The sequence below is a fragment of the Equus asinus genome, chromosome 28 (assembly GCF_041296235.1).
Source record: "Equus asinus isolate D_3611 breed Donkey chromosome 28, EquAss-T2T_v2, whole genome shotgun sequence".
Lineage (NCBI taxonomy): Eukaryota > Metazoa > Chordata > Mammalia > Perissodactyla > Equidae > Equus > Equus asinus.
This window is the reverse complement of record NC_091817.1, coordinates 34,204,782-34,273,142: the sequence shown is the minus strand read 5'-3', so window position 1 is coordinate 34,273,142 and position 68,361 is coordinate 34,204,782. Positions and strand designations below refer to the sequence as shown.

General features: G+C 44.9%; 5 protein-coding genes and 1 long non-coding RNA gene across 13 annotated transcripts; 3 read left to right on the top strand and 3 right to left on the bottom strand.

The window, feature by feature from the left end:
• The first annotated feature begins 9,505 nt into the window (after positions 1 to 9,505).
• Positions 9,506 to 33,365, top strand: TERF2 (telomeric repeat binding factor 2). 4 transcript variants are annotated; one of them, XM_044760719.2, is made up of 10 exons: positions 9,506 to 9,916; positions 10,023 to 10,118; positions 10,780 to 10,910; positions 20,167 to 20,253; positions 21,349 to 21,495; positions 23,229 to 23,335; positions 24,629 to 25,021; positions 29,633 to 29,718; positions 31,320 to 31,363; positions 32,038 to 33,365. In XM_044760719.2, exons 1-10 carry the CDS (start codon positions 9,538 to 9,540, stop codon positions 32,194 to 32,196), a joined length of 1,629 nt encoding a protein of 542 aa, XP_044616654.2. In that variant the 5' UTR covers positions 9,506 to 9,537; the 3' UTR covers positions 32,197 to 33,365. The 4 variants fall into 4 exon arrangements, with proteins under 4 accessions (XP_044616654.2, XP_070356866.1, XP_070356865.1 ...); XM_070500763.1 differs by having other exon boundaries at positions 9,510 to 9,916; positions 31,323 to 31,363; XM_070500765.1 differs by lacking the exons at positions 20,167 to 20,253; positions 21,349 to 21,495 and having other exon boundaries at positions 31,323 to 31,363.
• A 198-nt stretch (positions 33,366 to 33,563) lies between these two features.
• Positions 33,564 to 44,356, bottom strand: NIP7 (nucleolar pre-rRNA processing protein NIP7). 2 transcript variants are annotated; one of them, XM_044760723.2, is made up of 5 exons: positions 44,172 to 44,337; positions 43,966 to 44,052; positions 43,732 to 43,870; positions 43,062 to 43,202; positions 33,564 to 33,725 (listed from the first exon to the last, which is right to left on the bottom strand). In XM_044760723.2, exons 1-5 carry the CDS (start codon positions 44,225 to 44,227, stop codon positions 33,672 to 33,674), a joined length of 477 nt encoding a protein of 158 aa, XP_044616658.1. In that variant the 5' UTR covers positions 44,228 to 44,337; the 3' UTR covers positions 33,564 to 33,671. The 2 variants fall into 2 exon arrangements, with proteins under 2 accessions (XP_044616658.1, XP_014683159.1); XM_014827673.3 differs by lacking the exon at positions 33,564 to 33,725 and adding an exon at positions 41,210 to 42,853 and having other exon boundaries at positions 44,172 to 44,356.
• TMED6 (transmembrane p24 trafficking protein 6) lies at positions 34,456 to 41,327 on the top strand. The gene is made up of 4 exons (XM_014827672.3): positions 34,456 to 35,461; positions 36,698 to 36,824; positions 38,147 to 38,295; positions 40,643 to 41,327. The coding sequence occupies exons 1-4, from the start codon at positions 35,249 to 35,251 to the stop codon at positions 40,874 to 40,876; spliced, it is 723 nt and encodes a 240-aa protein (XP_014683158.1). The 5' UTR covers positions 34,456 to 35,248; the 3' UTR covers positions 40,877 to 41,327.
• An 88-nt stretch (positions 44,357 to 44,444) lies between the features above and the next one.
• On the top strand, positions 44,445 to 53,816 carry COG8 (component of oligomeric golgi complex 8). Of its 3 annotated transcripts, XM_044760716.2 has the most exons (6): positions 44,445 to 44,901; positions 46,120 to 46,327; positions 47,132 to 47,959; positions 49,980 to 50,148; positions 51,203 to 51,379; positions 53,365 to 53,816. In XM_044760716.2, exons 1-6 carry the CDS (start codon positions 44,507 to 44,509, stop codon positions 53,520 to 53,522), a joined length of 1,935 nt encoding a protein of 644 aa, XP_044616651.1. In that variant the 5' UTR covers positions 44,445 to 44,506; the 3' UTR covers positions 53,523 to 53,816. The 3 variants fall into 3 exon arrangements, with proteins under 3 accessions (XP_044616651.1, XP_044616650.1, XP_044616652.1); XM_044760715.2 differs by lacking the exon at positions 53,365 to 53,816 and having other exon boundaries at positions 51,203 to 51,724; XM_044760717.2 differs by lacking the exons at positions 49,980 to 50,148; positions 51,203 to 51,379 and having other exon boundaries at positions 44,468 to 44,901.
• Positions 48,198 to 51,330, bottom strand: LOC139042396 (uncharacterized). The gene is made up of 3 exons (XR_011499122.1): positions 51,193 to 51,330; positions 49,280 to 50,143; positions 48,198 to 49,184 (listed from the first exon to the last, which is right to left on the bottom strand). It is a non-coding gene; the product is annotated as an uncharacterized lncRNA (long non-coding RNA).
• Positions 53,817 to 56,952: 3,136 nt separating the features above from the next.
• On the bottom strand, positions 56,953 to 68,004 carry VPS4A (vacuolar protein sorting 4 homolog A). 2 transcript variants are annotated; one of them, XM_044760720.2, is made up of 11 exons: positions 67,695 to 68,004; positions 63,890 to 64,001; positions 63,641 to 63,788; positions 62,186 to 62,247; positions 61,951 to 62,070; positions 61,316 to 61,472; positions 60,577 to 60,725; positions 60,137 to 60,218; positions 59,703 to 59,922; positions 58,521 to 58,661; positions 56,953 to 57,818 (listed from the first exon to the last, which is right to left on the bottom strand). In XM_044760720.2, exons 1-11 carry the CDS (start codon positions 67,713 to 67,715, stop codon positions 57,717 to 57,719), a joined length of 1,314 nt encoding a protein of 437 aa, XP_044616655.1. In that variant the 5' UTR covers positions 67,716 to 68,004; the 3' UTR covers positions 56,953 to 57,716. The 2 variants fall into 2 exon arrangements, with proteins under 2 accessions (XP_044616655.1, XP_044616656.1); XM_044760721.2 differs by having other exon boundaries at positions 62,186 to 62,244; positions 67,695 to 67,966.
• Between the last annotated feature and the right edge of the window lie 357 nt (positions 68,005 to 68,361).

Below are 68,361 nucleotides of genomic sequence, written 5' to 3'. Positions count from 1 at the left end.
GCAGACAGGAGTGTGCTCCTACCTCCTAATCCTAACATGGTTCCTCATTTGTTATTCACCCGATGCTTGTTGAGTGCCTACTGTGTACAAGACCCTATGCTCTCTCACCCAGAGGCAAGATTGTACGGGGGTGTGGTATGGATTTCGCCACTCCCATGGGTGGTGGTGCTGGGGGCAAATGGGTGAGTTTGTTGGTGTGAGTTTGTTGGTGTATGTGTGTTGGCGGGCGGCTGGGGTTTGGGGAGGGAGCAGTGTGTAGGTGAAACTCAGGAATCCTGCAGCACGACAGTTGCAGGAATTTTTTAAAAGCCTAGCCCTGCCCTCAGTGACACGTGGGTACGTCTAACACACATAGGGCAGGCACAACTTCTAGGTCTTCTCAGGCCACTGCTACTGGGGGTCGCCACAAGCCAACGCGTGGGGTGGGGCATGGTCCTTTCTCTCTGGGCCCTTCTAAGCCAGAGAAAGTATAATGCAGATGAGACATGCATGGGAAATTGCCATGAACAGCCAACAGATCGCAGACATAAAAAGAGATGACAGATTCCACTGTCATTCATGACCCACCCAAATGTCACATCCTCTGGGCTCTTTCCCTGATGACTCCAGCCCCAAGCAGGTGTTGTTTCCACGCACTCCATGGCACTTGAAATATAACAACAGAAAAAAACGAAAACCAACCAAACAAACTCCTACTACTGCTCCCTGAGGCTTACTATGTCAGAACTTCTAGCCACTTTACTTCCTCACCTCATTTTATTCTCTCAACGGTGCAGGAAACTCAGAGAAGTTAAATAACTAGATAAAGGTCACAGCGTTTGTTTAGTAGAATGATCTTCACATTTTCTTGCTTGCACATCTCATCAAATAATTTTGAAAAATTGTGTATCCTTAGAAACAGACACACACACATCTATGGCCACTTAATTTATAACAAAGGAGGCACTACACAGTCGGAAAAGTTCCTTTTAATAAATGGTGCTGGGATAGCTGGATACCCATATGGGAAAAAAATGAAATTGGACCCTACTTCATGCCATACACAAACATCAACCCCAGGAGGATAAAAGACTTAAATGCGAAAGGCAAGAATCTATAGCCTTTTAGAAGACAACACGTGAAAATTATATTTTCATGACTAATGAATTTGGAAAACATTTATTAAACAAGCCACTATCAGCCCTCATTTAAAGGAAAAGAATGATAGCTTCAATTACACTAAAGATACACATTTTGGTTCATTAATGTACTCCATAAAGAGTATAATAGATAAATCACAGAGTGAGAGAAGATATTTAAAACAAATATAACTATATGCTCTTCAGATCGTTGCAATACTAGGCTAAGGCAGCAGTGTTAAATGGTAGAACGACCTTGGAAAACAGTTTGGCATTCTTTTGTATGTACGTTATACTGCACAATAAAAAAGAAAAACAAAAGAAATCATCACCTAAGAATGTATCCACTTGCACATTTTAAAGCTGACATCTAAAAGTTTTCATCTTATTTACCTTTTTTTTTTTTTTTTTTTTACTTGAACAAGAATGCTTACAGCGGCCTTATTTGTAATTGCCCCCAACTGGAAACAACCCCATATCTATGGAGAATGAATAAATAAATTGTGGATTTTTCATACAATGAAACTCTACTCAGCAATAGAAAGCAACAACATGGATGAATCTCAAAACCATCATTGCACAAAAGAAGTCAGACACAAAGAGTACCTACTATATGATTCCGTTTCTATGAAATTCAAGAACAGACAAAACTAAGATGTTCAAAACCCAAGCAGTGATTAGGAGATGGGGACTGACTTGAAAGGGGCCCAAGGGAACTTTCTGGGGTGATTCATCATGCATTTAACTAGACGGAAAGGATGTAATTTCTGGCACATTATAGATTTTCACATTTAAAAATAAAGTGTTATATCACTGTCATAAATATATCCAATGAAACACAAATACCATAGCAATTTGATATCCACCACCATCCTTTTAAACATTAAAAAATATGAGCCAAGGGGCTGGCCCCGTGGCCGAGCGGTTAAGTTCACGCGCTCCGCTGCAGGCGGCCCAGTGTTTCGTTGGTTCGAATCCTGGGCACGGACATGGCACTGCTCATCAAACCACGCTGAGGCAGCATCCCACATGTCACAACTAGAAGGACCCACAACTAAAAATATACAACTATGTACGAGGGGGCTTTGGGGAGAAAAAGGAAAAATAAAATCTCAAATAATAATAATAATAATATACACCACAGTAAGATTCAGATGTATGCCTCATCTTTTGCAAAGTGGGAGAAAGATGATGGGGAAGTGTTCTCAGGCAGATAAGTCTTAAGAAAGATAACACATGAATGTCGATCCCCCTGGAAAAGTCTTCATGCCCAGGGATCTATGTAACTCCAGTTTGAAGACCTCCAGTTTAGAAAGCAGTGGAGATGGAATTCCAACCCAGATACATCTGACTCCCAGCCTAGATTCTTTCAACTGTCCCATACAATCCTAATTTATTCCTTATGACTTTGGCTTGAAAAGAGCACTTTAGGAGTATTTATTTGAGGGGGGGTGGCTATAGAAGTAATACTTAACCATTGCTCAAAATTAAAATATAGTGTCATTGTTTTTACATGTTGATCGCCCATCTAGACCTTGAACTCCTTGAGAGCAAGATTATATTTGTGCCCCTAGAACCCACAGAGCTTTGACTCATAGAGCAAGAGCTCAATAAATGCAGAGGCAAATGCCTAAGATCATTTCTGAGTCTCTGACCTGCACGGATAAGGGCCCCAGATTTGAGAGGTGATATCAATCAGTGGCTCAGCTTTGGAGTTTAATATCCCATTATTTCCATCAGTCCCTTCCTCCATTCTTTGCTACAGACAACTGATGTTTTCTCAAGCTAACATCCAACGCTTGGTGCACTTGGCTTCAACACAATGCCCTCGTTTAGCCTTCCAACTAGATTGTCTCCTGCTCCCACCCCAAAGGCCTCCTTTATCGAATTTCTGTAACTCTAATGGATGATCACAGACAACCTTCACCTGGGGAATTTGGGAGATGCCAGCCATGTGTGATGACACAAACATTCCATGTGCTGAATGGAAAGGCCTGAAGAACCTCCAGTCCATGCTGGGCTTCATCCTCTGCTGCTCTTCTCCAGCCCACAGAAGCCAGAACAGTGTTTCCCAGACTTCTGGCATTCACAGGTTACCTTCATGATTTTTGGTATATCCACGGGCCACCTGTACTTACATCATACTTTTCTTTAGATGACTCATTTTTTTAACCTAAACTTGAGCTTTGTCCTGAGCATTATATCCAAGTGATGACAGGCTTGATGACATAGACATATTTCAAATGCATGTTTGAAAAAGTTCATTATTAGTAGTATTTTTAAAAATGTTAGTTGGTGTACCACATGAGATAATCTCACATAACACACGACAGGAAATGCTCTGTCCTAGACAGGAAGTCGGTAGACTCTGGAGCTCTCCTGAGCCTCTTCTATGAATCAGGCACCGCGCTGAGGCTTCACAAAGGATAATATTTATTGGAGATCTTTTCCCCCTTGTAAAAAATTGGGAAAACATAGAAAAGTCTAAGGAAGAAAACTTGAAATCTCTTGTCGTTCTTTCTTAGTTAATATCAAACAGATCTGGATCTAAAATCTGACTCCGGCGTGTACCTATTATGACATCTTGAGCAAGTCACTTGACCTCCCGGAGCCTGTTTATTCATCTGTAAAACTGGCACAATAATACCTTTTTTGTAGGATCTTGGTGAAGATTAAATGAAATAAGAGATGCAAAGTACCCTAGCATAGTAAGTGATAAATAGTAAGTGCTCAAAAAAAAATTTTATATGATTATTATTTCCATAAATTTGTGGTCACATTATATGTTTCTATCCTTTTTCTCTTCTTACTATATCTTGAGCATGAAATAATCTTTGGGTACATAATTATTTATTTATTTATTTATTTATTTATTTATTTATTTATATGAGAGGGAGGCATAATTTTTATCACAGAGTAAAATTCCTCACTGTAAACACACAATGACTTATTTAATAATTTTATTATTGGATCCTTTCAATTCTAATTTTTTCTACATTGTAAGTAATGCTGTGATGAAAATCCTCATACTTAAATCTTGGTGCTTATTTATGATTATTTCCATAGGATGACTTTCTAAAAAATGGATTTTTTTTTTTTTTTTTTTTTGCTGGGAAAGATTCGCCCTGAGCTAACATCTGTTACCAATCTTCCTCTTCTTTTTTTTTTCCTCCCCAAGGCCCCAATTGTATATTCTGCCTGTAAGTCCTTCTAGTTCTTCTTTGTGAGCCCCCACCACAGCATGGCTACTGACAGACGAGTGGTGTGGTTCTGTGCCCAGGAACCAAACACAGTCTGCTGAAGTGAAGCATGCCAAACTTTAACCACTAGGCCATCAGGGTTGGCTCTGGGTATTATTAATATTTAAAACCTCACTAATTTAATTGGCATATGTAAGACATTGTTTATAGGTGTCATCTCATTTCATACTCACTACAGCCCTATAAAGTGTCCATTTGGTAGTCTGTCCTCTTCAGCAGATGGGGAAAACAAGGCTACTAGAGGTTAATTTCTTACCCAAGCCAGTAAGTTGCTGGCCCAGGACAAGCTTGATGGTCCTTAACATGCTGACTGTGGCGTTTCCCCTATACCACACTGCCTCCTGCTGGTGCTCAGGGAGAGGGCATGAAGTACAGAAGTTCCTCAGAGCAGATTCCTTAGATAAGTTGGATATTTGTGGTGAGTAAGGAAGAGAGTGATGATGTTGGGACAACTATATGATGGCAGGACTTTGAAAAATGTGGAAAAAACTCAGCTAGCTTTATACTTAATATTTATGTACTTTACGTAAGTTATATCTTAACAAAAAAAAAGAAAAATGAGATTTTTGATAGAGAAGAGGAGGAAAGACTTCAGGCAGGCACTGGATGAGTTCGGATCCTGGGTGCGGACCTAGCACTGCTCATCAAGCCATGCTGAGGCAGCGTCCCACACAGCAGAACTAGAAGGACCTACAACTAGGATATATGACTATGTAGTGGGGCTTCGGGAAGGGGGAAAAAAAGAGGAAGATTGGCAACAGATGTTAGCTCAGGACTAATCTTCCTCAAAAAAAAAAGTAGCTTACACTTACTGAATCCTTACAACGAGCCGAGCCCTACACTAAGGGCATTGGAAATAGTAATTCATTTAATTTTCATACAATCCCCATGAGAAAGACCCTCATACCTGAAAAAACAAAAAAAAGGAAAGAGGTTACAAAACCCAGAGCAAAGGAGATAGTAGAAAAACAAAATCAGAAGGTTGCAGCTCTCCATCAGAACAGGTTAGCAAAGGCAAAGTATAACATTAAAGATAAAAGGAAGGGACACACCAAGAATAAATATAATCTTGTCATTTTAACCACAAACTCACAACACAAGAAGGAAGAAAAAAAAATCTGACAATAACAACCTAGAAGGGGAAGAGGATTGGGATGGAACAGCTTAATCTAAGAAAATAAGAGGCTATCAGAAAATGGACTATCTCATCTATGAGATGTTTTATACAAACCACATGGTAACCACTAAACAAATAACAAGAATAAATACACAACTTACAAACAAGAAGAAAGCCAATATAGAAAACTACCTACCTGAATTGGTAGTCCAAAAATCATGGGATGAGAGAAATAAAGGAAATGCAAGAGAACTGAAACAAGCAATAAAATGGCAGCATTAGGCCCCCACATTTCAATAATCACTCTAAATGTAAATGGATTGAACTCTCCAATCAAAAGACACAGAGTGGAAGGATGGATTAAAGAACAAGACCCAACAATATGCTGCCTCCAGGAAACACAACTCAGCCCCAAAGACAAACACAGACTCAGAGTGAAAGGGATGGAAGACGATACTCCAAGCTAATAATGAACATAAGAAAGCAGATGTCACCATACTTATATCAGACAAAGTAGACTTCAAGATAAGACAGGTAAAGAGAGACAAAGAGGGAAGTATATAATGATAAAAGGGACACTCCACCAAGAAGACACAACACTTATAAATATATACGCACCCAACACAGGAGCACCAACGTATGTAAAGCAACTATTAACAAAACTAAAAGGAGATATCAACAACGATACAATAATAGTAGGGGACCTCAACACCCTACTAACACCAATGGATAGATCATCCAGATGGAAAGTTAACAAGGAAATTGTAGAATTAAATGAAAAACTAGACCAGATGGACTTAATAGATATATAGAGAACACTCCATCCAAAAACAGCAGGTTACACATTCTTCTCAAGTGTGCATGGAACATTCTCAGGGATAGACCATATCTTGGGAAACAAAGCAAGCCTCAATAAATTCAAGAGGGTTGAAATAATATCAAACATCTTTTCTGACCATAATGCTATGAAACTAGAAATAAACTACAAGAATAAAGCTGGGAAAGGGGCAGAAATGTAGAGATTAAACAACATGCTACTGAACAACCAACGGATCATTGAGGAAATTAAAGAAGAAATCCAATACAATCCCCATGAGATATCTCTATTTTTGTGCTTGACAGATGAAGAAGCAGAGGCACAGAGATGGTTAAGTAACTTGCTCAAGATTACACAGATAGCAAGTGGAGGAGTCAGGATTTGAGGCAGGTAATTTGGCTCCTGGTTAAGGCAGGCAGACAGGCTGGGATCGCAAAGCAGCCACAATCACCAAAAATCTGTCAGACTGAGAGGCTTGCTCCCCTGATCTGGAATGTCTACCACATGGAGATTTTGTCAGACCAGGATACTATACAGATTTAGATCCATGTCTAATTAATTCAAGGGTCCAGCATATGATTTTACATCCTCAGTGACACTGCCACTTGCTCTCTCTCCTGAGTTGTCCTTTAATGGCCCCAAACTGGACCTTTGCTGGTTCCTGCCCACTGGGGCTGGTAGAATAGCCTCTGAAGCTAGACCAGTTCCTGGGCCCCTCAGAGTGGGGGCACATTCACCTACTAGAACTTGGATTTCTCTATTTGGTCCAGGTATTGGAGAGTGAATTCCAAGAGCATCAGAGACCCCTGTGGGTTACTCATACCCTATGTCCCCACTTCTTCCTACACCCACTCCAAGCCCACTCAGTCCCCCACCCAGTCTAGAAATGCCCCTTACTCACTCTGCTGCCTGTAAAAAATATAGGCAATGATACATGCAATGATGCCGTGGGGAATGGGCTCTCCAAGGCCAGTGTGGCAAACCCATCACAGAAATGCAAAGTAAGTAGGGTTCAGGAATGCGTCCAGCAAGGTGGGGACTAGAAGTGGATTTGGAACTGGGGTTGGACAAGAAGAGAACCTGGAGAAGGAAAGAGGGACCATGATTTTTTTTGAAGTCCTCTCCAGGCCTATCTACAAGGATAGAAAGGGAGAAAAAAAACTCAGGGAAGGTATGCCGTGCAGGCATGTTTATGTAGTCAGCTGTTCTGTATCTAGAAAATCATGACACAAATACATAAGAAATGGGAGGCAGCCCTAAGAATGCCCCTATTTCAGTAACCATAGTTTGCCGGTGGGCATGAAATTAAATTTCAGTAAACATAATTTGCTGGTGGTACAGTTTTTCAACACGTTTACTCATGTGCCTAGTCAGTTCAATCCAACCTCAAGAAATGTGTCAGGGGGCTGGCCCAGTGGTGCAGCAGTTAAGTGTGCACATTCTGCGTCAGCGGCCCGGGGTTCATCAGTTCGGATCCTGGGTGCAGACCTATGCACCACTTGGCAAGCCATGCTATGGTAGGCATACCACATATAAAAAAGTAGAGGAAGATGGGCACGGATGTTAGTTCAGGGTTAATCTTCCTCAAAAAAAAAGAAGAAGAAGAAAAAAAAGAAACGTGTCAGGCCCTGGGCTAGTTTGCAGAATGTATGGTGAACAAGCAGACAGCTGCCTGCCCCTAAAAGAGCTAACTGTGGAGAACGTACTTCAGGAAGGATGAAGTATGAGGTGCTAAGGAGGAAGCAGCAGGGGATTAAACCCAGCCCAGAAAGTCAAGAAGAGGTGAAATGTCTCTTAAATGAAACTTAAAGGACAAGCAGGATTTAGTTAGGCTGGAATGGACAAATGAAGGCTCCAGGCTGATTGAGTAGCAGGTGAAAAGGAAATGATAGAAGTTGCAGTGCACACACACAGGGGAACACAAAATGAGACTGGTAAACAGGTGACGCTTTCAGGCTTTAAAAGTCATGTTAATGGGCCTACGCAGCATAGTGGTTAAGTTCACACACTTGCTTCTGGCCTGGAGTTCCCCAATTCGGGTCCCCAGTGCAGACCTACACACCACTCATCAAGCCATCCTGTGTTGGCACTCCACATACAAAACAGAGGAGGATTGGCACAGATGTTAGGTCAGTGACAATCTTCCTCAAGCAAAAAGAGGCAGATGGGCAACATGTGTTAGCTCAGGGCCAAGCTTCCTCACCAAAAGAAAAAAAAAAAAGAAAGAAAAAAGTCATGTTAAGGAGCTTGCACCTTGTTCAAAAGCCAAAGGGAATTGCCAAAGAGTGATGAGTGAAATGTTTTGATATGTGTTCTACTGTGTATCCTTCCACTCAGTAATTCCACTTTAAGGAAATTATACTAAGGAAATTATGAACTTGTGCAACAATACAGCTAAAGGATGTTTTTAATATTGAGATTGTCCACAATTACAAAATTTTGAAGTAACCTAAACACCTTACAGTAGCAGTTTAGATAAAGAAAACTTTAGTTCATTCATATACTGGAATGCTATGTAGCTGCTAAAGATACTGTAGAAGAAGTATTTAAGGGCATGGAAAGATGTTCATTACATGTTAAATGAAAAGTGAACGTTATATAAAATATAGTATAATCCCATTTTTTGTAAATAAATAAATATATATATACACACACAATAGGCATACAAAAGGCATTGGAAGGCTATAAACCTAAATGTCTATTTTTTCATGTGGGACTATGGGTGATTTAAACGTTAATCTTTTGCTTATTTTCTTCTAATTGTTCTCCAACAAAATGTGTTATTTTTGTAATTTAAAAAATTATATGTCTTACATGTCTAGACGTTTCTGGGGTACTGGCCATATTCCATTTCTTGACCTCGACTGGGTTAACATTTGCCTTTCTTTAAATCATTTGTTACAAGGTAAATTTGTTTAATGAACTTTCCTCTATGTATATTACATTTCATAGTTTTGAAAGTGTTTAATAAGCTGCACGTATTTATTTTCAATATCTTATACATAGTTCCGCGTCTCTGTAAGCACAGTGTTCCACAATTTCGGAGCAAAGTTGACACCTGACTGCAAACTCCGGTTGGTTTACCGCCTGAGCAGCGTGGACTTCAAACCCCAGCAGGCATTGCGGCCGGCACAGGGGGAACTACGGAGTCCGAGACGGGGGCCAGGACCCTACGGTCCTTTCCCTCCCAGAAGCCCGCGGGCGGCTCGGAACGCCGTCCGTATCATGGCCGCTGGAGCCGGGACGGCGAGCCCCGCTTCCGGCCCGGGCGTCGTGCGTGACCCGGGGGCGTCACAGTCGAGGAAGCGGCCTGGCCGGGAGGGCGGGGAGGGCGCGCGGCGATCGGACGCGATGGCGGGAGGAGGCGGGAGCAGCGACGGCAGCCGGCGGGCGGCAGGCCGGCGGGCGTCCCGCAGCGGCGGGCGGGCTCGGCGGGGGCGCCAGGAGCCGGGGCTGGGGGGTGCCGCGGAGCGGGGCGCGGGGGAGGCACGGCTGGAGGAGGCGGTGAACCGCTGGGTGCTCAAGTTCTACTTCCACGAGGCGCTGCGGGCCTTTCGGGGTAGCCGGTACGGGGACTTCAGGCAGATCCGAGACATCATGCAGGGTGAGGGCCGGCCGGGGAAAGGAGGCTGGGGCGCCTGGAGGGGTATCTGTGGGGCCCGGGTGTCGGGGCTGGGGGTCGCCGGGCCAACGATGTCTTCTTTTCCTAGCTTTGCTTGTCAGGCCCTTGGGGAAGGAACATACCGTGTCCCGGCTGCTGCGGGTTATGCAGTGTCTGTCGCGCATTGAAGAAGGGGAAAATTTAGGTATGGCTATTTTTGTGTTCTTCTCTGGGCTTACTTATTTAGGGCTAGTCGTTGTTTTCAAACTTATATCCGGAACTGAAGGATTCGGGGTTAAGGTGCGCTACTGTGTTTGGGTCACAGTGCTCTTTTTCCTTCTAGGATGCGTGTATTCTCTGGCTCTAGTTTTCTCCGGTTAAGATTCTCTTGGCTGCTTTTCTATGTTTTTTATTTCCTCCCACCTGTTTCTTACTCGCCCCAACTTTGCTGCTGTCTAAAGTGAGTTATGTTAAGATGGCCATCTTTTCCCCCATAGTAGAATGTTTTCAGAGTATGAGCACATTTTTTTTTCTGAATCGAACTTGACAGCTGACTAGCAAAACTGTCTTCAGTTTCTGGCCGCTTATATCTGAGGAGGATGTGTGTATCCTGAAATTTGAGATGCAATGCATGTGTTGATAATTTTTTACCTGTCTTGAAAATTGTTAAAAGATAGTCACTTCAAATTCACTGATTTGAATTTGGACCCTTAACATGTTTGTAAGCCTGTAGCCAGTGTCAGCAAGTTTAATGCAAATCTTACTATATTTGCGTGTTTTTTTCCGATAAATATGTGTATTTTTGGATATCACTTTTCTGTTCCTTAGAAAATAGCTTAAAGTGAAAACTGTGCTCTTTGTTCTAGACTGTTCCTTTGATATGGAGGCTGAGCTCACACCACTGGAATCAGCTATCAATGTGCTGGAGATGATTAAAACGGAATTTACACTGACAGAGGCAGTGGTCGAATCCAGTAGAAAACTGGTCAAGGAGGCTGTAAGGCTCTATTTTTATTTCTTTTTTGTTTTAACAAAAATCAGAGATCTTTGAGGATATAATGCTTATCTTTCCTGTGTAGGGTGGAGGAAAAACAAGGATGGAGAGAGCACAAGTGAGCACACTCAAACACATGCACACACATAGATATTATCTCTATAGGCGACCCCTTCCCAACCCAGGCTCCGAAAGAAAGAACTGTTCATGGCAGTTGCTCAGCTTTTGTGATTTTGGTGGTCTTCCTTGTGGCCGTGGCACGAGTGGCCACAGTACACAGCAAATGGGTTGGCATTGCAGGCTGACATTTTGGTGGTGGTTATACCATTCAGGAGCATCCTGAAAGGGCTAGAAGTAACTGGCTTAGGGTTTGGTCACCCTTGTTTATAATAAACGGAGAATAGCTGGGGCCTCAGGCAATATGGAACTGACTTTGAGCTATTTCGTGCAATTGTTTGCAGAAAGAAAGGCTTAGGGAACATTCCCTTTGAACAAACAGAATCAAACGTGCCGGGATAATCAGCTGGTTAGAAAAACAGTAATGGTTTTTCTAAGAAAAAAGCTGGTAGAGTGTGTAAAAGTTTGGGGCTGTGACTTTGTAATGGCTCAGTTCAGGGAATAAGTTCAAGGAGTAGAACTTCTTTGTACTTAAAACATGGAAGTGGCCAAGGGAACCAGTCAGAAAAAGCTTTGTCTTCTCTGATAACCAAGGCTACGGGTGTGGAAGTCTTGGTGGGGGAAAGTAAGGAAACTGGTAAGGAAAGAAAAGGAGGGGAACTCAGGTGGGGGCGATAAAAGCTTCCTTATTAGCAAGGAAGACTTTCTGTCCCTTGGCTGTGCGCTGAGTCCTCAGGTCCCCTGTTAAAAAACCACCTGTGTGTGTGAGGTGCAGATGTTTTATTTATTCAGTTAAGGACCTTGGGCAGGAACTACTTTTGGTCTTGCAAAGAATGCTTAGAGAGGAATAATTCCAAGAATAGGCTTAGTATAGGTAAATCAGGTTTGTGTTGGAGGGAAAATGCCAGAAAAGATATATTAGCAAGGGAGGAGAAACCCATGCCTCCTTTGAAAAGAGCTAAGGATCTTTTGAATGGGAAGAAATGGTCCCAGTTTACAGTGATTCATGTAACTCTTGATTGAGAAATGCAGCTCCTTCAGAACACAAGGGCTATAGATTTGTCTTCTGGCCCCTCTTTTGAAATCGTCTTTGTGGGCTTTCATCTTTCAGCTGTATATTTATTATTTTATTATTATTACTCAAGTTCATAGATCTTTTGCTTGGGGGCTTCATTAGGAAAAGTCTATTAGCAAAATCTAAATTCCCTTAAAATAGTCAACCATTTTCTTACGTTGACTCCCTTCAGCTTTTCCATTTTCTACCAGGTACCAGATCTCTTTTTATACTTAGTCTATTACTGTTAGTGCTGTGTAACAAATTACCCCAAAACTTAGCAGTGTAAAACAATAAATATTACCTCTCAGTTTCCAACAGTCAGGAATCTGGTAGTAGTTTAGCTGAGTATTTCTGGCTTGAGTTGAGATTATAGTCTGGCTCATGAGATTACAGTCAAGTTGTCTGCTAGAGTTGCAGTCATCTCAAGAGTCAGCTGGGGCTGAAGGATCTGCTCCCGTGTGTACTCACATAGTTGTTAGTCGGACTCACTTTCTCACTGGCTGTTGACTGCAGACTTCTGCTCCTTACCTCCCCATAGGGCTGCTTACAACATGGTAGCTGCTTCCCCTAAAGCAAGGGATCCAGGAGATCAAGAGCCCAAGACAGAAGCCACAGTCTTTTATAACCTAATCTCAGAAGTGACATATCATCACTTCTGCCATATGCTATTGGTCACACAGACCAGACCCACTCTGGATTAGTGTGTGGAATGGGACTGTGCAGGAGGTTGGGATCATAGGGGGCCATCTTAGAGGCTGGCTACCACAATTACTTTGATCTCCTAGTTATTAAATGATATATCACTTGTCTCTTCAATTTTTTTTTTTAATTTCTCGTTTATAGAGTCAGAATCTGCTAATGGTCATCTTTGGGAAAATACCTTGGGGTACCTAGGCTCGATGAGAGTTTTTGATGCATTTTAAGCTTTGTAAAGTGTCACAATAACTTATTTAAAAGTATATTAAATTTCTTCTTAAGTTTATCAAATAAGGTATTTGTTAAGTTAGAACTTCTCATTGTGTGGTCTGGGGATCTCTGCGGGTCTTCAGGCCCCTTTCAAGAGTCAAAACTATTTTCGTAACAATGCCAGAATGTTAGTTGACTTTTCATTGCATTGACATTTGCACTGATGGTGCAAAGGCAATGATGGGTAAAATTGCTGGCGCCTGAGCGTGACCAAGACAGTGGTAAACTGTACTAGTAGTTATTGTATTCTTCATCGCCACGTGCTTGCAGTTAAAAAAAAAAAGCTAGTTTCAATTAAGAATGTCTTTGATAATTGATGAAGCTTTAGTAAAAATGATTACTTTTATTAAATCTAGACCCTTGAGCAAACATCTTTTTCAGTATTTTGTGTGACAAAATAGGAGGTTTGCCTAAAGCATTTCTGCTGCATACCAAAACATGATGGTTGTTTTCAGGAAAAGCACTTGTGTGATTATTGGAGTTGCATGCTGATCTACCTGCTTCTTTAGTGGAATACCATTTTACTTGAAAGAACTGACAAACTGGTTATTCATACATGGGTATTTGGTACTCACGTTCGTGAGAAAGAGCACAGTGAGCTTGTCCCTTCAAAGAAAATAGTTGACGGTATTTGTTGTCAGCGATAAAATTCAAGCTTTCAAGTGAGAATTAGAATTTTTGAAAACTTGTATTCATGTGCTTGATAGCTTCCCAATACTTAGACTTTTCTGATAAGATGATGTGGTATTAACAACTGTGATTTTAAAAAGATTTTTAATGAATGTATCAACAGTTGGAAGATCTGTATAACTCAGTGAATCAATATTTTCCAAATGATCAGTGCATTATATTACAAAATCATTCGTGGATAAAAGATCCATTTAAAGTGCCAGATAAACTAACAGATTTTAATGTAATAGAAGATGAAAAGTTCACTTGCCAAAGTTTGGCCTAGAGTCAAGAATATCCACAATTTTCTGAAAGTGCTTATTAAAATACTCCTCCCTTTTCCACCTTCCTATCTGTGTGAGGCTGGATTTCTTAAAATACCTCAACCAAAACAACATATCGCAACAGAGTGAATGCAGAAGCAGATAAGATTCCATCTTTCTTCTATTAAACCAGATATTAAGGAGATTTGCAAAAATGTAAAACAGTGCCACCCTTCTCATTAAACTTTTGTCTTAGAAAATATAGTAATTTTTCATAAAGATATGTTATTTATGTTAACCTGTAATGAGTTTATTTCTTAATTAATAAATATTTTAAAATTTTCTCAGTTTTATATTTCTAATATGGTAATATAACCCACATAAACAAAAGTCTTTGGGGTCCTCATTAACATTAAAGAGTATAAAGGAATCCTGAGACCAGAAAGTTCCAGAACTGCTTCTGTAAGCTGTTAATGATATTGAGACTACATTTGGTATTATGTGGTATCTCTCTTTGTAGAAGATTCCTTGGCTGGATTTCTGTCGAGACCAGGAGAACAACATGTATGGCATGTGCTTGGAGGAGAATTTACTTGTTGCTTTTTCCTGTGCAGCATTCTCCCCTGCACCTTAGGTAGCAGCACATTGATTTTCTTTGGGGGCTGGTGCATCAGACACTCTCTCTTAGAACTTTAATTCTTGAAACAAAAGGCTTTGTCAAGGCTTTATGAGCATTCTTGCTTCTCATAACAGCCTGGTTTCTTCCTGAGTTTGCTTCTTTAGCCTTTCTTCATTTCTGTGGGTTTTGGTTTTCTCTTCCTATATACTTTCTGGCATTTCCCCCAACATAAACCTATCTTACTTCTTTTGAAAATCTATGCTTGGAATTTCCTTTTTTGTTTAAGTTAGCCAGAGACCATTGTTATTGCTTACACCCTAAGAACCTTAACAGATACAGAAGAGAAGAAATTATACTTATTTCTGAAAACTCTCAAGTGAAAAGCAATGGGTCGTCTCTTAAAAGAAACCTTCCAGGAAATTAATACATAGTTTTAAAAGATAAGTTCAGAGCACCAACTTTGGAGGCAGACTTTCAACTTAGATTTTGAAAGCATTCACATTTCTTTTCTTGTTTCACAAATTAAATATAGTAGGCCCTGTGTTCCAGTTCTGGAAAAGATAAAGTAAGCATACTTTCTTCTGTGTCTCCTGAGGCAAGTATAAGTCCTAGACAGAATGAGTGGAGAACTATCTGAAGACTCAGAAATGTAAGTGGTAGTAAGCAGATGGGGAAGAAGACCAGAATTTGAAAGTCCACCAAACTGGTGATGAGTAGTTTACCATTTTTTCCCTCTCCAATATTGCCTGGCTTGGACTTGAGGGCTCCTGAAACCTGGAAGTGCACTCCAGGTATAAATAGAAAGAACTCCAAGAGAGGCTCTTCTCTGGTCTGGGCAGCAGGAAAGGGATCTCCTAAGGGTCAGAGAGGGTGAGAGAGATCTGAGGTCTTTTTTTCTTTTCTCCCTTTCTCCTGTCACAGCACCCAGGCAATACTACACTGGTGGCAGCAGGGCAGGCACCTAAAACTGAAAGAAGAGAACCCTTTCTCTTTAGCAGTGGAGCTATGATCCCCAGAACCTGGAGCAAATTCCATTGCTTTTTTAACTGTCTGTCCTCCTGCTTAGCCCTGAATGCAGACACAGTTAGTGTGTGGCAGAGTGGGGAAACTAAAGCCAAGGAATGCAAGGCTGGTTTGATATTTGAAAATCAATCAATATAATCCACCCTATTAGTCTAAAGAAGAAAAAAATGATCATATTAATTGACGCAAAAAAAGCATTTAACAAAATTCAACATTCGTTCATGATAAAAAAAAAAAAAGAAACACGCAGCAAACTAGGTATAGAAGGGAACTTCCTCAACTTGATAAAAGGCATCTACAAAAAAGCTACAGTTGACATCATACTTAATGATGGAGGATGGAATGCTCTGTTCTTAAGATCCCAAACAAGGCAAGGATGTCCATTCTCACCACTTCGGTTCTACATCATACTGGAAGACATAGCCAATGCAGTAGGTCAAGAAAAAGAAATAAAAAGCAACAGATTGGAAAGGAAGGAATAAAACTGTCTCTATGTGCAGAAGACATGACTTTCTATGTAGAAAATCCCATGGGGGCCATCCCCAGTGGCCTAGTGGTTAAATTTGGTGTGCTCCACTTTGGTGGCCCAGGTTCAGTTCCCAGCATGGACCTGCACTACCTGTCTGTCAGTGGCCATGCTGTGGTGGTGGCTCACATACAAAAAGAGGAAGATTGGCAACAGATGTTAGCTCAAGGTGAACCTTCCTTGCAAAAAAAAGAAAAAGAAAAAGAAAAGAAAATCCCACACGATATACCAAAAACGCTATAATTAAGTTTAATAAGATTGCAGGATACAAGAGCAACACACAAAAACTAATCATATTTCCATAACTAGCAGTGAATGATGTGAAATGAAATTACCAAAAAAGTGCCATTTGTAATAGCTCCAAAAAAGAAATACTTAAGTATAAGTCTAGCAAACCCGTGTACAATCTGAGTATGGAAAAATACAAAAGGCTGATGAAAGAAATCAAGACCTAATAAAGGAAATTAAAAAGACATACCATGTTCATGGATTGGAAGACTTAATATAGTTAAGATGTCCATTCTCTCCATTTGATCCACAGATTTAATATAATTCCAGTCACAATCTCAGTAGGATTTTCTGTAGATACAGACTGATTCTAAAATACATATGGTAAGGCAAAGGAACTAAGATAACCAAAACAATTTTGTAAAAGACGAACAACTTACATGACTCCAATTTTAAGAATTACTATAAAGCTACAGTATGCAGGACTATAGACGTAGATTAGTGGAACAGAAGAGAATCCAGAAATAAACCCACAAATATGACATTGATTTTTGACAAAAATGTAAAGGCAATTCAATGGAAAAAGCTATTCAATAAAAAAAAGATAGTCTTCAACAAATGGTATTGAAACAATAGGATGTCCATATGCAAAAAATGAACCTTGACCTAAAATTCATCTTACACAATATTAAATCAAAATTGATCATAATCTAAGTGTAAACTGTAAAGCTATAAAACTTGTCGAAAACATGAAAGAAAAATCTTCATGTCCAGCACTTAGGCAAAAAGTTCTTAGATATGACACTAAAAGCACTATCCATAAGAGGAAAAATTGATAAATTAGACTTCATCAAAACCTAATACTTTTGGGGCCGGCCCTGTGGCCGAGTGGTTAAGTTCACGCACACCACTTCGGCAGCCCAGGGTTTCGCTGGTTCAGATCCTGGGCGCAGACATGGTCGTCAAGCCATGCTGAGGAGGCATCCTGCATGCCACAACTAGAAGGACCCACAACTAAAAACACAACTATGTACCAGGTGGCTTTGGGGAGAAAAAGGAAAAATAAAATCTTAAAAAAAAATGAAAATAAACCTTATTACTTTTATTCTGAGAAAACCACTGCTAAGAGAATGAAAAGACCAGCTGTAGACTGGGAGAAAATATTTGCAAATCACCTATCTGACAAATGACTTATATCCAAAATATATAAAGAACTCTCAAAAGAAAACAAACACCCTGTTTAAAAAGTGGGCAAAAGTCTCAACAAAGAGGATATACAGATGGCAAATAAACACATGACAAGATGCTCAACATATTTAGTCAATAGGGGAAAACAAATTAAAACCACAGTGAACACTAGGACCTACTAGTAGAATGGATAAACTTTAAAAAATACTAACGCAACAAGCACTAGCGAGGATGTGTAACAACTGGAACTCTCATACGTTGCTGATAGGAATGCAAAATGGTATAGCCACTTAGGAAAACAGTTTGGCCATTTGTTACAAAGTTATGCATACATTTTCCATATGACCCAGCAATCCCACTGCTGCATATTTACCTTAGAGAAATGGAAAGTTATGTTCACACCAAAACCTGTTAGGAACGTCTTAGCATCTCTCTTCATAATCACCCCAAATTGCAGATGACCCAAATGTCCTTCAGTGGGTGAATAAACAAACTGTATATTCACACAATGGAATACTGCTCAGCAATAAGAAAGAAGGAACTATTGATAATGCAACAGAGACGGACCCCAAAGACCTTATACTGAGGGAAAGAAGCCAGTCTCAAGGCTACATCCTTTATAAAATAAGTGCTACATACTGCATGGTTCCATCTAAATGACATTCTTGAAGAGACCAAACAGTGAAAAGATCAGTGGTTGCCAGGGGTCAGGGCTGGGAGAGGAGGTGACTACAGAGGGGCAGCATGAGAGAGGCTTTTTGGATCCACGGCTTTTGTGTCCTCATTGTGGTGGTTACAGGAGTCAACACGTGTGTTGAAACTCAGAACAGTACACCAAAAAAAAGTTAATTTTGTTGTATGCAAATTAAGTAAAATTTAAAAGCATAATAGAGGGGCCGGCCAGGTGGCACAGCCGTTCAGTGTGCACGTTCTGCTTCTCAGTGGCCTGGGGTTTGCTGGTTCAGATCCCGGCTGCAGACATGGCACCACTTGGCATGGCATGCTGTGGTAGGTGTCCCACGTATAAAGTAGAGGAAGATGAGCACGATGTTAGCTCAAGGCCAGTCTTCCTCAGCGAAAAGAGAAGGATTGGCAGCAGTTAGCTCAGGGCTAATCTTCCTCAGAAAATAAAACAAAATAAAAAAACATAATAGGACCTAAATGTTTGATAGAAAGTAAAACCTTTGGGGGCCGGCCCAGTGGTGTAGCGGTTAAGTTCACACGCTCTGCTTTGGCATCCTGGGGTTCACCAGTTCAGATCCTGGGTGCGAACTTACACACTGCTCATCAAGCCATGCTGTGGCAGCATCCCACATACAAAATAGAGGAAGATTGGCATGGATGTTAGCTCAGGGACAATCTTTCTCACCAAAAAGAAAAAAAGTAAAACCTTTGTATTCTTCAAGAAAGTAGGTATAGTCTTAGGTATAGTTTTTCTACTGAAAATGATGTAAAAGTGAATATGGTCATCTAATTAAAATGAAAAGACTTACTTTGTACTTTGCCTGGGCAGCAAGAACTTTCAGTTGTGCCTGCTATTCAACAGCATTTGACACCAGTTTCCTTTGTCCTGTGTGGCTGTGCTCAGCACGCTGAGGTCAGAATCATCAGAGATTAGTGCTTACCGAATTCCCTTCCTCTTCCTCCTTTTCTCGGTCTTTTTCTCCTTAAGTTCTTCCCTGTGAAGACTGAAAATATCTACAGACCAGTTTTTCTTCCTTCCCTTTTTTGAGTGTGAGATATGTTTCTTCTGCCTCTCTTTGAGACAGGATTTAAGGTAGCTGTTTTATCCTGTTAGATAACACCAAAAGTGCTCCCACTTTTTCCCTGGCTTTTCTAATTTTTAAAGACGTACAAGTTTTTTAAATATCCATTTTAATTTTCCATCACTGTTCTCCCTCTACGTATATTCTCTTTGGGTTTCTTTACCAAAGGACTCTTCTTTCTCCCTGTTGTTGATGAGACTTTCTCATCCTACCTGAAACTTTGTCCTCTTCCTTTGCTGCCTGTGGATGCACTGGGTTTGTTCGTCTCAGAAATTCCCTGCACACTTTATCTGGTTGTCAGCTGGGGTTTACAGCAGTGAGAGGCTGTGTTGGTTCTCCTACAGAACTGGCCTCAGGCCCTTCCTGACTGAAAGCAGCAGGACTCTGCGGTCAGCAAATTGATTTTTTTCCCCACAGTATATCCTCCCCTTTCTGCCCCCATTACATCAAAGCTTGTGCATCTAAAAAGAGCAGAACCAGTTGTTCTGGGGACCTGGAATGACTCCTGTCCATTTTGCCTTTCCTTAGAAGGCCCTATTCAAATTGGGTAAATGGTCTGTAATCCAGCAGATCAGATTTTGCTGTTACCAGCTTTTTAAAAAAAAATCCAAAGTAATGTCAAAAATCTACCCTATCAACTGAAAGAGAGCTTACAGTTGTTCATAATGCTTAAACAATAATTGTTAGTTTTTAAGGATGGGAATTTGATGGAATCTGAAAAGTTCTTGGGTAAATAAGACTTAGTTTTGCTTTTTAGTAGTTTATTTTGATATTCGATATTCTGATTGCATCTGTCATCACTGTAACAGTTAAAAAGGTTTTCTTCCTCTTTCGTAGGCTGTCATTATTTGTATCAAAAACAAAGAATTTGAAAAGGCTTCAAAAATTTTGAAAAAACATATGTCCAAGGACCCCACAACTCAGGTAAATTTGATTATTTTTTTGTTCCCATGACTTAAATCCATCTCATTGTTTTTTGTGGGGAAACAGGGAAAGGGTTCCTTGTCAGGAATGTTATCTAAATATTCACCTTTAAATATTCAGCACCTTTAGCACGTTGTCTTACTGGATAACTTAGTGTTAGATTGGCTTTTCAAAATTTATTTTTCATTAGATTTACATAAATCATTTACTTGCTCATTTCTGTCTGGTTCGTGACAGAACTTGATTTAGGCTATCAGCACCAGGTATCAAGCTTCTAATTTTTTTTTTGTAACACTTTGTAACACTTCTGACTTTATGTACATAAATGCTGATCCTGCAGACTTGAGAATCTGCCTTGGTGAAAACTTAACTCCTCTATTTTCTGGTGTCAAAAGCTCTGTTGGCACCCTGCTTTCATTGTTTTTTCCTTTATAAGTCTAAATTTTAGTTTTTGAAAAGGTAATACGTGTACATAATGTAAAATTCAAAAGGTACAACAAAAGAGCTTAGTGAAAACTCTCTCCCATCGCTGACTCAGCCATCTCATTCCTCTCCTCAGAGGCAACCAGTGTTGTTTCCTTTTATCCTTTCAGCGATATTCTATGCATTGCATATGCGAGCAGATAAGTGTGTGTCTGTGTGTGTCTGTGTGTGTACAGACCTACACTCATGTCCATTCTTCCTGTTCTGCCCATATACGTATGTGAGCAGAGTCTACACACTAATTTCAGCATTTGGTAAATTGCTTTTTTCACTTCATGTATCTTGGAGACCATTCTATATTAGTACATAAGGAGCTTCTTTATCTTTTTTGTTTTATTTTTTTGAAAGTTTAAAAATCTTTTTGTAAATGTATAAAGGTACTTTAGATCCTAAGTTCTTCATCCTTTTTTTTATAGCTGCATAGTAACCCATTGTGGCTGATCCATAATTTATCGGTCTGTTCTTTGTGGTAGGCTTCCCTTCCTATATATGGAGCAGTGATTTTCACTGCCAGCATTAGGAAAGTTCTGATAGTGTTGTCTCAACTCATCATCATTGAATTTTTACTAGAGTTCTCCTTTCTCATGTTGCAAATATTGGTCCTTTGTGTAGAAGCTGAGAAATGATCTCCTGAACATTATCCGTGAAAAGAACTTGGCCCACCCTGTTATCCAGAACTTTTCCTACGAGACCTTCCAGCAGAAGATGCTGCGCTTCTTAGAGAGTCACCTGGATGACACAGAGCCCTACCTCCTCACGGTGGGCCTTGGCCTTCTGTTCACATAACCATGATGTGACCTTAAGGATGTGCAAGCAATTAGGAAAGGACAGCTGTTTTTAGAAGTGAAAAGAGTAAATGTCTGGAAAAGACTTTGAATTATATACACTATCTTCCTTAATTAAATGTCTTATATATACAGAAGCAGAAATACTGGCAGAGACAAATGGAACATACCTGATCTGACCTCCCATTTTTACCTTCTCTACATGTGATTAATCTCTTCTGGTTGAAGTAGAACATTCTCTTACAATTGATGGTGGTTCTCAAAGGAGGTGAAATTTGAATTAAGTTTGAGAGGAAGAGAGGTTTGGTAGATATAGTCTAATGGGGTTGTTAACAGGAAGAAGGCATAACTGGAGGAAAGCTGTGTCTGGAAGTATGATAAGGCAAAAGAGGCCAAGTGAAGATATTCTTTAATTGGATCAAAGAGAGAAGCATAAAGAATGGAAGCAATGAGGCTCAAGACTGCATGTGGAAGAATTAGAACCCAGTCTGTCCTAGAAGGTGGACTATGATAAAGGAAAATTTAGTGAGAAGGTTTTTTTTTTTTTAAACTAGGATTTTGAGAGTGTTGAAAATATACTATCTCCTAACAGTGGATCTGCAAGGCCCATATTAGGATAGTGTCAATGATCCTAGCAGTCATTTCGCAAATCTCAAATTATTTATAAAGCAGATAGTTTGGAATATTCAGGGAGCAAGTATCAGGATACTTGAGCCTGCCCTAGGATCCTTTCCTTTGTATTTCAGGTAACTGGAAAATAACCTGCCACTGTTTCTGGATGACGATAGAACTCTCAGCTCTTAAGATAGTGCTCGTTAGAGATAGACCTATCTGAAACAGTGATACTGGACTGATTGGGAATGTATAAAACTTCAATCATAGGGAGACAGGTGAGCAGTTGGAGTTAGAGCAAGATTGGCTTATCCAGGGCTTTATGTGGTATAAGTAAGGATTTTTAAAGAGTTGTTAATAGGCAAAACATTGTGGAAACAATCCATAAAAAATTCCATACACAGTGGCCAGCCCAGTGGCGAGCGGTTAAGTTGGCACGTTCCACTTCTTGGCGGCCTGGGGTTCGCTGGTTTGGATCCCGGGTGTGGACATGGCACTGCTTGGCAAAAAGCCATGCTGTGGTAGGCGTCCCACGTATAAAGTAGAGGACGATGGGCATGAATGTTAGCTCAGGGCCAGTCTTCCTCAGCAAAAAGAGGAGGATTGGCGGTAGTTAGCTCAAGGCTCATCTTCCAAAAAAAAAAAAAATTCTATACACAAACAAAAAGACAGTAATCAAAACATTCATTATCCTAAGTTTGATTTTTATACCTGACCCTATAGGTATATTTGGGATTCAGAACCTAGATTAGGGATGAAATTGGAAGGATGGAAGAGGAGATACAAAGTAAAATCATGTAATTATTTGTTGTCCAAAAGGCTAAAGAATTGTTGCAATTTCGAGATAGCACCACTCCAACTTGAGTTCTCCTTTAGTATAGAAACCTGTGAGCCATTTTTTGAGGCAGGAAAGAAGAGAGGAATTTGAGGTAATTCTTGTAAGTTCTCTCTCTTTTTATGTCCTCCTCTAGTTTATGCCTAGATTGGATTTGTAAGTGAACATGTTTGCATATTGAGTATGTTCATGGTGAAAGAAGCAGAGAATTAATGAAATTCTGTGAATTCCTCTTCCTGATGACATTCTTCCTTTCTCAGATGGCCAAAAAGGCTTTGAAATCTGAGTCTGCTGCCTCAACTACAGTGAAGGAAGATAAACAGCCAGCACCAGAGCCTGTAGAAAAGCCACACAGAGAACCCGCAAGGTGAGAGGGATGCCCTTTTGTGATCCTGGGTGAAACACTGGGGTGGTCTTTTAGAAACATAGTCTCCTATTTAGAGCAGGATTAGTTAGCTCCTCCTGGTGATCTGACCTCCTGACGTGTTACTGGGTTACTTGTACAAGGCCCTAGGGGAGTTACAGAGCACAGCCTAGGAAAATGAGAATATTGAAGATGGGATGTCGCATCCCTGACGGAAGTTCCTGACTGACTATTCCTGAAAGGTTCTTTCCTCTGTGTCTCTCTCCTTGCCTCGCTCATATCTACCCAGTACATCCTGGTGGATATCTGATCTTTTAATACAGTGTTCAGTCTTGTGAATCAGATTCCCAAGACCAGTTGCTAAAGCAGGGGTCACAAGTTCAGATGCCTTTGGGGGCCTGGTGGGAAATGTAAAGGAGCAAAGTGGGTCTAGGATACAGTTGAGAGCATGGGACTGTGAACCAGAGAGGGCGTGCTTTTCAGTTTTGTGTAGTTGTAGCTATGTGAGAATGTCCAAGGTGCCCAATCTTCAGTTCAAATTTTTGTGTGAGACGTCTAAATTTTTTTTTCTGAGATTTCTCAATTTTTGAATGTTGGCAGTTAGTCCAATTAAAAAAAAAACTTGCATAGCTTATGGGTTGGGCCTGCAGGCTGCCAGTTCGCCCTCTCCTAACAGTTTTTACTTAAAGCATACTAGCTATTCCAAATGATACATGAACTTAACTTTATTTTTAAAAGGCAGTTTCTCATTTTTCCAAGACTTTTCTTACTCTGAGAATTCTCAAGATCCCATTTATAAGTGTAGTATAGGAGAAAGAGGCAGAATGGATACCAGTATTTTACTTCTCTCACATGAGGGTTGGACTAGGACAGCTGGAAGAAGAACTTAGACTTCAAGGTGAGACTGCTGGATTATCAGTTAGTTGTCCAGATGGACTTGTAGTTGTTAGGCACTATACAGAGTTCTTCCATAACGGAAAGCATTGCTTTAGTCCAGGCAGACCAAATGGTTAGACAGCCCCCAGGCTAGAAGTCTGGAGGGAGTATCATTGGCCCTAGCTCCTTTAAGATTCTCTTACTTGGAGTTTGAATTCCATAGTTCAACTTATAGATCATATTTAAAGCCTCTACTTACACTTAGAAAGGGAAGCCCTTATAAATAAAGGTTATATCAAGCAACCTCTCTCTCTTTTTTAACGAAGAGTCCTGAACTTGAGGAGCTCTCTAATTTGAAGCTTCACGCTTGAAGCTTCAGCAGTGGTGAAACTGGTCTTTGTATGTTTGCTTTATTTGTAGGCAGCTACGGAATACTCCAACCACCATTGGAATTATGACTCTGAAAGCAGCTTTCAAGACTCTATCCAGTGCACAAGATTCTGAGGCAGCCTTCTCAAAACTGGACCAGAAAGATCTGGTACTTCCTAATCAAGTGTCCCCACCATCACCGGCCCTCAAAAACAAGAGACCGAGAAAAGATGAAAACGAAAGTTCAGCCCCAGCTGAGGGTGAGGGTGGCTCTGAACTGCAGCCCAAGAACAAGCGCATGACAATAAGCAGATTGGTTTTGGAGGAGGACAGCCAGAGTACTGAGCCAAGTGCAGGCCTCGACTCCTCCCGGGAGCTTGATCCAGCGTCACCATCCAAGCCCACCGTTCTCAACCAATCCCTCCCTGGAGAGAAGAATCCCAAGTATGAAGACCTTCTTTGTAGCAGTTTTGGGGCTGGTTGGTGGTCCTGGTTGCGCCTGGTATTGCATCTGTGAAGGAAGTTAACTTTCAGCTAAGTTACTCACCACCAAGTCTTGCTCAGACTGCTAGAATGTGACTCAGGAGTGGGGAGTGACGACATAGCCATCCCTGCCAGTTCTCACGTGCCACACTGGGGCTTCTGGGCATTGCTCTAGGGCATGAGTGAGGATGGAAGGGTTTCAAAGCCTCCTGCTCATCGCTGCTTTCATTTTTAGCAAGCTTCTGAGTACCATGACTACTGAATATTAGTCTTGTTTGTCACAAGAAATTTGAATTGGGCCACCTTATCCTTTGGTCCTTAAAAGAGATTTATGAATACTTATAGTTTTGCACCTTCTATGACCATTTAAGACGGCAAATTCAGTAAATATTTACTACTCTCTCACACTCTGCTAGGTTCTATGGGGCAGTGATTAGAATGCTTTCATTTTGTTCCCGTCATGACCCCCAACCTGGCTTTCCAGTTTTGCTACCTTTTGTGCTCTCTTATGGATCCTTCCTCCAGGCAAACTGCTCTGCTTGCTCTGTCTGGGACACGCTGTGTTTGGTTTTTACTACTGTATTCTTGCTTCCTCTCATTCCCCATGGTTGGACTATCACCCCTCCATCATTGCTTGTCAGAATCCCCTCCACCCTTCAAAGGGAAGAGAAGCTGATGTTGACCAAGTACTTTCCGTGGGCAAGCACTTTCACGTACTATCTCCTTAAATCTCTGCACTCCTCATTCTGTGAGTGATATATTGTCCCCATTTTATAGATGAGGAAGATTATTAACTTGCCTGAAATCACACAGCTGTAAAGTGGCAAATTTGGGCTTTGGGATTTTTAATCCTAGTCAGTCTTGACACAAAAGTCTGTGGCCTGTACACTGTGTACACCAAGCTGCCCCTTAAAATTCTGCCTCCGTGAATCTCCAGTGGTCACCCTGCTGTAAGTGATTACCTCACTGGTCTCCCAAAGCCATTGCCATCTCTATTACTCCTCTCTCTTGTAGTTGTTTGGGGACCTGTGCTCTGGCATGCATGTGCTAGGTGCCCTGAGGGGCTGTGGTATCTGATAAGTGATTTATACTCGGGCAGAAATCTGCACTATATCCACCACTACCTGCATTCAGAAGTGAGTGAATCATTGGGCAAACAGATGCAGCTCAAGACATTTTTATTCTCATTTGATACATGATCTCGTTTACTCCTTGCAGCAATCCTGTGAAGTGTAGGTATTGCTCCATGAACAGATGAGGAAATAGGAGAGAGGGCATGATTAAAGTGGTTTTATAAATGGGAGGATTTGTGAAGGTTTCAAACATATCTACCTCTCTCATGTGTCAAGGGTATGAAGTACGATGGGTACTCTAAAGCAGAGTTTGGCAAACCAAAGCCCTGGGCTAAATCTGCCTGCTGCCTGTTTTTGTAAATAAAGTTTTATTGGAACACAGCCACACCCATCATTTACGTATTGTCTATGGCTGCTTTTGAGGCTACATTAAGTTGAGTAGTTGCAACAGAGACAGTAAGCTCTACAAAACCAAAGATTCTATGTGGCTCTTACAGAAGAAAGGGATCCCATGACCCTGGCTCTAAAGGAAGTTTGTGTGAGGTGCCCTGGGAATTCCAGAGAAGACCTGAGCCTGCTCAGCAGAGCTGTGGGTGGAACAAACCTTGCAGAGGAGCAAATGTTGAGCTGGCTTGAAGGATGAGTAGGAGGTCATCAAGCATGAGCTGGGGGGTTCTAGGCAGTGGGAACCCCTTGCATAAAGGCAGGAGAAAGTCTGGTATGCTTTGAAAAACGTCATGTGGTCTGTATGACAGGAGAATACAATGCACAGAGAGGATGAAGGAAGAAAAGTCTGGATGGGTAGATGGGCCAGATCTTGAGTTCCTATTGTATTCTTCAGACAGAGGTTCTCAAGCTGGGCTTCATATCACAATTACCTGTGGGATGTTTAAGAAAATATATATTCCCAGGCCCCTGGCTATGAATTAGAAGGGGCAGGGGAATGCTCTGTAATCTGCTTTTCTAACTATGCCCCAGATAATTCTAATACAACTAATCTGAAGGCCTGATGAGGGCTTTTGAACAGGCACTGAGGGAAAGGAGAGGAGGAGCGTGGCTGGAGGCTGCTGCCAGGTGAGCAGTCAGGACCTGGGGGAAGCTGGGCCAGTGGAATTAGAGGAGGGGAAGGCAGGATTAGGGTGTATCACCTGAGGCAGGGCTACGACTACTAGATTTTTTTATCCCCCATGGCACTTGGTACAGAACAGATGCTTACCGGATATTTATTAACCAAATAAAATAATACTTGTTTCTTTCAACTTAAGGAGTCATATCCAAAACTTCTATAGAAGGCCAGCAAAAGGTTAACATTTTAGGCTTTATGGGCCACTTGCGTCTCTGTTGCATATTCTTGTTTTCACAATGCTTTGAAAATGTGAAAACCATTCTTAGCTCAAGGGCAGTACAAAAACCAGCAGCCACAGGTGTAGTTTGCTGACCCCTCTAGACCATCCAACCCCTCTAGACCATTCATTGCTCAAGTTCTCACCTCACCAGTGAGGAGCGCAAGGACCAGGAAGTGACCTGACTTGCCCAGGACTGCAGAGCCACCTAGCAGTTGAGATGAGGACCCAGATCTCAGGCCCTTCCCCATCATGAGAAATGAGGAAGCACCAGAACATTTGTCCACATAATAAATGCTGAGTTCAGAGGAGGAGCGGGAGGTGACCAGAGGGATCTGGGAAGACTGTCTGCAGGAAGAGTGAACAGCTACTCGGGTGAAAATGCTGGACCAGAGGTTAAAACCAATGTTATCCCAGCACTGGGATGAGAGAGAAAACTTCAACTGTAATCCTGTGTAACTTTTGTTTATAAATAGTAAGTAATGCAGTTAATATCCTGAGAAGGAAAAACCTTAAGTAATTTTTTTTCACTCTGTCTCAAGCAAATTAATTATTCTCATGAATAACATTTTTGGAGAGATCCAATTTAAAAAGAAAGGAAAGGAAATAGTTCACCATTTGTCTCAGCCACTTAGGTAATGTCACAGAACACTTAGGGAACTCAAGGAATTCTTTTCAAGTCTTTGCACTTATTAAGCAAATTGCTTTCATTACTCATTTGCAAAATACCCAGACAGCCTTAAAAATAAATTTCTTTTCATAGGGGGGAAGGCGACAGAAGTTTGTCTCTACTCTCTTGGTCAAGTTTTACAGGTCATTTTGATCTATGTAAATTCTTCAAAATTTAATTCAGATACTTTCCATGTTTGTTTTGTAAAAAATGTTATAATTCTGAGGTCAGATTTGTGCTCTGTTCCCAGGGCAGTCATATTATCAAGCAGGTAAACACAGTCAAAGTTGATTAGAAAAGACTGCCTATAATTTTCATTTAAATTATTTAATAATTTGGGCTTGGGGTTATATTTCAGCATTGGGACTGTTTTTGGTTGCACCCAAATACCTAACATTTCATGTTCACAGGAAGGATTCTTGTTTGCTCACCACCCTAATCTTTGAGGGTATAATTCCTTTGCAGCTCTTTGATAATCCCCTTATTAAGCTAATATTTCTGCAGCTCCCCTTAGGGCTCGTGTTACAGTGCTAGGTGTTTGGCATAGACAAATGAAGATACAGGCCCCGCCTTCAAGATGCTTATGGTTAGGGGTATTTTATGAAATGGCTGTTTAATGAGTGGAAGCCCTAGCCCAAAGGCAGAGGAGCTGGGCTTTTCCTGTGTTTTGGGGCCAGTAGTTAAGGCAGGCTTGTTGACAATGGTGGCCTTGAAAGATGGATAGGATTTCAGCTGGCAGAGAAGCAAATCCCATGCAGAGGGAACAGTAAATACAGAGGCAGGAAAGTACAGAGTTTGCAGGAGAAAGGAGGAGCAGAGGGTGTGGCTCTGCTGTTTGTGTGGGTGTGGGTATGATGGGGATGGTGGTGGGGAGAGGAGGCACTCACTGGTGGCAAGAAATTGACTGGGTCTAGACTGGAGGATCTTGATTTCCCCATACAGGCGTCTAGGCAGTGAGAAACCATCACAGAATAGAGGAGGGATGTGGTAATTTCAGGACAATTGTTCAGATGGCTTTCGAAGGGGAAGGGGCTGGGGCAGAGACTCCAGTTAAGAGGCTAGTGTAATACTGGTGAAAGGTACCATGGGCTTGGACTAGGGGAATGGGGAGGGAAAGGAGAGCCGTCCAGAGACAGGAATAGGGCATATCTGTGAAGGGAGTTTGCAGCTTCTGGTTGAAGAATGCTCACACCTTAAGAGTCAAAACTAAACCAAACAAACAAAAAACAGGAAAATGAACAGATTTTGAGGGAGATGGTGATGTATTACAGTGCTGAGTTTGAGGGATGGTCCTGCAGCCTAGAGGATGTTGACATGGAGATGCCTGGCCAAGTCAGGATTTGGGAGTTGTGTGTAGGTGAAATCTTGAATGTGGTCACAGCAGAACAGAGAGGCATACAGGGCGGTGAGTAAGCCAAGGACAGAAAATGGGATGACCCAGGATGAATTTGTCTTACACCTTGTCCTCTCATTGATCTCCTCTTAGAGTACCCAAAGGCAAGTGGAACAGCTCTAATGGGGTTGAAGAAAAAGACACTTGGGTGGAAGAGGATGAACTGTTTCCAGTTCAGGGTAAGCTAGGAGATTCTCTTTGGTCTCTCCTTGATGCTTGCTGAAGTGTAGATGCATGTTACTATCACATTTGTGTTCCAGAAACTGCTTGTCTCCAAACTAGAAAAAGTTTAATAAGTTCTTCATTGTGATTCATCAGGAATCAGTTTTATGTCCTTTCGCATTAAACAATGGAGACTGTCAAAGCAGCACTTTATATTTAAAGAAAATTCCTGGTTTTGTTTTAATAAATGATATATTTAATTGCCGTTGATATTCTTCCTAAAGTCTTTTAATTAGAAGAGGTAGAAGTGGTTATTCCTTGCATTTCTTGTATAAGTAAAAACTCTCTTACCAGTTTCTATATATAAATGTATTTTTCTAAGATAAGAAACTTTGCTTTTCCATAATTAATACTAAACTTCATAGCATTTGCATTAGAATCTCTCACATCACATATTTTGCATTCTAATGGAAATATCTAAGTGCTAAACTTTAGTTTTGGAGATTATTCTGTAGACTTTTTGTGACGTAGCAACACCAGTAATCCTCTGCCAGTCTGAAAGGTTTTGTCCTTAAAAAGTAGCTTCATTGGCAAAAACATAGTTGGCAAGATCAAGATCACACAGGAAATGGTGGAAGTAACAGAAAATCAATAAAAGTGGCATTTAATATTTAAAACCAACAGGATATGGAAGTCCTAGAAAACACCCACTTCCAGTGTAGTCCAGATTTGTCAGATTTACAAATCTGCTTCCACTATAGTATGAAATACTTCATAATTTAAAAATAGTACTCTCCTGTAAGTGTCCCTTTTCCTGAGCCCCCTCCTCCATTGTCAGGAAGCATTGCTGCGACAGCATCTGGTAAGGCAGACACTCGAGCAAGTTTTATGTTTATGCAACTTTGCCTTTTCTTGCAGCTTTTTAACTGGCTCTCGTTGGCTTGCAATGGCATTCATGTCTTTTATACTTGTATAACCTCCTGTAGCCTTCTGGTCCTTTAAAAAATTATTTTGGTCCATGTTTTTTGAGGCCTAATCTCTTTCCATATGGTGAGGGGTGGAGTTTGAGCAGATCTCGCATGTCTGTCAGAGTAGGAAGCGATAATTATTATCCCGTTCTTTTTTTTAAGGAATTAAACCAAATTTTACTTCTATAAAATGATCAGGGATTTGAAAATTCTGGCATACAACAGTAAAACTGTGTTATTTCAAAGCAGTAGTTAGCAAGGGGTTATAAAGCAGAAATTTTCTATATGTACACACACCTCCATATATACACTTATGTGTGTATATTAGGGTTTTAAATACCACAGTCCCTCAGTAATTTTAGAAAATGATATTGGTTTTCCTAAGGAGCCTGAAATCCATCACTAACCAACATTTATTGAATGCCTATTTGTAAAGTATTTGCTTTGTACAGATTCTCATGGGCTGAAATGATTGGTATCCCCAAAACAAAGGACAAAAACAAATTAATCCTTTAACAATGTCTTTTCTTTTCTCAAAGTTTGTGAAATTTGAATCAGGTTTTCCCTTTCGGGACATTCTATGTCTTTTTCTTGTGGTTTGTGCAGACAAAGGTGAACTCTGAAATGAGTCTACTTTTAATGTTTTCCAGCAGCACCAGATGAAGAGAGTGCAACCAGTATAACAAAAAAGCAGGTAATTTAGAATTCTCTCTTCGGATCTTTTCTGGCTGTATGGGTAGCACAGAGGTGAAATAAGTGCCCACATCTCCTGGGCAGAGACTACCCATGCACACGGTAAAAAATTGTTTGCGATTTTCAGATAACCTAAACTAAAAGTAACGATTAGAGGCCAGCCCTGGGGCCGAGTGCTTAAGTTCGCGCGCTCTGCTTCAGCGGCCCAGGGTTTGGCCAGTTTGAATCCTGGGCACCGGCATGGCACCGCTCATCAAGCCATGCTGAGGCAGTGTCCCACATAGCACAACTAGAAGGACACACAACTAAAAAAAATACACACCTATGTACGGGGGGCTTTGGGAGAAAAAGGAAAAAAGAAAAAGTAATGGTTATTCTCTGGAAGAATAATCTAAGAGGACAGAAACTTGGCACATTTTCCCACCCATGAACAACACGTTTGAAGTTTTGAATACAGAAATGATTATTAGTTGAGGATGAAATCTCTGGACATTGAAAATTATTAAATGTCCAAATTCACAGTGTTAACTTATTATCTATCTTATGTTTTGAAAATATAAACCATTTTGGGTTCCGATTATTCTTCTAGGATTCTTGAGTTTACCTCTTCACTATATGAAAATGTAAATAAGTGGAGAGACAGGTTGTAAGAAATCTTTTGGTTTTCTATTGCAGAAGTGGACTGTAGAAGAAAGCGAATGGGTCAAGGCTGGAGTGCAGAAATATGGGGAAGGAAACTGGGCTGCCATTTCTAAAAATTACCCATTTGTTAACCGAACAGCTGTGATGATTAAGGATCGCTGGCGGACCATGAAAAGACTTGGCATGAACTGAAACAGGCTTTCATTTCCACAGAATTCACAGGAGCACGGTTCCTAATAATAGCCCCTGATAGTCTGCTGTTTCTTTCAGAAGCTGGGCTGGGAGGAGAATTTTGGGCATCCTCCTCCGACATGGGAAAGGTCCCAGTTTCACTTCATCGCTGTTGGAGATCGTGGAGCTGAGAAACAAAGCCAAGTCCACCCCATGTCCTTGGCAGAGATGACAGGCACGTAGCTTGTACAGTGCCAGAATATCATTAGTATTTCCCTTCTTTAGTGGTTTGCTTGAATTTAAATCCCCGGTAATCAGTAGAACCTTCTCCTAGGAAATGGTGGAGTCTGTTAGGAGCCACTTATGACTCCATGACCTGTTAAAACCAGCAACATGAGCATTATTTGGAGTGAACTTGTTCCAGGTAAAGCTTTGGCCTTCTGATGCAAATGCAAAGGAACTTCGTCTGTCATGAGCCCAGGTTGCCAAGAGACCAGTCCTGGTGGAATCAGAGTCCCTTAAAGACTTCAGCCAGTTGTGACATCAACACCTATACCTGACTGCCTTGGCATTTGCTCTTAATATTTGCTGGGCTATGTAGGCAGGTTTAACCTCCACTTCTCATGTGGTTGAACCAGTGTGTTTTTTGGTAAAATGGTGATTGTAGATAAGCTTAGCCCCTCCCTCCATCTTCTCTTCCCAATTCCCTTCCTTATGCTGGACTTTTAAAGCCTAAAAAAATTCTGATTGAATATAAATGCCTAATTCCATTCTTTGTGAAATGGTTGCTTCCGCCTGATTCCCTAATTGTGCTGTGTTAGTGTCTTGCACTGGAATTCAACATTCCCTTCTCCTTTTGTACTGTGTTGTGCTTGCTGTCTCTCTCTGACATCCTTAAAGACTCTTTTTAGCAAAAAAAATTTCAGTAAAGTGTTTTCTGTAACCGTTTTTTAAAATGAGTACTAATTATTGTCCATAACTTGTAGCATTCTTCATTAAAGTCTTGCTTCTCTCAAATTTAAGTAGCTGTTTAATTGCAGCAGAGCATATATGAACAGATGCAGGTAGCAAAATGTTGAACAAGCTTTGCTGAACCATATTGACTATGTTAAGAAGCTGATGTCAAACTGTATTGGATGTTATAATCCTTGGAATACGTGTCGAACAGAGATGTGGAAATTTCCTCTTAATTTGTCCATTTCTTCATATAACATACTTCTGGGGACAGAAACAATCCCCCTTTCTCACTTTTGAGTGAGTGAAAGGCAAGATGTAAAGAAATGCTGAAGTTTTCAAATTCATCCTGTAGTTACAACTTCAAAACTTTTGTACAGCTTTATTACCTGTTAACTACATGTTTGGGGGTTTGGTAATACTGTTTTTCTGTCAGTTAACCCCAAATGAAACTACAGTGAGAAGGTGAGAACATGATGTCCTCTCCATCTGGCCATCTCTCCATCTGGTTTCAGCTAGTTGAGGTCTCCCTCCGAATCAGATTAGGATCCAGAAGCTTTTCTCCCGTCAACTGTCACATCATTAGATGGTGGTCTCTAGGTAGAAGAGCGACACTGTGATGCATTTAAAGAAGTAAAATATCCTGATCAGTGCTTCTCAAATTTGAGAAACACATAGGTCCATTAACATTTTTTAACATAACTTCAGTGTTATTTTTATTATGATGTTACTGAAATGTGTACAAACAAAACTCTGCCTAGCGCTTCTATAGAACTATAAAACTTACTGTGAACTCATGACTGTTTGCTGAATCTAAGTCACTGCTGGAGACATGAGTAGTGCTAGGACTGTGGCGGTGCTGGGACTCGGGTGGGAGTACCTGTGCCACTGTGAACTGAGAAATGATCCCAGTCTCCTACCTTCCCCACCTCCTCCTCAGCAAGACTGCTGCAGAGCCGCTGTGCCTCAGAGCGCTGTGATATCATTGGCCTTCGCTAGAACTGAACACAATTATGAAGGCTGTTCTTTAGTTATTAGCTTGGGACAGTTAAAGGATTACCACTTGGAATCAATGCGATGAATTCTAAAGTAATACTTGGTTAGAAGGTGCTAATGCTATTTTGTTTTTTAAGATTATGGCTGAAATAAAAATTGACATTGTCAGAACTCAAGAGATTGACAGAACACTGTCCTGGTAGGTAAGAGTGTATGGCCCACTTGGCCTCAGCTGTGCCACCTGTACCTGTGGGATGGTGAGCTAGCCACTGGAATCCTGAATGTCCATTTCCTCATCTCTAATGCAGTAGGTAATGATATCTCCCATGTAGGGCAGTTGTGAGAATAAAATAAGATGCAGGTAAATCTCTTAGCTCCGTGCCGACCATGGAGTCAGTGGGTGTTCAATGAGCCTTTCTCTCCCTGTGGGTGCTGAAGACGTCATGGATAAAAGAAGAAAGATCAAGGGTTTGAACAATATAATCTGTAAGTGGGTTTTGAATGGCTTTAGATGAGTGTATCAGTCAGGTGGAAGGTGGCAGAACGAGGAGGATTACCAGTGGAGGAGTTTGACCGCTGTCTCTTGCTCACTCTGTTCATCCATTTAAAGTTGTGCACACATTTCTATGCTGTGCTTGGCTCTCTAAGCTGTAGTACTGGCAGAAAGTCCACTTAACAGGTGTTGCCCCACATGTCTTAGAGGAGCAATAGGTAGCATCTAGCAATCTGATATGAATAAGAGAAAAAACTCCCTAGACCCCCTTTGTCTATATATTCAGATGGTTGTAAGTAAACTTACCCAATGTTTATCTCCAAGAAGCAAGAAGTGAAAAATAACAGCCCAAAGGAAGGCTGGAAATACCTCTTCTGAAGTGGTAGATCCTATCTAGCACCTGTGAAGTAGGTTTGGTAAGCCATTGAGTTTTTGAGGTGAAAGCAAACACTTCCTGTGAGCCAAACATGGGGGTATCATGCCAGTTCTATTATGGAATATCTCTGTGTGGCCCTGAAACTGGCCTGAGTGTGACTTGTGGAGTTAATGATTACCCCAGTAGTGGTCTAATCTCTTGGTTCCACTGGGCTGCAAGCAGTTTGGCCTGCAGAGGAGTCTCAAGAGAGCAGCATGTTCCCTTTGCTCTTTGGGGCTGGACTGGTGGTTCTGAACCTAGTGACTTCTGCTAGGAGCCAGAAGACAGAACCCCTTAGTGGCTCTGGGGACCAGACACTCTTCCATGGAGCAGATCGATGTGACTTTGCCATCATGATCCCTTCAGGAGGCACAGAATGCTTTTGGCAATTTGCCCGCCAGACTGGATACTTCTATTTCAGTTATGAGGTGGGTACTTGGGCTCCTCTGGCCATACTGGGGACTTGGGCTTTTTTGTTTCTTTTTGTAAAGTGGGTCAGGTTTTAGACGAACACAAGCTCTGGTTGTCTTTATTATGCTGTGATTCCCCACCTGTTAATGAAATGGACCTGCAGGTAGATGGAAACTCTCAATGGATGAATAGTGACTAAAACATGTGGCTTGGCTTCTCAAACTGGGGGTGCTGGATGTGTGCTCAAAGCCATGGGACAAACAGTGTGCCTCTTCCAGGAGAGAGAACCAGCACATTTACTCCCATTTGGAGAGGAGAGGGGAGAGGATACATTTTTAAAATATTAGAACAATATGGCTATGGTACAAAGTCGAATGAAAAGTCACATGACCTTTGGAGACAGACCCAGAGATTTCAAAGAAACACTTCAGTTTATGAGGTTTGGGGAGCAACATCCACTCTGCCTTTAGGGGTAATTCCAGCAAATTGGAGAATCACTCGCTCAAGGTTTCTCTGTTCAGCCAGACAGTCCTGTTTCTTTTAGGAAGGTAAATGTTTTCAAGTTGCCTGTTCACAGGCCAAGTCCTTTCACCCATCCTTTGGTCTTAGACCACAGTGCCCAAAGATGGTCTCCTCAATAGTAAAGTTAAAGGCTGTTCATTTCTTTTGTTTATCTTAGAAACCTGTTAACTTTCTAATTTTTGTTTACATAGTAATAGACTATATTGATCTTATTCCATGCCGCTATAACTTAAAACATTTTAAATTAACTTATCAGAGCTTTTTCTTATCTCTGAATTTATAACAGAACAGTAGCTACTAGTTAGCTCGCTGTAGCCTGAGCTTATCAGGACCCAGCATGAGGACAAGTGCCTAAATCTGGAACACCACCAGGGAAGTCAAAACCAAGCAAGTTCGGTTAAGAACTCCAGGGCCAGAATCATACATACCAACCGATACATGCCAGCTGTATGGTCTGAGACATGTCTTCTTAACATGGGTGCTGTTGGGATCTTGGGCAATTCTTTGTCCTGCAATACTGTTTCTAACATGGCAGGATGTTCAGCATTGCTGTCCTTCCTTAGCCCCGAACACCACTGTTGTCTGAATCCAAATTCCCAGAGGATGTTGGGCAGTACCATCCCTGATTGAGAACCACTGTGCTGATGATCACGGAGTGTCAATCTTGGCAATTAGCTAGCTTCTTGGTGATGCAGCAGGGACTTTTCTCCCTCTTTAATGTGTCTTGGCAGGTTCAGCGGACAGTGGGAATGTCACGTGACCGGCATGTTGCTGCCACCGCACATACCCCACAGGGTTTCCTCATAGATACCTCTCAGGATGTTCGGGGCCAGATTAACTTCCCTACCCAAGAGACAGGTCTGTTTTCATCACCACAGCTATTACAATAATCATAAGTTTCTTTGAAATTGGGGAAATAATGAAATATTGAAACTATCTGAGACGTAAAAGCCTGGGCTTTTTCACATAGGGATGGTGAAACGATAAGAAAAAAATTTAGCTTTCAATACCAAAAACCAGTTTTCCTGCAGACTGCCGATGGCCAAGGACATTAAGCGGCAGTCCACTAGCAGTTTGCGGGCAGAGTCTCCAGGTGACTAATTATTCTAACTCCAGGGTCTAGAAGCTCAATTTTATCTCATCATCTCAACTGACTAGTTTATGGGAAAATGACCAAAACAGACTCATTTATGATACAGAATTCCAATTAATAAATTTATTATGAGATAGCGTTTCTTTCCAGTCACCAGAATACTTGAACCAGTTACCAAAAAGCAGACTAGAACAAAAGAAAATGCAAGGCCACGAAAAACATCCACGTTCCACAAAAAAGCACTCCTTCAGTCACCAGAAAATTCCTACAGCCAGATGGAGCCTATCCCCATCCTGGACGGCACCAGTCAGTTTTAATTGCCCTCTGTACCAGCCAGGTATACAAAAAAAGACAGTGTTTCTCAACAGGGGGCATAAAACAATGCCCCTTTGTGTAGCACAGGATATTCAGCATTATAGGATAGTTAGCATCTTTGGCCCTTACATGCCAGCAGTGCCTTCCAATCATTTCAACAATCAAATACACGGCCACACCTTTCAAATCCTGCTCCTCCCCACTCCCCGCTCCCCACACAAGGGGAGGTGACTCCAGTTGAGAACCAGCACCAGTCCATGCCCCAAACCAGCAGTCCCTGTACAGACCACCTTGCAGGAAGTTACTCCAGCAGGATAACTGCTTTTATTCACAACATACCAATTTTTTCCCTAGATTCAAGTTCACAATGGTATCCCCCAGCTCTAACGGTGTACAAGAAGCAGGCAAACACAATGTTCTTAATTTCAACTCAATTGAAATTAAGTTGAGAAGTTCCTTAATAAGGGATGTGGGAATTATAGGTTGAAAACGAGGGAGAAAACATTGTTTTCTATCCAGTATAGAACTAAAGTTACTAAAATTTGGCAAAACATGTTGTAAATAATATTTAGTAAAATAAGTTTCATGTAAGATAAGTGTCTTCCACATCAAAAATTGGGTCTTTGTGCTTCCTAAGTAAAAAGAAGGTGCTATAGAGGCACGTTTAACACTGGAGAACAGTCATCTCCAGGGAAATTTAGAGGGTGGGAGGGTGAGAGATCAGCAAAGGGTGGGAGACCAAGACTTGCTAATGATCTAGGGATTCCTACAGGTTTTTATCAGCTTTGTCTAAAAAATCAGCAAAATCGCTTTGGTTCTGTGCAAGTGTACCTCAATTTTGGAGTCTTCTATGAGGATCCTGAGATGGACCACAAACAGAATGAGAGAAAACAACTGAATGATACTCTGGATGCAATTGAGGTAATTGTTTTGTGGGAGATAAACATCCGTGGAAACTGATTTTCAATTTGGAGGAAAGATTAAAATTATGGAAGTACCGGGGCCGGCCCAGTGGCACAGTGGTTAAGTTCGCGCGTTCTGCTTCTCGGCGGCCTGGGGTTCACCGGTTCGAATCCCAGGTGCGGACATGGCACCGCTTGGCAAAAGCCATGCTGTGGTAGGCGTCCCACATATAAAGTAGAGGAAAATGGGCATGGATATTAGCTCAGGGCCAGTCTTCCTCAGCAAAAAGAGGAGGATTGGCAGTAGTTAGCTCAGGGCTAATCTCCGTCAAAAAAGAAAAAATAAATAAATAAAATTATGGAAGTACCATCATTTGAGTGAGGGCTCATTTGGTTAGAAACCAACCAGGTAAGGGGATTTGAAGACTTTAACTTTCATGACTCAGAGTTCTTCAAATTCCTCACTTGTTTTATATCAAGGGGTTGGCTCACAGGCCAAATCTGGCCCATTGCTTGTTTTTCTTTTAAGGTTTTTTATTGTTTTTATTTTTCCTTCTTCTCCCCAAAGCCCCCCAGTACATAGTTGTATATTTTAGTTGTGGGTCCTTCCAGTAGTGCTATGTGGGACGCCACCTCAGCATGGCTTGATGAGCGGTGCTAGGTCCACGCCCAGGATCCGAACTGGCAAAACCCTGGGCCACCAAAGCAGAGCGCAGGAACTTACCCACTCAGCCACGGGGCCGGCCCTGTCTGTTTTTTAATTCAGATATAATTCACCATTTTAAAGTGTACAATTCAGTGGGTTTTATATATCCCCAAGGTCCTGCAACCATTACCAGCATCTAATTCCAGAAGTTTCATCACCCCCAAAATAAACTCCATACCCATTAGTCACTCTGTCCCTCATGCCCCCCAGACCTGGGTACTCACTCACTAATCTACCTTCTGTCTCTATACATTTGCCTATTGTGTACATTTCATATGAGTAGAATCATACATTATGGCCTTTTGTGTCCGGCTTCTTTCATTTGACATGTTCATTCCTTTTTATGGATAATACTCTATTGCATGGATATACCATATTTTGTTTATCCATTCATGAGTTGACAGACAACTGGGTTATTTCCACTTTTTGGCTATCATGAATAATGCTGTTATGAACATGTTTTCATTTCTGTATACATAGAAGTGGTATATTCTGCTGGGTCATATGGTAGCTGTTTAACTTTGTGAGAAACTGCTGTTTTCCACAGCAGCTAAACCATTTTACACTCCCACCAGAAGTGTATGAGGGTTGCAATTTCTCCACATCCTTGCCGACATCTTATTGTCTTTTTTATTATAGCCATCCTAATGGGTGAGAAGTGATAGCGTGTGGTTTTTTTTTTTTTTAAAGATTTTATTTTTCCTTTTTCTCCCCAAAGCCCCCCGGTACATATGTGTGTATTTTTGGTTGTCGGTCCTTCTAGTTGTGGCATGTGGGATGCCGCCTCAGCATGGCTTGATGAGCAGTGCCAGGTCTGCGTCCAGGATTCGAACTGGCAAAAACCTGAGCCGCCAAAGCGGAGTGCGTGAACTTATCCACTCGGCCACAGGGCCAGCTCCTAGCTTGTGGTTTTGAGTTGTGTCTAATGACTAAAGACATTGAGGATCGTTTCATGTGCTTTTGGCCCTTTGTATATCTTCTTTGGAGAAATGTCTATTCAAATCCTCTATTTTAAAATTGGATTGTCTTTTTATTGTTAAGGTCTAAGAGTTTTTTATATATTCTGGATATGATTTGCAGTATTTTCTCCCATTCTGTGGGATGTCTTTTCCCTTTTTTGATAGTCTCCTTGATGCACAAAAGCCCACTGCCTTTTTTTGTACACAGTTTTACTGTAACACAGCATACTCATTTGACAATTACAACTTGTCTATGGCTGTTTTTGTGCTACAATGGCAGAGTTGAGTAGTTGCAACAGAGACCATATGGCCTGCAAAGCCCAAAATATTTACTATCTTGTCCTTTAATTAAAAGTTTGTAGGCCCTTATTTTCTACCATATACAAAGAACAGAAGACATCCCCAGAAGGGCACTATGTGCTGAGGAAATGTGTAAATCTAGAGACACTCCACAAGGGCTCTCTAGTTTCAGCACTGAAGTTTTTCATTATAAAAATTATTTTTATTTAAAGTCCAGGCCACTTTTTCATATACAGCAAAACCAGAATATATCAACTACAAAAGCCGACTTACTACATATCATAAAATCATACAAATAAGTTACTCAACTTCCAGATAACTTAGGGTAGTGCTGGTAAGCACCCAGGTGAGCTTAGATGGCAGGTAGGGAGGACTCCTTTATTTTATTGTGTGTCCCACAGGAGAGTACACAAAAGGTGCAGAACAATATCTTTCACATGTGGCGATACTACAACTTTGCCCGAATGAGGAAAAGGGCGGACTTTTTCCTTCTCCAATCAAATTATAACTATGTGAACTGGTGGTCAACAGCCCAGAGCCTTGTTATTGTTCTTTCTGGAATCCTGCAGCTGTATTTCTTGAAGCGTCTCTTCAATGTCCCACTGACTACAGGCACAAAGAAGCCAAGATGCTAAGCTAAAACAACTACAGTGCCGTGGCTCTTTCCTTCTGGGGCAGAACCTTCGTCAAAGCTTTGGTCAAACCAGCTTTGTAAAGTTCTTGAAAAAGATCAATTTCCCCTGTTAGAAAGTTTTAGTCTGTTGCTGTCATCTACACAGGCAAAAAATGGCAATAAAATAAACGTTACCATCAAAATACTGTTCATCATATAGCAGTCCCTCAACCGTCACTAAGTCTATGTAGAGGTTAACAGAGAACCTCAGAAGGGAGAAGAGTTGGAAAAAATGGGACAAAAACAGAAATCCGGTTTTATATGTTGCATACAAAAATAGGAGTTGGTAGACTGCTTTTTTGTAGTTGAAAAATGTTTATTTTTAGAGATAAAATACCTTTGGAATTTAAAATAAGCAGTATATTTGTTAAAGAAAATGTTTTACAATACAGCTGGTTTTAAAATTTTTGAAATGTTTTTCATTTTTAAAAAATATTTTAACAATTCTAAAAATAATTTTGGGAGATGTGGGGAAGGAGGGAGGAATTGAATTATTTCAGGGTCTCTGATTAGTGCTTTTTGTCTAGTCGAGTCAGGTTAAGTAAAGGTTCGTAAGAGAAATTATGTTTTAGGAAATCAAGGTGATAAAAATAACATTCAGCCTGGGATCATGTTGTCCAAGAAAGAAAGATCAAGGGGGAAAAAAAGCTTGTACCATCAAGTGATGATTGGTTAGGGATGTGGTGTATATATATATACACAGACACACACACACACACACAATGGAATACTACTCAACCATGAAAAAGAACAATCATCCCATCCACAACAACATGGATGGACCTTGAGGGTATTATGTTAAGCGAAATAAGCCAGAGAAAGACAAACGCTGTATGATTCCACTCATACGTGGAAGTTAAACAAACACACAGACAAAGGCAACAGTTCAGTGGTTACCGGGGGAAAGGGGTTACGGGGTGGGCCCGAGGGGCGAAGGGGCACATTCGTATGGTGACTGACAAATAGTAACGTACAACTGAAATTTTACAATGTTATAAACTATCATGACCTCAATAATAATTAAAAGCTTATAAAAACCAAGTTAATATAATCAAACTATACTCATAAAATCCTACTCTCAGTAATAGGAATACTCAGTATATGCAATATAAAAATCTTACCATTTATTCAACACCTATCATTTGTCAGGCACTGTGCTAAATGTTTTACAACGATGATTTCTGATTCCAGAAACCATTCTTAGGTAGATAATTAACGCTGTTTTTTGAAACAGAAGAAGAAAATAAAGCTTATTAAAATTTAATGACTCATCAAAGACCCTGGAGCTGGTAGGTATCAGAATTCGGGTGTGAATCCAAGTTTTTCTTCCACACCACACAGCACCTACCCTATGGAAAATTAGCAGAATAAATTGTTATTATTTTATCCAAATTTCATTTGTATAATCCCAGACATGGCCTACTAGTCTATCTTGCATAGTACTAATAAATAATTAAGAAAATTCATTGTGTTCCTTTCATGTGTTTGGAAAATAATGTTATCACAGATAACAATAAGCTATTCTTGTCCTCAGTTCCAATGATTCAGAAGCTGTTACTCAAAACAAGAAGCCCTCTGAGTCAAACATAAAACACTATTCTATTTAGTCACAAACACAAAGATCTGAAACCCCATTTTTGAGCCATTTCTGTGTATAAGAATCCAGCCTGAAATCGTCGATAATAGAATATTACACTAAAAAGTCCCTGAAGAAGTCACAGTGTTGACAAAATACAACAGGATGGTGGAGCCTACACAGACACAGGAAACAAAGCTAGGCCCTTCCACACAGCCACAAGTCCTTGCGACGATTTCGTTTTTAAGTCAATGTCTCTTCATGCCGCACATATTCCCCAATGTCTGCTTGATGAAATACCACAATCGCCATGGGGTCTACTTTCCTGCAGTCTTGTGTGGACTTTGCTGCCACCCCAAAACCCTAAGATTCAAAAGAAGAGACACTGATTCACTCAAGCAATTCAATAAGCATGCACTGAGGGCTAGAAATAACAAGCATGAAAAAAATACAGTTCTTCCAACAATTCAAAAGATGCTGAAAATTTTCTCTCTCAAGCACACAGACTGAAAATACATCCTTGTTGAAAAAAAGATACTTGATTTGTGTACGAGCTACCATCTCTACTCACCAAAGGGATGTCTGCCATGGAGTACACCACCACTCCCTGGTACTGAGAAGTATTTTCAGTGATTCGGCCCAGTCCAGATTTCAACACGTGGTTCCCATACAGGAAGGACTGCTCTGCTCCAGGTTTTATCCACACTTTATACTATAAAAAAGAGAATTAAATCCAAGAGACGTAAAAATGCTAACAGTCATACCCCTGCAGATAAGCTGGCTGCTGGATCTGTGATTAATTTCTTGAAACAATTTTAAGGAAAAGAAAGGATGCATGTTTCCCTCACTCTGTTCACCGCCTGAACAGAACTGCCAGGAGGTTCTTTTCTCAATTCTAGAAGCAACTTCTCCCTTGGACAGTTTAACAGCTCTCTTTCTGGACCCCACTCTGTTCCTCATCACAGCCTCCTATTTGCTTTTTAATCTTCAGCTGGATCTGTATAGGCTTTTCTACTTTGCTGGAGATAACTAGAACCACAGCGCCATACAGCACTCGTACCCCGAGGCCCTAACCATGCCCGAACAGCACGACCCACAAACATCTCCATGTGCTGGCACTGACCCCAAGCACTGTCGGGGACTCTGTGGCAGAGAAGCTGCCCAATTATCTGCGCGCTGAAGTGGGCCTCATCCTTGACTTCCTCCATCCCCAGAGGCAGACTGGAAACCACTGCACAAACCTTGGCATAGGGTGCAAGGTAATCCAGAGCTGTGATGTGCAACCGGAACTTGTGAGTCTTCGTGAATTTTCCAAAGCAGGTCCCCAGCGACACCAGCTTGTCACCGGAGATGTTAGCAGCCAACTTCATGATCTTCTCACTAAAGGAGTAAGGAAGAAGGAGCTGTCAGATGAGGGAGGCTAGTGGGACCCAGGCCCCCACCCGAGTCCATGCTGCCCCCCGTCTCCGCCTCACCTCACGTAGTACACCCGGTCGTTGTGCAGCCTGAAGCAGTAGGTGCCGTCGGGCCTGTCGACCAGCAGCTGAAGATTCTCCCCGATGCTGAGAGCAAATGGAGAACTGGAGGTCGCGCCCGAACTTTCTCGTCCCGGCTGCGCAACCCTACTCCCCCCACGCCCCTCCCGGCCACACACACTCCCTCTTCCACCCCGCGCACTCACTATTTTGCTATCTTCTCAAACATTACACGAGTCTCCTCTTCGGTCAAAGGCCGCATTCTCCCGCTGGCTTAAGGCACGAGATCCTCGTGCCTCAGTCGCCGGAAACGGAAGTCAGTCTCCAGCCGCTCCCTGGCAACCCCAAAGCCTGCCTCTCTAGCTGCCTTTCACTCGTTCCCCACGCCAGCGCCCCGTAGCCTGGAGGACCGTCGGGGTTAGAAAGCTGGCCCGGATGAGAAACCATAGAGACCGGAAGTGTGTCCCTCTTGCTTCCGGTCCTAGATTTGGAGCCAGCGCCCCCGCTGGGCCGGAGGGGAAGTGACGCTGCTGTCGGGAACATGGCAGCGACGGCGACTGTCCCATCGTCGGCTACGACCTCGGCCACGACGACAGCCACTGTAGCGGCTCTCGGGGAGGTGGAGGATGAAGGACTCCTGGCCTCGCTGTTCCGGGACCGCTTCCCGGAGGCCCACTGGCGTGAGCGGCCCGATGTGGGCCGCTACCTCCGGGAGTTGAGCGGCTCGGAGCTGGAGCGGCTGCGGCGCGAGCCCGAGCGCCTGGCGGAGGAGCGGGCGCAGCTGCTGCAGCAGACGCGCGACTTGGCCTTCGCCAACTACAAGACCTTCATCCGCGGCGCCGAGTGCACCGAGCGCATCCACCGTCTCTTCGGCGACGTGGAGGCGTCGCTCGGCCGCCTGCTCGACCGCTTGCCCAGCTTCCAGCAGAGCTGCAGGTGCGGCGGGCCCGGCGCTAAAGGGGCTTTTAACGACTCTAATAGCTGACATTTATGATGATAGAAATAGCTAACACTTAAGTGGCGCTTACTACGTGTCAGGCTCTGCTGTGAGCATTTTCTTAATCCATTTAAACTTCACAACAGCCTTCGAGGCAGGTACTGTTATTCTCATTTTATGTATGAGGAAGTTAAGACTCAGAGGTGACTGTCCAAGGGCACAGCTAGTAAGTTTCGAAGTCAGAATTGGAACCCAGCAGCACCTCCTTCCCCCATAGGTGTTGTGAGCACTAAACCAAGAGAATCCATGCAAAGCCCTTATCCTTGGGTCTGACATAGTTAACGCTTTACAATTGTCATCTTAACATATGTGCATGTTTGTGTAAATATATATGTACACACACAGCTCAGACCAGAGGTCACCTGCTCCAAAACTCATTAATAGGAAGCTGACAAGGAAATGCTCCCATTTGGGGGCAGCAAAAATTATCAAAAAAAATCCCTCCTTTTTGATCCATCTTCTGCCTCCCTAGATCTTCAGTCCATTATCCCTAATTCTGCCTCCCAGCCTTTCATGGTAAAAGTTTCTTTTCTTTTGGGTCTTTGGATATTTGACAACAGCTTTTGTACCCTTCCACCCGCCTAGAATAAATAGGGGACTTCATAAAGCCGGTCTCTGCAATTATGAAGAAATGGAGCCTGTGGTGGGAACTAAGGTTGAACGATAGCATAGGAGATTAAGAGGCTGAGGGAACTGGGGGTAAGGCTGTAGCTTGTAGGCTAGTTCAGTGCATTATTACCAAAATAATAACAGCTTTTATTAAAGGAACATTTACTCTGTGTCAGGTTCTGTGTTGAATGCTTTATACATATCATCTCATTTAATCCTCACATCCTTATGAGGTGGTTCCTACTGCTATTTTACCAATGAGGAAACAGTTCAGAGAGCCTAATTAGTTGCCACAGCTAGTTAAGTGGCAGATCTAGGTTCAGATCTTTTTATCACTTATTAGTTGTGTGATCTTGGACAAGTTGCTTAATCTCTCTGGGATTAAAGTTTCCTCAAGAGTAGTAGTATTTACCTCAAAAATTTGGTGTGAAGATTAAATCAGATAAATCATCCAGCCCAGTGCCCAGTTCATATTAAACGCTTGGTAACTGTAGCTAAGGTTTGGGTGCAGAGCAGTGAGCAACCAACATTCTCCTGACTGTTACTAGGAACTTTGTGAAAGAGGCTGAGGAGATCAGCTCAAATCGACGGATGAACACCCTGACTCTAAACCGGCATACAGAAATCTTGGAAATCCTGGAGATTCCTCAGCTCATGGACACCTGTGTTCGGAACAGCTATTATGAAGAGGCCCTGGAGCTTGCATCCTACGTCCGCCGACTGGAAAGGAAATACTCTTCCATCCCTGTCATCCAGGTAGCCAGCTTGCCCAGAGAGGACTCAAACTGACGTGCTTGTAATCAGTAATTCTGTGGTCATCACCGAAACTTTAGGCAGAAGACTTAGGGCAACTCCCTGCAGTTTCACATCAGTTTCTGCCAGCAAGGCAGGCTTGAACATATGAGGTGCATTCACTCAATTGTTCAACTGATAAATGTTAATCGTGTGCCAAGCACTAATCTCAGTGCTCGGGATACAATGTGAACAAAGCAGATGAGGTCCTGGCTCTCATCAGTGTAACCCGACTATTGGCAAATGAGTGAATAAATAGTATGATGCTTTCAGATAGTCGTGTCTGAAGAAAATAAACCAGAGAATGTGGTAGAAGAGACTAGGGTGGGTTACTCTGGGTAGAGTGGTCAGGAAAGGCTCTTCTGGAGAGCTAACATTTATGCTGTGACACAGGTGATGAGAAGGTGCCAACCACAAGAAGATGTGGGGAGAGAGCAAACCAGAAAGTGGAAAGAATAAGTACAGAGGGCTGAGGAGGGAAGAAGTTGGAATGTTTAAGAAATACAAAGACATCCAGTGTGACTGGATTGCAGCAAGCAGGGGGAAAGCGTCAGGAAGCAAGTGAGGCAGGAGAACCAGCAGGGCCTGCAGCCACAGTGAACCAGATCTTTGTTAGTGAACCTGTATGCATCAGCTTTAGAGAATCTACTTTGTGTGTCAGGAAACCAGTGGGAATATTGGTCTGCAATAGTCAGGGTTAGTGGAATGGGTTCCAGGGAGTGTCTTTCCCTATGTGTGTGTAGTGTGACTCACCCCCTTTATTGTCAGGGCATTGTGAACGAAGTGCGCCAGTCCATGCAGCTGATGTTGACCCAGCTGATCCAGCAACTGAGGACCAACATCCAGCTCCCTGCCTGCCTCCGTGTCATTGGCTTCCTGCGGCGCATGGATGTCTTCACCGAGGCTGAGTTGAGGGTGAAGTTTCTTCAGGCCCGAGATGCTTGGCTCCGTTCCATCCTGACTGCGATCCCCAATGAGGATCCCTATTTCCACATCACAAAAACCATCGAGGCCTGCCGTGTCCATCTGTTCGATATCATCACCCAGTACCGTGCCATCTTCTCAGATGAGGACCCTTTGCTCCCCCCTGCCATGGGGGAGCACACTGTGAATGAGAGTGCCATCTTCCATGGCTGGGTGCTGCAGAAAGTCTCACAGTTCCTGCAGGTGCTGGAAACTGACCTTCACCGGGGGATAGGCGGCCGCCTGGACTCTCTGCTGGGCCAGTGCATGTACTTTGGGCTGTCCTTCAGCCGGGTGGGGGCTGATTTCCGGGGCCAGTTGGCTCCAGTTTTCCAGCGGGTGGCCATTAGCACTTTCCAGAAAGCAATTCAGGAAGCAGTGGAGAAGTTCCAGGATGAAATGAACTCCTACACCCTCATCCTGGCTCCAGCCATCCTGGGCAGCAGTAACCTGCCTGCTGCTGTGCCAGTCACTCAGCCAGGAACCCTGCAGCCGCCCATGGTGCTTTTAGATTTTCCACCCCTTGCCTGCTTTCTCAATAATATTCTGGTCGCCTTCAATGATCTGCGCCTTTGCTGCCCTGTGGCCCTGGCACAGGATGTGACTGGGACCCTGGAGGATGCCCTTGCCAAGGTGAGCACATGCTGTTGGCTCTCTACTGGGACCTTCCTTGGTAACAGGTGGCCAGACTTTTGTAATAACCCAGTTCCTGTGACAGTGGTGCCTGCTGACTTAGAGAGGTTTAGGGATTTTTCTGGTTGAGACGCTCTGGTTAGTCCCCCTGCATGGGACCTAGCAGTGGCTCACCTGTAGTAACAATTCAGTAATGTATTAGTTTTCTATTGCTGCATGACAAACTTGCACAACCATAGCAGCTTAAAACAACATACATTTATCATTTCCAGTGTTGTTTTGTTTTTAGATTGGCACCTGACCTAACATCTGTTGCCAATCTTCTTCTTCTTTTTCTTCTTCTCCCCAAAGTTCCCCAGTACATAGTTGTATATCCTAGTTGTGAGTGTCTCTGGTTGAGCTATGTGGGACGCCACCTCAGCATGGCTTGATGAGCGGTGCCATGCCCACGCCCAGGATCCAAACCAGCAAAACCCTGGGCCGCCGAAGTGGAATGCACGAACTTAACCACTTGGCCATGGGGCCAGCCCCTCATGTCCAGTTTCTGTGTGTCAGGAGTCCAGGCACAGCAAACTGGGTGCTCTGCTCACAAGATTACAATCAGTGTCAGCCAAGCTGTGGTCTCATCTGGAGCTCGGGGTCCCCTCTTAAGCTCATTCACTTTGGCTGATTTCTGTTCCTTACAGTTGTAGGACTAGGCCTTCAGCACCTAGAGGCCGCCCCACTCCATAGGCAGTTCATGTTGTGGCTTTTTGATTCTTCAAGGCCAACAGGAGACATCCCTCCTTCCTGAGTCTCTTTTAGGGATGTTCTCAACCCTCCTTTAAGAGGCTCATCTGATTAAGTCAGGCCTACCTAGGATAATCTCCCTCTTGATTAATTCAGAGTTAACTGATTAGGGACTTTAATTACATCTGCAAAATCCTTCACCTTTGTGCCATACTCTGTTGGTTAGAAACAAGCCACAGATTGTGTCTGCACTCAAGGGGAGGAGATTACAAAAAGGAGTGGATAGCAAGGGGCGGGAATCACAAAAGCCGTCTGAGAATTCTGCCTAACACAAGTAACAGTACTACCACTACTAATATCCTAGTATGGTGCACATTTTCTACACATTTAAATCTTTATATATGGGGATGCTTCTTAAAATGGATGACATCTTATAAATCGTCAGCCAAGTGGCAGTTGTGATGTAGTTGTATAAAATCTTTCTATTGATGTTCTCCTGTAAGAAAGAGCAAGAAAGCATGAGCACTGACACTTTTTAGAGTCAATGGAATTCAGATAATACTAATCAGCTAATATTTATGTAGAACTTACTTTGTGCCAGGTAGCATTCATCATATTTTACATGTATTAAGACTTGATCATCACAACCCTATGAAGTAGGTCCTGTTGTTGGCCCTACTTTAGATGAAGAAACTGAGGCACAGAGGGCATGGAGTACTTAAATAATCATTTGCAAGTCACAGAACCACTAAGTGGCACAACTGGGACTTGAACCCAGGATGTCCAGCACCTGAGTCTATTCTTAACCCTGTGACTGTGACTCCTGTCTGTAATGTCACGTAGGCTGCTCTGTTATTTATATATGGAACTTTCTTTCCAGCTGTTTTCTTCTTTACAATTTTCTAGTGGTCCTAGCTTCCTGTAACCTCAAAGGCCTTACTCAGTGGAAACCTTTTAGAGATTTGCTTCATTTTCCTGGATCCAATATAGTTCTAGTCCATCTCCCATGGGAGTCAAGCACAGTGTAGTCTCTGTATAATTTCATGATGCTCTTCCACTGGAACTGGACACTGTTCCATTAATGAAACAAGTTGGGTCAGAAATACACCAATGAAGTGGCAGCACTCTGGAGATTGACCACAAGTCTGAATTTAAACAAGATAGTGATATAATGTACTGTTTGGAACTCCTTTCTTCGTGAAAACTTGAGGGATGCACATTTGTGCTTAGTTTCATGCACTACTGATGGTGATAGACTACCCCAGTGATTGATGGTGTCCTTGTCTCTTAGGTAACCAAAATAATCCTGGCCTTCCATCGTGCTGAAGAGGCTGCCTTCAGCAGTGGGGAGCAAGAGATTTTCGTCCAGTTCTGCACTGTCTTCCTGGAAGACCTGGTTCCTTATTTAAATCGCTGTCTCCAAGTCCTTTTTCCACCAGCTCAGATAGCACAGACCTTAGGTAAGAGAAAGGAGAAGAAAAGATTTTTTTAAACTGCTTTATTGATATAATTCATATACTAAATAATTCACCCATTTGTAAAATTCATTCTTTGGTATTAAGTGTACAGAGGTGTGCACCATTACCACCATCCAGTTTTGGAACATTTCCATCACCCCAAAAAGATCTCTCATGCCCATCTGTAGTCATTCCCCAATCCCACCCTTAGCCCCTGGCAACCACTGGTCTATTTTCTTTTTTGTTTTGTTTTGTTTTGAGGAAGATTAGCCCTGAGCTAACATCCACCATCAGTCCTCCTCTTTTAGCTGAGGAAGATTGGCCCTGAGCTAATATCTGTGCCCATCTTCCTTTACTTTTTTATATATGAGATGCCTGCCATAGCGTGGCTTGATTAAGTGGTGCTTAGGTCTGCGTCCAGGATCTGAACCAGCCAAGCCGGGCGGGCCACCAAAGCTGACAGCATGACCTTAACTGCTATGCAATTGGGCCAGCCCCTGATCTACTTTTTGTTGCAATAGATTTGCCTTTTCTGGACATTTCAAATGAAATCATACAATATGTGTGAATACCTGGCTAAATGGAAGAAGCCAGTCACAGAAGAACCACAGATTGTATGATTCTATTTATATGAAATGTTTAGAGGTGTTTTAAAAATACTTATCCCAAACTGTCTTCAGTTCCCTGTGCCCTCTCTCTCTGCGCCTGTGAAGGGGGCGTGGGAAGCACTGCTCCAAGGGCAGTGGGCCAGCGATGGCACCAGCAGAGCGGCTGCTCTCCGCTTTCCCCCAGCTTCTGCCTTGGGCCTGTCACGGGGAACCGGTGCCTGCCTTGGTTCTCGGGTTCTTACTCCATCCGCCCTACACTGTGCTGTTCCAGATCACCTTCAAAGTCTCACTTGACAGTATAGCTTCCTGTCCCATATCATAAAGATGAATTTTGTGTTGAAATATGGTAGCTGTGTCTGAACTTCCTCTAAGTGTTTTTTCTTTCCTGTGACATCAGTATTTTAACTTATTAAACGTTTTTTCCATTCCCTTTCCCTACCATGGGTCAGGCGTTCCACCCACTCAGCTCTCCAAGTACGGAAACCTCGGGCACGTGGACGTCAGCGTCGTCCAGGAGCCTCTCGCCTTCATCCTGCCCAAGAGAGAGACGGTCTTCTGTCTAGACGAGAAGGAGCTGGTGCCCGAACTCCCAGCCCCGGCCCCAGCACTCCCCGCCGAGGAGCCGCGCCTCGAGCCTGCCACTCCGGCCTCCCCTGAGGCGGGGCAGGAGGAGGAGCCTGGGTCGGCGGAGCCGCTGCCGCCCGACGCGCCCGGTGCGGGCCCCTGACGGGCCTTCCCGCCGCCGACCGGCGCGGTCCCCGGGCTCGGGCGCCGGGCTCCCGGCAGGGCCCGCTGGGAAGGAGCGCCGCCGCGGGTGTGGAGGCCTCGGAAAGCGCGAGTGCGTCCCAGGGGAGAGGCTGCCGAGGGATTCAGGAGAGGAGACCGAAGGGGGAACCTCCGAGTGCTGCTTGTAAAAGGCTGATTGTACGATAAGAAATGGAATTCAATAATAAAGCTGACTGACGTCACCGAGAGGCGGGCTGCGCAGTGTGGGCGGTGCCAGCGCCCCCGGGAGGCGCGTGGGAACTACGCTTCCCGGCGTCCCTGGCGGCGGAAGCCTCGGCTACGGAGGCCGGCGAGGGACGCCGGTGGGTGGCTCCGCTTGGGCGCACCATGGGCCTGCTGGGGGTCGGCCTGCTGCTGGGGTCGCTGCAGGCGAGGGCGCGTCGCTGCACGGGGCCGACCCTCCTGTGGAGAGAGGGGGCGGCGGGCGGCAGCGCCCGGGCCTGCAGCTCCACGCCTGCCTGGGACGGCCTCGAGGGCCCAGCGCGCCGGCGCTCCTACTGGCGCTACCTGCGGCGTCTGGTGCAGGGAGCGCCTGAGCCGCCCTACTCGCGTGTGTGCCAGGTCGGGGACCCGGCGCTGCGGGCCGTGGCAGCCCCGGTAGAGCCGGCACAGCTGGCGGGGCCGGAGCTGCAGCGGCTGGTGCAGCGGCTGGTACAGGTGATGCGGCGCCAGCGCTGCGTGGGCCTGAGCGCGCCGCAGCTGGGGGTGCCGCTGCAGGTGCTGGCCTTGGAGTTCCCCGAGGCGCTGTGCCGCGCCTGCGCGCCGCGCCTGCGCGAGGCCCGGCAGATGGAGCCCTTCCCCCTGCGCGTGTTCGTGAACCCCAGCCTGCGGGTGCTGGACAGCCGCCTGGTTACTTTCCCCGAGGGCTGCGAGAGCGTCGCCGGCTTCCTGGCCTACGTGCCCCGCTTCCAGGCCGTGCAGATCTCAGGTGCGGGGCCGCGAGGGCCCTGGGGTGGCTGGGTAAGCGCGTTCATCTCTTCCGTCTGTGGAGGCGGCGGCCTCGGATCCCACGAAATGGTTTCTGCGAAGTCCAGTTAAGGTGTAGACACGTTGACGGCTGACCAGCGGAGCCTCCTGGCATGAAGAAAGGGCAGGACCCGGGAGCGGAGGGGGTTCAGGCCCGACAGATTGGGATGGGGAAAGAGGCTCCTGTGAGAGCAGAGCCAGCTCAAGTGGGGCACAGGGGTGAGGGACCCAGTCCCACTGTTAGTTCACACTCGGTCCTCTGCTCTACCCTCTTGTTCGCTCTGTGTCTTTCTGTCTCTAACACACACACACTTCTGTTCTAATTAGATTTGTCATGGTGGAGTGAAAAGTGGGACCCAGTTTTGCCCAGTCCAGGATAATGAGGCAGCCATCCCCGGTCTGTCGTACCACAGGATGTTTTGCCGAATGTGGTCCTTTGCTGGAGTTGGGATGATTGTTCCTCTTGAGCAAGGCACTTAGTCTAAGAGGGTCAGAAAGTCGACGGTATCCCACTATTTTATGTTGTACCAAGCTGAAATGCTTTGTTAGGAATTGAAAGCAAACAGCAATATTTCAGAAGCGCCGGGAGTGTTCAGAGGGGAAGCACCTTGGGAAGATCATTTCTCATTTCAGCCCCGTAGTGGCCCAGCAACCGAACTGTCAGAGTTGGGAACCAGGTTGAATACTTGGTAATCGGCAGAGTTGAGGCATCATTTACAGGAAGGACAGGGGCTGCTGTCAACATTCCCTTCTGATGCTGCCTCCTGTGAATAGAACAGCCAGGGACAGGGAGAGGGTAGGGAGGTTGACAGTGATGCAGTTCAGCATGTCCTTACCCAGGCTGTCACTTCCTTTGCAGGGCTGGATCCTAGAGGAGAGCAGGTGGTGTGGCAGGCGAGTGGGTGGGCAGCCCGCATCATCCAGCATGAAATGGACCACTTGCAAGGCTGCCTGTTCATTGACAAAATGGACAGCAGGACATTTACAAACATCCACTGGATGGAAGTGAATGACTAAAGCTTTCCTGCTGCATCTGAGGATTCTGAAAACCAAGACAAAAACATTTCAGCTGGGCATGTCTGACTTGGGATCGACTGGTATTGGCTTGGCTCTAACAGAAAACAATAAACTTCCAAAGCATGGCAAACTGAGATGGAGGAAGATGTTTAAAGTGTTTGCCCTGAAATGAACTATGAACAAAAAATAGTGCCTTCAACTTGAGAAGAAAAATAACTTCCCTAAAGGAGTGAACATTTCCTGGCAATTTTGTATGGAGATAAGTGAGGCAAATAAATAGCCATTCTCAGTAGACATTTCTTTCTTTCTTTCTTTCTTTTTTGAGGAAGATTAGCCCTGAGCTAACATCTGCTGTCCATCTTCCTCTTTTTGCTGAGGAATACTGGCCCTGAGATAACATCCGTGCCCATCCTTATCTACTTTGTATGTGGGGATGCCTACCACAGCATGGCTTGCCAAGCGGTGCCGTGTCCTCACCCGGGATCCGAACCGGCAAACCCCAGGCTGCCGAAGCAGAACATGTGTGCTTAACCACTGTACCACCGGGCCAGGCCCTCAGTAGACATTTCTTAAGACTTGTGTAATTTCTTCTCAAAGCCAAGATTTGATAATAAGGTGGTTCCAAAATATCTGAAAGCTGTGTTTAAGAATGAAGGTTAAGGTGGTTGACTGTCTTCACTGACTTCTTTTTACAAAGGGCTTGTGGTGTGTCTTACCTGCAGAGTGTCTCCTTTGCCTTGGACACCAGTGTCCTTGTGAGAGTAAAACACAGGACAGAATGGCCCCGGTCCATGGAAGTGTTTAATGACAATACTACTGTAAATGAGCGCCCACACATTTTAACAGGTTCAGATACAGTTTAGTAGGTCTCCAGCTTTTGCCTTCCCCCTTTAACAGAGCTGGGGAAGATTTTTCTGCTGAGATCTCTTGGGCAGCTGGTACCTGGCCATTCTTTGGGAGGAGGCCATGGAGCACGGCTAGGGGAGGGGTGACAGTTGAGAAGGAGCAATGAGCCTCTTTCTGTCACAATCAGAACAGAAACAGAAAGCAGAACTTGTGCTTCCTGGTCACCACACTTATTTTGGAAAAATAAATTAGCATCATGCTGGCCAATGTTTAGCCTTAAGACACTGTCAAGCTTTGTCAAGAGGTGAAGGAACTCATTTCTTTACATACTTGTCTTACCTCATTTTTATGCCGAGTTTTGCAACACAGGTTCTCTTACCAAACAAAGTCCTCAAAATCCAAGTACTTACGTAGTAAGTCCAGTAAGTTGTTTAGAGAAAATGTGCTTTAAACAGCAGTTAATTAAAGGAACACAGAGACCCACTGTCCTCTATGGCTTTCTCTAAACGGGCCAAGTCTGGGGGCCTGTGAGGCCAAGCAAAAGTGAACTGGCTGTGTGTGCATTAAATGTTGGAGAGGAACAGGACGCGGCAGTGCCCCGAGGTGAGGTTGAAGACCCAACTATTGGGGAAGTCTCTAGAAAGCGCTCATTTATACTGAAAACATGGGTCCTTATGAAAATTAGAATTCAAGGAGCCTCCTTTCCCTTGGACAATGTCCAGAAGCTCCTGCAGGGTGGCACCAGAACATTCTGATGCTTCCTTACAGTGCTCTGAGATTAACATCCCTTAGTAATGCCTTTGTAATAGAGATCAGTAGCATATGCCTGCAGCTTTTTGACCCAGAGGCCCAAGAGTAAGTGATTGCTCAGAATGGACCTCGGAGAAAGCCTGAGACTATCTTGCTGAGAATATGTGAGAATTACTGGTGTAACCAAATCCACATTGGAGGAAGGATTTGGTCAGCTAGCTCAAGACACTACAGCCCAAAGGCAACAAATCCTCACATTTCCAATAAGGAAAATTTCTTCCACCTCAGGCAGATATATCAGTCACAAAACCACAAACACAAATCAGCATCTTGAGCTAATAAAAGTTTTAGAAGTCAACTTCCACAGTGAAAGCCAATGTAGGCAGGTTTAGAACAGAAACCCCAGGTAGGGAAGAAGTGAATTTCAGATTAAGCATTTAGGGCAGGAAATTCCTCTGCATATATTAGCCATGTTTACCATAGATGGTGAGGCGTCAGCCTGTTTGTTCAGCCTCATTAGTGAACGGGACATTGATTCACCCTGTCACTGGTGGCATAGAGAGAGAAATGGAAAGGCAGGGCACCTGTGAAAGCTGTCACTAGAACTATGAGGATGAATCACAGCCCTAAAGTTTCTGTTAACCCCTCTGACCTGTCAAGGTGTTCAAGCAGAAATGAGGAAGGTTCAAAAAACAAGAAGCAAGGACCTGATTCAAGTAAAGGTACCTGGAGGTAGAATTAAAAAACACAGCTAACTAACATCAAGCAGTACAAGCAGGGGACAGCTGTTAGTCCAGCATTTACAAACACTAATTGGTGGGTGAGGTCACATGACTAACCAAGAAGTCTGTGGGAATTCCTGAGTGAGGGACAAAGATTCCAGCCACAGTTGCTGCATAAGTATCATTTGCAGGTCAAGCCCGCTGATGCTCCAGGTACTGAGAGGGGAGCTAACTCATCAGCACTGGAGAGGAGCACAGGGCCCAGGCCTTCAAGGAACCAAGCAAAGTTGGCTCAATTCAGCAGATGCTCCTAATCAGATCAAAGAAACACCACTGGGGTAAGGCTAAAATGGCCTACAAGTTGGCCACATAATCAGTTCTGGACCAACGGGGTTTGAAGATAGGAATAATACTGGTTTCTGGAGGGGGAGGACAGCTAGAAGCACTGAGGGCCAGGCCTTTTCTGTGCATTCATATGCTTGTGGTCAACATGTGACAGCTTCTACTGCTTCTGCTGCCCATCAGACAGCATTTCCAGGGCTGCCAGCTCTGGAGCCTTGGGTGTCTCACTAACAGGGGTCACAAATTCAAATGGCCAGAGGGGCTTGGCAGGAAATACAAACAAGTGAAGCAGTCCACATGGAGACAGGTAAGCTAGAGAGCATGTTCCCCTTCTGGACAGGGCAGCCCCTGCTCAGCTGTAGCTGGATAGGTCGCCTCATGCGGGTGCAGGCCCAGGATTACCTGAAGAAATGTGAATCTTTACATAAACTCTTGACTTTTAAATGTTGGCAGCAGACCAAACCAAACACAACTACCAGCCATATCTGGCCCCAGCCCTCCCAGTTTGTAGCCTCTGATCTGGTGGCTGGACAAGAACTGACCAGGTGCCATAAACACCCCTGGCCACACTTCTGAGGCCTTGGGGGAAGAAAGGTCTCGAGAACCTGACTGGAGAACAGGCCTGGGAAGTGCAGCAGCTGGCAACATCCCTACTTGCTACTCTGCTGAAGAGCAGAGCAGAGAGAAAACCAAAGGGTCTTTCCACTGGAAGCAAGTGAGGCCTTCAAAGGGCCCTAGACAAGAATCAAAGATGAGATCACTCAGGTGGCTCAAGAAGGGAAAAGGATTTATTAGCCCATTTCCAGGACAGGGACCCGGGGGCAGTGGCTGGGTTCAGTGTTCTCACATTCACAGGGAAGAAAAGGCAGCCGCGAGACCGCCTGGTTGCCTTCACTCGTTCTGATCTACACAGCTTTGTGCTCACAAAATCCATCCTCTCCTCCCGCATGGAGGACACAGGGCTCGGGATGCCGACCTAGGAGGGTACGAATGGCTTGGCTTGATTCTCAGCCTTTGCAGGCGAAGCTTGGGCTGGAGATCCAGGGTATCAGCCATTCCATTCACAAGGAGCAAACCTCGGGTCTAGGAGGAACGGCCGTGGGGACGGCAAGGCCTTCTGAAGGTCTGCAGCACCAGCCCCACAGCACGGGCTGCTCCCACTCCTTGATGCTTCCCGGAGATTTTAACTTTATTTAGAAACAAGACGAAAATCCAAGCAGCATTAATTTAGGGGAACAAAAACGATTTAAAAAAAAACCATGGAGGGGCAGGACAAGGAGTTGGCAAGCATCCAGAAGAGGAGGAGGAGGAAGGAGGAGGAAGAGCCAGTATTCCACCAGGTGCCCAGTGTGCTTCTGCGTCTCTGCGGCCGGGGGGGGCCCTTCCTTCCTGCTCCCCGGCTGGCGGCCAAACAGCAGAGGGGACGCTGTAGTGACTTTAGGACAAGCCCTGGACCCCTGTCCGGCCACCGACATGGGGCATGCTGTGGATTTACCCCAATCAACCTCCCACCTTCACCCGAGTGAAGAAGCTTTTAACTCTCCTGTCCAAAGTCCTCTGAGAATTTCTTCACTTTCAGGAGGTCCTCTGCATTCACGGTAGGCCGAGTGGTGGCCAAAGACCGGAGCATGTCCGACTGCAAAGACAAGAGCGTGCAGCTGAGGAGGAGCCGGCTCCAGGTCCTCAGCCTCATCGCATCGCAGACCCAGGCAGAGGCCTGCCTTCGAGGTCACCCCTGGTCCCAAGTGCAGAACTCCCTATGGCTGCCTGACTTCTGCCTAAATGCCTCCCGTGACAGGGACACTCTTCCCTCCTGAGGCAGCTCATGTCACTTCTAGACAGGCCTACTTCTGGTCTGAAAGAATCTAAGCTCCCATCATCTGTTAACTCCCGCAAGAAACTCTTTCTAACTGCACGCCCACCAGGCCAGCCACAATGGCAGACACTTGCCACACAGAAAGGGCAAGACTAGGATAAGGAGAGGTCAAGACTAATCAGGTGAGAAGCTGCCTGTGCAAATGCATCAAATCAAACCATGCCGACATATATTTATTTCTGTGTACAAAATAAACCAAAGCCATGGAATCATGTAGTCACTTCATCTGGCCTTTACTCTTCTTGCTGAAGAAAATAAAATGCTAATAATATGGCCTCCATCCCCGGCCCCCAGTGAGGTCAATGGCAGGAGCCCCAGCTACCAAGAGCTCCAAAGGCCATTCTCTGTTCAGAAGGAGCCACAACAGCCCAGGACAGAGGAGAGCCGCTTATTTTTACTCTTGAACTCAAGCCCCCAGTCTTCTGGGTTCTGTGCAGTTCTCTCTCCCAGCTGGCCACTTACCATGCAAACCACAGGCTCTAAGAGTTTGTCACTAGGGACATCCATCCAAGTCATCTCCATGGCTCCTGGGTCCCCTGGTGAGCATGGGGTCAGGAGGTCATCAATCATAATGCTAGGGTTGGTGCGGGAAGGGCCACAGACCTGAAATGAAACAGTAGTTTGACTGGCTGGAGGGGCTGCCCCTCACTGTTTGGGGAAGGGGCAGGACACCTCAAATTTCTGAGTCCTGAAGAGAAGGTAATGGTAGAGTAAGAAGGAATGCCTGGGTTTCTAGGCCATCAGTCTGAGGAGGGATGGCTCCTTCAAAGCTCTCAGGCTGGGTAGTCAAAGTTGTTCCAAGTCTGATTCAGAGGTCAGAGGTGGTTAGCGTGCTATTCCAGCTATGGTTTTCCAAAATCTCAATTTATGGCCCAAAATGCCTTGATATCTTCCTATTCCTCATTAACTTCATTAAATCTCACCATGAACGCAGTGACATCAAAAATGTTTTTCCAACCGAAGTCTGCTCCATTAGCAACATTCCCCCAAACATCCCCAACTCTTCACTCAAATGTCACCCTGTGTGGTCTGTCCTTTAAGGGTGCAACCTGCCCTCCCCGCTCCAAACCTAGGAAACACCAGACCTCCCGCCCCTGCTCTCTTCTCCCTCATGACCCTCCAGGAAGCGAGTCTTTACTTGTTTGTTGTCTGTCTCCCTACCAGGAAGGAGGGTCCTGGAGGGCAGGAATTTTTGTCTGCTATTGTCACGAATGTCTCCCCAGCACCTAGAACAGTGCCAGGCACTTAGAAGACCCTCAGCAGACACTTGGCAGAGATCTGCTGCGTGAATGGAGGTCCTCCTTACAGTGTGTGATTTGGTACCCACCCCTTTCACACAATGAGTAGCGTCCACCATGCACAACAGCACCGTGCTGACTGCGGGGGTGGCAGAGGTGACTAGCATGGTGCCTTGTCCTCTAATTTCACACAGTCTGAGACAGTCACACTCAAGCAAGGAGAACTGCAGGGACGGGGAGAGCAGGTGCAACCCAGCCCCTAGAGCCAGGGGGCTCACTTTGCACTTGCCCTTGGTTCCCCAGGAGACCCAAGATGTGTCACCTGAGCAGCAGGGGAGCTGGCAAAAAAAAGCCGCTACCCCCTTTCCTGTGACACTTTCTAAGCCATCATTGCCGGTGCACTCACCTTTTTGAAGTGTGTTGCTGACTGTACTTTTCTAACAGGCTGCATGAGGGAGTCACGCACGATGACACTGATGTCTGCACCAGAGTAGCCTTCCGTCTTCCGGGCCAGCTCCTGGATGTTGGCATCCGTGAGGTTGTGGGGAGTGCTCCCCAGATGCAACCGGAACATCTGGGCGCGGGCAGCCTCCTCCGGCAACGGGATGTAAATTCGCTTTTCAAACCTAGAGAGCCAAGCACATGGGGGCACTTGGGAGCAGATGGCGGAATGGTCTCAATGGAGAGGGGCAGTGGGCCCTCCAGAAGCCGCTTCACTAAGGGCTCTGCTCACTGTGCAGACACGGAGAAGCCTCCAGAGAAAAGGGGTCAGGCTGCACCCGACTGCCAGCAGCAGGTTGACCGTGGCTGGAGAAAGACCTCTTACTGGGGAAGACTCACCTCCTTCTAATGGCTGAATCCAATACCCACGGGATGTTTGTGGCACCAAGAACCAGAGTCCCATCGTTGTTATTCCCCACCCCTGTGGAGAAAGGGAACAGACGCTGACCCAGAACACCTGCAAGGATCAGTCAGAACCTGCGGGAAGGACTCAGAGGCTTTGTGTCCTGAACTAGCGCCATCCCTGTGCAACCACCAGCAGGGCCCCAACTGGCTTCACTGGGGCAAAGAGCCCTACAGGCCTGCCTGCCCCAGGAGGGGCGCAGAGGCTGCAGTAACCTCTCCACAATGACCACCTGAGGAGATGGAGCTGCGAACTGCTTCTCTGATACTTCCCTCTACCCTAAGGAGAACTAACTCCAGCCACAGCTAATAACGAAGCCCTGGGCTGGCCTTAGGTGGAAGGAGAACCACGGAGGGGACCTGGGACTGGCACGCACCCTGCATCTGGACCAAGAACTCTGTTTTGATCCTTCGGGCAGCCTCGCTCTCATTTTCATTGCGGGAGCCGCAGAGGGAATCCACCTCGTCGATGAAGATGATGGAGGGCTTGTGCTGCCTGGCCAGCTCAAACAGGTTCTTGACTAGCCTGTGAAGGTGAGAAATGGGGTTGGGATCCAGACACCCACAGACATGCCCAGTCAGGGTCCCAGTCACCACTTCTCTCCTCTCGCCCTTCCCATGAGGAGGTCGAGACTACAGTCATGCTTGATTTCAGAAAACATGGTGGCAACAAATCCTCTGGCAGCACTATACCAAGAGGAAGAGCAAGCCTTGGCATCAGCTTCAAATCCTGGCAGCCCCATTCCTTAGCTCTGGACTTAGGACAAGTCACTTCCCTTCCTCTCAGCCTCAGTTTCATCATCTGCAAAATGGAGTCAGTATGGGGAACAGTTAACTATGTAAAGTCTCCACAGAGGACACTCACCTGGTACCCAATTATTGTGAGGGCCTTTCTCTTCCCTTCATGAAGACTCAACTCTGCCTAGTTCCCTTTCAATTTCAGCTGTTTGTCAGGATGGTGTCCCACCCAAGAAGCTGGCAAGATACCCCTCTCCTGACTACTTCTCCCTGACATCCAACAGCGGCTCCTCTGGAAGGTGACTCCAAGGGCAGGGGAGCTGGACCACGAGCAGCTGCTGGCACTGCCAGCAGAGCAGGAGCTGGCAGCTGACTTACTTCTCACTCTCCCCCAACCACTTAGACATCAGGTCTGAGGACGACACAGAGAAGAAGGTGGAGTTGTTGGCCTCTGTTGCCACCGCTTTGGCGAGGTAAGACTTCCCTGTGCCAGGGGGTCCAAAGAGCAGTATCCCTCGCCAAGGGGTACGCTTGCCTACGAGAAAGAGTAAACTGAAGTGAGCTTCCTCTTGAGAGGGGAAAGGGAACAGAAAAAAGCAGAGGGGGGGCTGGTCCCGTGGCCGAGCGGTTAAGGTCGCGCGCTCTGCTGCAGGCGGCCCAGTGTTTCGTTGGTTCGAATCCTGGGCGCGGACGTGGCACTGCCCATCAAACCACGCTGAGGCAGCATCCCACATGCCACAAATAGAAGGACCCACAACAAAGAATATACAACTGTGTACCGGGGGGCTTTGGGGAGAAAAAGGAAAAAAATAAAATCTTAGTCACTGTAAATAGTCAGAAAGGACTAGTTCTGCAAGACAACTGACTCTAGGAGTAAAGGGAACTAAATACCTGCTGAGAGCTTGGTCCTAGCCGAGTCGCCACCTGTTCCTAGACACCTCAGGGTGGGAACCCCGGGCTCCCTTGGAAGCCCGATATTTTTATATCTGGGCCTAAAGCAGCTCAACTCTTACCTGTGAACAAGTGTGGGAATTTAATTGGCAAAATAACAGCTTCTTTGAGGGCCTCCTTGGCCCCCTCCAGCCCGGCCACATCACTCCACCGAATGTTGGGCTTCTCCATCACGACAGCACCTGCACGAAGATGCAGAGCCTTCAACCCGGAGCCTGATGGATGAGCCTGAGCCGACCCACCATGGGGCCCCCACCACATCCCCCTGCCACTGCCACGGAGCCTCCAGCCTCTTACCCATCAGTTGTTCCTGCAATTTCTTTTTCTCTGGATTATCCCCTTCACTGTCACTATCACTGCTGGGAAAGGAGACAGAAGACGACAGGCTAGAGCAAGAGGCAGCTGGCAAAGAGGCTCTCAGGGCAAGGCCAGGCTCTGGCTGCCAGCACAGTGGGCAAGGGATGCTTTCCTCGCTTAACAGTGCTGAGAGACCCGCAAACACGTAGCTCAGGGATGTTAGCGCCACATGTTACCAGCACTTCCCTCTGGATCCTCCAGGAAATACTCATAACCCATCCTTGTTTCTTCACAAAGGGAATAAGAAGAGAGACGTGTGTCCTCTCTACAAGGCTAGTGAGGGACATGTGCTTTGGCTGGACTTCAAGAGCAGCAGGGCAAGTAATTGGAGCTGTCACTCACCTTTCATACAGACTTAAAATCAGACAGCAAGAGGCTATGACTCAGAGAAGAGGTGAACCTTAAGTATAAAGGGGAGCACCTGAAAAAGCAACACAGTCTCTGGTCTCCCCCAAGACAGGTCCCTATCTGGACATAAGTGATGTACTACCCTCAGAACTCTTCCAGCCGTCCTGGAGATGCTTGGCCTTCTGCCCCTTCCTCGGTATATCTCCTACTCTGGGGAATCTAAACACGGTGCATCCTCTCCACCCAGGAGCAGAGCCTCTCACCTCTGGTGAGGCAGCTGACACAGCACCCCTCTCTCCTACTCCATGACCCTCCTGCTGGGGACCCTCCCCCACCTCCAGGACACCACTGGCCTTTGTGCTCAGCTAACTGGAATCTCCACAGTGGGCAAACCACAGATGTGAGGTGAGAGGCTATGGAGGGAATGCTGGCTTTGAAGTATGAAACAGAAGCCCTGGGTGCGGGTCCAGATCCCATCAAGTACCAGTTCTGGGACCCTGGCAATCTCTGAGCCTCTCTGAGTCTACAGCCACATCCATCAGATGAAGATGAAAACTCTGACAACAGCAGCTGACATTTATTTAATCCTTACTGCACAGCAAGCTTGATTCTCAGGACTTTACCCACATCATCTCATTTGCTCCTTGGAGCAACACGAGGAGGGAAGTCCCATTATCTTCCTCCTCCAACAGATGAGGAGCATGGGGCGGGGGGCGGGGGGCGGGGGGCAGGTCATCATGGCACTCATCCAAGGTCACATGACTAGGAGGTGGCAGAACCAGGTCATACCCTGAGAGCCTGGCTGCAGAGTCCAAGGCTCATAACCTCCATGCTGGCTCCCCATCTCACCCACAGCTTTTCTGTGCGGACTCAATGAGATGACATACATGGAAGCATTCTGGGAAGTGCTTGATGAAAGCAGTTGTGGGCATTACCACTATTACACCGTGGAAGTCTAAGGCAGCATTAGCACCAAGAATGACAGCGACACAGGAAAACGGCCCATGCTGGTGGGGAACCTGGCCGGCCCTCCATTCCTGTACTCACCCCTTGCTCTCACTCTGATTCTCTTTGACTGGCTTCTTGCTGTGCTTCTCTTTGTTTCGTAAATAATCCTTCAGCTTCTCTGCCCGGTCTAGGTACTGCATGCACTTGGCTCGAATACTCTCCTTGGCCTTGTCGCTGTGTGCCTCATCTGCAAAAGGGGAACCAGAGAAGGGTCCCTCTGAGCCCCCATGTGCCCACCGTCCTCTTGAAGGGGACCTGTGGCTGGGGAAGAGCCCGTGTGTGACTCACATTTGATAGCGTGTAGGAAATACTCCACGGCATGCTGGTAGAGCCGGAGCGCCTCCTCGTAATTCTTGGCTTTATCCTCTTCTGTGGCTTTCGTCACCAGATCAATGGCTTTCTGGAAAGGCAAAGCAAATAACTCAGTGCTTCCCAAGAGACCCAGAAAGCCCTTGGGGTCTCAGGCAGCAGGATACACTGACAGACATTGCCAGGCCTGTGGATTTGTCAGTCACAGATCATTATGTTGACCTACTTTTCCAATATCAACTAGAAAGTCCTTAAAAGGAAGATTTAAAAGATAGCCATCCCTCTTCAAAATATGCTCATACAGTTAAAAGCAATCTCCTTCTCAGTCCTCACTCTGGATTTCACCAAGTGGAAACCTGATCAAATATCTCAGGTTAGGGCTCAAGGGGAGTTCACTTTCTGTTCCATGGCCTCAAGGGAAAGAGAAACGGATCTGGACTCAGAGCCTGTAAAAGAGGAAACACTGGAACCAAGTGGTTGCTGTGTTGCTCAGCATGGAAGCCAGAAACCACACCTGACGTCGAGCACCAGAGAAGAGCCAGCCAACTAGGAAAGTCCTTCATCGATCTGAGAGTTTCTATGAGACGGACTCAAAGGGATCCCTACCTCCTTCTCCTGGCCCACCTCACTACTCTAGGATGAAAGGAGAAGACAGTTTTCCTAAAGTTGATCCCTAGGAAGGGGATGCTTAAACCCTGGGTCAATATACCAGTAACTCCAGTAAAAAAGTGCTTGCAGGCTGGTCCGGTGGCACAGCAGTTAAGTTCGCACGTTCTGCTTTCGGTGGCCCGGGGTTCGCCGGTTCAGATCCCGGGTGCAGACATGGCACCGCTGGGCAAAAGCCATGCTGTGCTAGGCGTCCCATGCATAAAGTAGAGGAAGATGGGCATGGATGTTAGCTCAGGGCCAGTCTTCCTCAGCAAAAAGAGGAGGATTGGCAGTAGTTAGCTCAGGGCTAATCTTCCTCAAAAAAAAAAAGACAAGTGCTTGCTTACTCCAGAGGCATACATGTGCTGCCAGTTGAGGGGACCTGTCCTCTGGAACCCTCTGAGAACTTTGTGAGAGTGTCTTTGTGAATCTCATAAATCCTGGAGGCCTGTTCTAGACTGAACTTCAGGCATGCTGGACCTCTCAAGCAGCTGCCCCACTCCTACATATCCAGTTTTAGAAACCATGGCTTCACGAACCCAGGAAGCGTTAGCAGAATCACCCTCCTCAAGCTGAGGCAGCACTAGACGCCAGGCAGGCAGAGCTCACTACAGACACACAGTTCCGTCCTCAGCAAACAATAAACCTCCTGACCAGCTCTTGGCAGGGCCCGGGCATTTGTGTAGCCCATCCTCATCTGAAAATAAGAAATCTCAGAAAGACAGACACAGATAACACTACAAAACTAACAGACTGGGCTCGGTTGGGCCAGGCTGATGTTGAATGAACTCATCAGGTTGAAGAGCCAAGAAAAGGAGAAAGAGTGCTGGCTATTATTTTCAAGCTTCAGCTCCCTCCACTACCTACAAACAGAGAAAGGCCGGGAGCCCTGAACCTTCTTGGATGACAAGCTTAAACACAAGCTTCATGTGTCTACTTTCTCCCCCACGACCACCCTTCAGGGAAGACATGAAAGGGGCTGCTTCCGTCCCTGGTGGCTTTTCTTTTCCAGAACAAATAACTCCAGTTCCTTGGACTTTTTCACTTTAGATGCCTTCTTGCTGGGGTCTGTCCTTTTTTTTTTTTTTTTTTTTTTTAAAGACTGGCACCTGAGCTGACATCTATTGCCAATCTTCCTCCTCTTCTTTTTTTTCTTCTTCTCCCTGAAGCCCCTCGGTTTATAGTTGTATATTCTAGTTGTGAGTGCCTCTGGTTGTGGGGTCTGTCCTTTTGAAAGGTGGAGCTCAGAACAATACTCCAGATATGCTCTGCCCCTCCTACATGGCAGAGCAGACCCATCTCTTCCCCTCCTTCTAGATACTCAATTAATGCACCTAAGAGCACAATAAGATCTTTCTGGCAACCATGCACAGTTTTTCGCATGCAAGGGGCCTCAGTTACAATTTGAAGAGGAACAGTTTTGCATAACAAGAGCGTACAGTGACAAAACTGCCAGTCCTGCCACATCTCTAGTAACAGGTATAGCAAAGGATGAGGATGAAAGAATAAGTAGGGTAGAGAGGATGTGCTGAGAGAGGAGCTGGCAAACTTTCTGTAAAGGACCAGACAGTACATATTTTAGATTTTCCTGGCTATACAATCTCTGTAGCAACTACTCAACTCTGCCTTTGTAGCCCAAAAGCAGCCACAGACAATATGTAAACGAATGAGGGGGAATGTGTTCCAATAAAACTTTATTTATAGACACTGAAATTTGAATTTCAAGATTTTCATGTATCACAAAATATCCTTTTTTGCTAGCCACTTAAAAATGTGAAAACATATGACATTATGTTAAGTCAAAGGAGCCAGTCTCATAGGACATGTTATATGATTCCACTTATATGAACTGCCCAGAACAGGCAAATCCACAGGGACAGAAAGTAGATTAGTGGTTACCTAGGGCCGGGAGGGACAGAGGGATTGGAGCGTGACGGCTAAAGGGTGCAGGGTTTCTTTTCTGGGTGATGAAAATGTTCTAAAAGTGACTGTGGTGATGGTTGCAAAACTCTGTGAATATACTAAAAGCACTGAACTGTACACTTTAAGTGAGTGAATTGTATGGTATGTGAGTTATATCTTAATAAAGCTGTTTAAAAAAAAATGTAAAAAAACATTCTTAGTTTACAGGCCATACAAAAGCCAGGCAGGTACGATCTGCAGGCCATGTGTGCTGACCCCTCTGATAACAGAGCAGAGCTTCTGCTGGTGGACGCTGGGGTCTGGCTTTGAAGTCCAGATAATTCCTAACCTAGGACCACAATTTATTCTTTATGCTTCTCTTACTCCTTTTTCCTCCACCTAGAGTAACCATACCTCCTCCGCCTCCAGGTATCTGAATGCTACCCATCCTTTGACGGTCTGGCCAAATGCCCCTTCTTCCATGACATCTTGCCTAACTCCCGGAAGCACTGTATCTGCCATCACTTATTGAGCACTTACTATGTAGCAGACACAGTGTTAAGAATGCTTTACCTGAACTGCTCCATCTAGAGCCACTGTCACAACGTCCCTATATTACCCCAATTTACTGACAGGATACCCGCGGCTCCAAGATCAAGTAGCTAGCCCAAGGTCACATGCTAGTGAGTGGGAGAGTGGAGACTCAAACCCAGGTCTGAGGCCTGAGCATGTTTACATCTTCCGGCCCAGCAGGACTGGCAGCACCCGGAGGGAGGGTCGGTCATGCATCCGGGCGGCGCCACCCCAGCACCACCCTGCACAATCTAGGGAATGAATGAAGGGTCGTTGGCCGAGTAGAGGAAATCGGAGACCGGGGGAGGAGCGGGGGGTTGTTGGCAGGGAGGCAGGAGGCGGCGGGAGGGCGCGCGGCCCGAGCTCCCCGGGCGGCGCCTGCGAGGCCCGGGTGAGGCTCACGCCGGGCGATCCCGGGGCGCCGGCGGCCCGCAGCGGCCTCGGGGCTCGGCCTGGCCGGGGGCACAGGGGAACTGGGGGGCGTTCTGGACGGGAGGCGGCCCTCGGCTCCGAGCGCGAGAAAAGAGAAACGGGCGGAGACGGCGACAGGGTGGCGGGGCGGGGGCCGCGAGGCCGGGCTCCGAAAGGCCGCCCGCCGGCCCGCAGGCCCCGCCGCGCCTCCTTCCGCCTCCGCAAGCCGGGCCGGGCCGCGCCGAGGTACCTGGAGGGTTGTCGTTGTCATTTCATCTCCTGGGTCCGCCCCACACCCCGCGGCGCTGCTGGCGGCCTCGGTCCGGCCCCGGGGAGCCGAGGGGCTGGGTCCGGCGCTGGGAGCCCGGCGAGTCGGCGCTGGGCGCGGGCAGAGCGGCCGCTGGCAGCCCGAGCCGAGTCCGAGGGCGAGCGAGGAGCGCGGCCCAGAGCGGTCAGGCCCGAGCCGCGCGGCTGCCCCCCGGCGGCCACAGCCGGCACTGCAGGCACCGCTCCTCTCGGCCACGGGGCGGCCCAGGTGAGGGCAGCGGCCGGGGCCGGGGTGGGGCGGGGGCGGGGCCGAGAGCACAGCGAGGGCTGGGGAAACGGGGCGGGACCTGGGGCCGAGGGGGCGGGGCCAGAGGCGGGGTTGGGTAGAATCCTCAAGACCTGGACAGTACTTAGCACGAAACAATGCCTATAGGGCAGTTTTACTCTCAGAATAAGCCTGATTTCCCAGAGCTTTGGGTTCCTGATGTTTAATAGGTTATAATGATAATTGGTATCTACTTTGCCTGCTTTTTGGGAGGAGTGAGTGAGCTAGCTAATGTAAACACAGTGTACCTGACACTGAGGGCTCAGCCCGTGGTAACTGTTAATCATGATGCCGCTGGCTCTGTCTGAAGTCAGATTTGTTTTAC

Bases quoted from the DNA above. Each gene is read 5' to 3' on its own strand.
- TERF2 (XM_044760719.2), top strand. From the start codon at position 9,538: ATGGCCGCTGGAGCCGGGACGGCGAGCCCCGCTTCCGGCCCGGGCGTC. The intron at 10,911-20,166 runs GTAAGGCTCTAT...CCTCTTTCGTAG, and splicing joins GAAAACTGGTCAAGGAGGCT to GCTGTCATTATTTGTATCAA. The intron at 20,254-21,348 runs GTAAATTTGATT...TCCTTTGTGTAG, and splicing joins CCAAGGACCCCACAACTCAG to AAGCTGAGAAATGATCTCCT.
- COG8 (XM_044760716.2), top strand. From the start codon at position 44,507: ATGGCAGCGACGGCGACTGTCCCATCGTCGGCTACGACCTCGGCCACG. The intron at 46,328-47,131 runs GTAGCCAGCTTG...CTTTATTGTCAG, and splicing joins CTTCCATCCCTGTCATCCAG to GGCATTGTGAACGAAGTGCG. The intron at 51,380-53,364 runs GCCTCGAGCCTG...CTTCCTTTGCAG, and splicing joins ACTCCCCGCCGAGGAGCCGC to GGCTGGATCCTAGAGGAGAG.
- NIP7 (XM_014827673.3), bottom strand. From the start codon at position 44,227: ATGCGGCCTTTGACCGAAGAGGAGACTCGTGTAATGTTTGAGAAGATA. The intron at 43,203-43,731 runs GTTTGTGCAGTG...TCTTTTTTATAG, and splicing joins ACCTTGCACCCTATGCCAAG to TATAAAGTGTGGATAAAACC. The intron at 42,854-43,061 runs GTGAGTAGAGAT...TTTGAATCTTAG, and splicing joins CCATGGCAGACATCCCTTTG to GGTTTTGGGGTGGCAGCAAA.
- VPS4A (XM_044760720.2), bottom strand. From the start codon at position 67,715: ATGACAACGACAACCCTCCAG. The intron at 61,473-61,950 runs GTAAGAGTTGAG...TCTTTCTCGTAG, and splicing joins ATTCCCACACTTGTTCACAG to GCAAGCGTACCCCTTGGCGA. The intron at 58,662-59,702 runs GTGAGTGCACCG...GTTTCATTTCAG, and splicing joins CAGCAACACACTTCAAAAAG to GTCTGTGGCCCTTCCCGCAC.
- TMED6 (XM_014827672.3), top strand. From the start codon at position 35,249: ATGTTCCCTTTGCTCTTTGGGGCTGGACTGGTGGTTCTGAACCTAGTG. The intron at 35,462-36,697 runs GTGGGTACTTGG...GTGTCTTGGCAG, and splicing joins ACTTCTATTTCAGTTATGAG to GTTCAGCGGACAGTGGGAAT. The intron at 38,296-40,642 runs GTAATTGTTTTG...TGTGTCCCACAG, and splicing joins ATACTCTGGATGCAATTGAG to GAGAGTACACAAAAGGTGCA.